The following is a 69,485-nucleotide window of genomic DNA, read 5'->3' as shown; positions in this document are numbered from 1 at the left end:
CCAGATGATGAACCCTGCTGACTTTGGTTATATCCTGACTTTTTCTTTAGCGCTACTGTGGGGTTCACATTTGTGGTTTCATCATTTATATAGCTCAACATCACAAATCACTACAATTAAAGTAAAATGTCGCAACAATAATTGGATGGATTGTCATGAAGTAGCATGACTGTAGACCCTTGTTTTACATTTCTACACTTGTGGTCTAAGTGCGAAGTACCAGATGGTATAGTGAAGAATACACAGGAGACAACATTGCAACCTATATGTTTCAAGCATGTCACTCTGATCAGCACCACGTGGTTATGATAACTTTATCTATTGTGTTCATCTGTCCCGTATGCTCACAGCAGAGTTTTAATATTACTGTTGTTTCTCAGTTCAAAGGTTTTCTTTCGTTTAGGCTTCAAACGGCGTATCTTATCGAGATTTCCTCCTTTATTTCCATTCCTAAACCCAAAAACATGCTGTTAGGGGACTTGCAGAGTGAGGGCACACAGCGTAAGGGGAATGGATAGTGCATCTGTTTTAAATTAGATTTCAATGCAGTCCTACTTAAGTATATGTAAACAGCATAGAACAGACTAATATATGATTTATTAGTGATACTTTGTTTGTCTGTATCAATATATAAATATCAATACATTTTTCTTTGTCACATGAAATTGTATAAGGTACAATTCCAGTGAAATGAAATCCCTAATATAATATAGTATATTATATATATATATAGATTTGTACACAGCTTTTAACTTCTGGGTGAGTGGCAGACACCTCCAGAAACTGGTTGGCAGTAAAAAAAAAAAAAGCTCAACCACATCACACCCAGCAGAATCGGACCAAAGACCCAGACAGCTGATACTGCTGGCGAGCTTGCTTCCTCTCGAGAAGGAAAGAGCAAGAAACTGAAAAGGGATGGGCACAATGATGTGCAAAAGGGGACTTTCCACTGTTCAGAGTGAGAACCAGCTGTGCCTGACATCTGAGCAGGGAAAACGGAGAGAAAATGTTCAGTAAATCAGAACAAGGATTGTCTTTTTTTACACAGCGGTGGAATAGAAAGACTCGATATTTTTCTAGTTCTATAACACACGATTAAAATATTTAGTGTTTGTTAGAAAAGTGTGCATATTAATTGGATAAAACTTATCATGTTACCACTCAATGGCTGCAGATGAATTTTACACACATATATTAGTCTCAGGCACACAGCTGGTATCTATTTCCTGTGTTTTGAAGAATAAAGGAAAATATCAATAACTTTCTTTATTCCTCTAAGGTGCTTATTTTTCTCCCCCAGTAGAGTTCATAAAGCACTTTGGGTAATGTGTTCAAGTTTATTAATATTATTATTAAAGCAAATCTAAGAAGTACATTTTGGATCAAAAGAACAATACAATAATACTAACTGTTATTGTTTTAATCTTTTTAGTATCAAAAAGAAATTAAAATGCAAAAAAAGACTTTGGTTATAGTGACTCATTAAACAGTGCTTTATTCAAATGAATACCAAAGTCAAACGCAGTTGTGTTTTTGTCCCTCAACATCATGCTCACCTGGTGTTTTTTGGCACTTTATGTAAATGTCTCTAATTCTCAGTCTCTTTTTTCACTAAGGCTCCCATCACTTTGTGTGTGAGGCTGATCTTTGAACCAGTGTGGTGTGAAAACAGAAATGTGTCACTGTTTTTTTTGTCTTTCCTTCCACTACCCAAATGCTTTCACTCTGACAGTGTCAGGGCCACTGTCGCCAGGCGGACAGTAGTTTCAGGCCCCCTTTTCTGTGCTCCCTCTGCTCTCCAGGGTCCCAAACGGCTGCTCTCATGTGTCATGCAAACACACATGCCTGCTACCTCTTTCTCACACACACAAACACACACACACACACACACACACATTCAGTATGTGTACGTTCACATAAATCCACATGCGAACAGAATTGTGGGAATGCAAACACAAACTCGCACACATTCTCTGTGCATGTTTGTCTTGTGTCACACACACACACATACACACACACACCCACACATACAACCACACAGATAGACATCCAGACACCCCCATACAACACCTCATCAACACTTTGACAACAAATGAATGCCATCTTAAAATGGCAATCCCTCCCATGTAGTTTTTCTCCTAGCAAGATTAAATAAAGAACAAGATTTGGTGCCTTGGCAACATTAACTTGCATTAAATTGACTGAAAGGTTGAGTCATTATTTTTCAAACAATATTTTATGTTCTTCTTATGGGGGTCATAACTTTTGTAAAGCAGAAAATGTGAGAAAACTGTCTTATTCCAAAGCTACTTTAAATTTGAGAAAGTCTCCCAACATTAAATCAGACCGACAGAAATTCCCTATGGGGGAGAAAAAAAAAATGAGTCAGTGCTGCTTCATCTGATTACTCCTGTGGTTGTGATGTTCCACAGTGTCCCAGCAACCAAGACACAACATATTAGTGGAGTGGAGATACGCTTCACAGAGACACTAGACACTACATGTGGTGCCAATCCAACAGTGAGACAAATCATCTGTACTAGTCTATGGTACTAAGCCAATACTAACACAAACCAACACCTGAGGATTCCCTTTCTACTTTTCACATATTTGGCTACTTCTGTTACTCCTTATGAGCCCACCGTTTTCCAAATGTAACAAAAAGAAAACTGAGCAATCCAAAGACTACTCCTGTATCTGGCAGCAAGTGTGCCATTGGGGATTAATTCTTAGTCATCCCATGAACTGAAAATAACCAAGCCTGCAAGCTGGCAAAATTGAAGCCGCTTGTCCTCTTTGTGCTGATTGGCGGTAACTCTATAAAACTGTCAGCTCCGAGATGAAGGTACAAAAGATCTTTGAAATTAAAACTGTGTCGTGGTCTAAATGTGAAATCTCTGGGGTATAGTTTGTTATTCAGCTTTTTAGCCAGTAGCCACAGTAGCGGCTCGGCTCAGGGGACAGCAATGTTGGTCGGTCTGTTGGTCATGAATCAATCCTCATGACTATTGGATTGATTGCCCTGACGTTTTGTACAGACATGCATGATCCCCAAGGGAGGAAAATGTTTATTTGTTTTTCCCTATTGGATGGATTGCCATGGAATTTTGTTCAGAAGATGAATCCTATTTACTTTGGTGACTCCCTGATTTCAAGTGCCACCAGCAGATATATTTTTAATTATCCAGTGAAATATGCAAACATGTCCCCTTAGGATGAATTCTAATAACTTTGATGATCCCTTAACAATTCCTTTATCACCATCCTCACCTTAAATTTCCAATAATCCATAATTTGGTTTATAAGTTAACTTAACACCTGAAAAACTAATGACATTCCCATCAGCCTCAGCTGTACTTTGTGTTTGTTGCTAAATTGGCAAATGTTAGCATGTTGACATGCTAAACTATAATGATAAGCATGCATTATACCTACCAAACACTATAGCATGTTAGCATTATTATTGTAAGCTTGTTAGCATATTGATGATGGCATTTTGCTCAAAGCATTGTTGTGCTTAGGTACAGCCTCATTGAGCCGCTAGCATGTTTTTTTTTTTTTACATATTATACTATGACTTTTTATATGTTTATGACAATGTCATACACTATGGCATTTATTTTTTCGACCTACTATATTATACGTTTTAATGATTTTTTTTATGACATGCTATACTATGACATTCCTTACAATTTTTTAAATATTTTTATAACACATTATACTATGACTTTTTTATATTCTTTCATGACAAACTATAATATCACATTTTTTATGATTTTTTTCTGACACAGTATACATGATATGTTTTTTATATTTTTTCAACATATTATACGATGACATTTTTTATGGGTTTCTTTTATGACATACTATACTATGACTTTTATGATATTTTTTATGACACTACTATGGCAATTTAATAAAATAAATTCGACATACAATATACTGTGACATATAATTTTTTACAACATACTATGACATTTTTACCATTTTTATCGACCTACTATAATATGACGTTTTTATTTTTTTCTGACATACTATGACATTTTTTATGATTATTTTTGACCTACTATATTATGACATTTATATTTTTTGAACATACTTTACAATGACATTTTGAATATATTTTTCAACATACTATACTATGACATTTTATATATTTTTTTCAACCTTTCAATGTTTTTATATTTTTTCGTGACATACTTTACTATGACTTTTTATATTTTTTATGACACTATACTATGGCATTTAAAAAAGAAAATTCCACATACTATATACTATGACGTGTTTATGTTTTTTTTTCATGACATACTATACTATGACATCTGTTATGATTTTTTTCTGACATACTATAATATGACATTTTTATATTTTTATAACTTAATATACTATCACATATGTAAGATTTTTACTACGTTTTCTATGATATTTTTTCAACCTTCTATACTATGACATTTTTATGATTTTTGTCGACCTACTATACTATGACGTTTTTCTATTCTTTCATGACATACTATACTATGACATTTTTTGTTTTTTATGACATACTATACTATGTATTTTTATATTTCTTATGCCATATTATATACTATGACATTTTTTATGATTTCCTTTTTACATACTAATGAGGTTTTAATGATTTTTTATGACATACTATAATATGACGTTTTTATACATTTTATGACATACTTTACTAAGACATTTTTATGATATTTTAATGCCATATTATGGTTTGACATTTTGTATGACTTTTTAATGGCATACTATACTATGACTTCTTTGATAAACATTTATTATTATTTCAACCCAGTCTCACGGCAGTTTGTGAAAAGGTCACGTTATTTAATCTATTGATTTGTGTTCAGGGACGTTGCAACCTATACCATTATATTTTAATCATCTGTTGTCCTTTTCAAGACTTTTACTTTCAATAGCTTACATTTAATACACTACTTGGCTACCCCCAAACACGTACTGTATATGTTGTGGAACAGATCCAACATTCAGGCCTACATTTTATAGCTGTTAACAAACAAATCTCAGTACCAATCAACCGCCAAGCAGATGCACTCATAAAGCAAATGCCTACTTGTCCAATAAATGTGTTCCCACTTCCTTTGAGCATGCTTTTATTCACATGTACTCAAAGCAAACATTTCATGCCTTTAGCTTACAATAATGTAAATGCAGAGTGCACCACTAAGGTGACAGACTCGTTAAATACTTGCGGGTTGGAGGAACATCATACACTCAGGAAGGACCTCATCAAAGAGTGTCCATATAAGTGCTAGTGACAATGAGTCAACAGCTGCCTGTTTAAACTCAGCTGCTCCCTGTCTGCAGCGACCACCCTCATAGGATATGAAGCCTTTGGTTCTCTGTTGCAACCTCTAAGGCCAGCTCTCTGGTATCAATGCCTTGTCTGATGGGGGTTGCTCATACTGTAAATCTTGCCATCTCCCGTCAAAATAGCTGAGAGGTGGCCCTGCTCTGACAGCGCCAATAACGAAACTTGCTTTGGGTGCCGGCCTTTCATTAATGTTCTGCCATCTGTTTGAGAGCAGCTGTGTTAAAGGAGCCTGTTGCTGAGCAGATAAAGCCAGGTCAATGTGATGGGAGGGGGGGAGGGGGGTGAGCATAAACACTGAACAGAGGTTGGTCCATGGGCTTTGATGGTTGTAGTGTATGCATAACTGTAGCAGTGGTGGTCTTATCTGGAGTGGGACTCTGAGGTGTGACCCAGTGCTGACCCCCATATCTTAAAACGGAGACGGAGCAGGCGCACTTGCCATTCTAAATCATTTGCGAGATTCCTCACAGTCCTCAAGTGCAGAGATTTACGTCTGAAACAACATTGAGCTTGTGTCCATAAGTAGGCAGGCTACATACATTACATTCATAACAACACACAGGTTTGACAACAATTGTTTTTATATGACCCTTAACAAGAAGTTATTCATTATTTAGGAGGAGAGTAAGAATAGAGCAATGATTGATAGTGATACCTCCAATGCACCCATCAGCACACTTGCAGCCTGAAGAGAGAAGAAACCCATCAATTAAAGTGGCATGAACACAGGGGTTGAGGGGAGGGCACTGCCATGCCAGCCAGCATGGTAGCCAGACTACTCCTGGACTATACTACTCACCGCCACTAACCTTAACTGGCAGAAAGCAACGTTATTCATTGACCAGAAGTGGCTTTTGGATGACCCTTACCATCCACAAATTGTAAACGATTTTTTTCCAATCCTCATTCTGTGTGAGTACTGAAGAAGTTAAGTACTGATTTAACTTCTTTACTCAAGTAAAAGTAACAAAGCACAGACTTGGAAATTTACTTAAAGTATAAAAGTAAAAATAGCCTTGCGAATGACAACCATATTTTTATGCAAAGCTACCTGGATCACACAAATAAAAAGGCTCTAAATATGTTGCCTACATTTTAAGTGGATGTCTGCCAATAGGCCTAAAACATCCCATATATGGTTATTGTGACAGAGACTGGGACTAGAGGTTAATAAGATTTTGACTGAGTAGCAAGATATGAATTCAGTTGTGATTCTGCGAGAATTCACAGATCCAGTTTCTCTTTTTTAATCTTCCCTTTAATATTAAAATGAATCTACATGAATGTGTGTGTGCTCAAATATGGGTTATGGAAAGAAAATAAAGGATAATTATTATTATGAATTACTAAACAGACATTAATTAAGAAGTTCCCCATACTTTTAGAGTTACGCAGCACATTCGCCAGGAGTCATTTTTGATGCCTACTATCTCAAACATCTCTCTCAGATAAGGCCAAGGATGATTGGGAACGTCTTGCTGCTTGTCTGCCGAATCTCTGGGATCTCTGTTTTCTTCATTTTCAATCATGTCGGCGTCCATACTACCATGTGCTAATGTTACCGCCATCAAGCCGCAATGATTTGCCACAAATTAATGCCGCCAAATCTGTCGAGTGGTCTTGTAGTGGTGCGTCAAGTGCAACATATATTCCCATCCAATTAGATTGAATTCGTTATTGATGACGCGAAAAATAATAACGGTAACTCCACTGAAATTAGCCAATTTTGTAAAATGTAAGGAGTAGAAAGTACCGATATTCATGTTAAAAATGTAAGGAGTTAAAGTAAAAAGTCGGCACAAAAATAAATAGTTAACTATCTGAAAAATCTACTTGAGTACAGTAACAAAGTATTTGTACTTCAGTGACTTGGAACTACTCAGCCTGTAACTGTGCACTGCCTCGCTGAAACCTCCCTAAAAATAGTGCCCACTAATCCCCAAGTCCCCTCTGAGAAGTACTACACATGGCTTGACTAGCAGATCGACTGTGTCCAAAACTACTGAGAGATTATGAATGTTTAATAAACGTTTGCAGTTTTATTATATAGGCATTTAGAATTGCATGTGAGCAAGTTCCATGTTGGCACACTGTTGTATCAAACTTGAGAGTAGGCATGAATCCAGAGAAATGTCAAAAGTTGTCTATCACCTCCATGCTGCAGTGCTGCACCCTCTGGTGGGGTAAATGAATACAGCATCAGGACAACTGTAATAGCAAAGTAGTGAACCAGTGAGAACGTGTTGTTGAAACTTGCACTTGTGTGTCAGCAGGGGTTTACGTCTTTTGCAAGGAAGCTTGAGAAGCCAACTGGCTGTTGCAGATTCAAACTGTGAGCTATATGAGGTGATGTCTTTGTAAATATTTTGGTCTCATAATAGTGCCCCATTATTTCACGTTAAAAGGGGAAAAAAAGCAGCGATGCAGTCGTAAGTGGACAATCTAAAATGTTTGGTGCTTCAGTAAAAGCTCGAGTTTGCCAGCATTTGGTTGATTGAGGGATCATTTGTAGGCATCATAGCATTGTCAGTATAATGCTGTTTTCAATGAAAACTGCCATTTTTCATTATGTTAAAAACACAATTTTCACTTACTTTAAATATTCCTCTCATGCGTGTTGACTCTCCTCAGTGATGAATCTGATGATGAAGCCTTTTCCTTGGTTTTCAGCTTCATTTTGGTGAAAACATGTCCCTCTAAAAAGATAATTTGTTCAAATAGTTTGCAGGCATTGCTTAGAGCTCCACTGCATGGTGATCAAATCGTATGTAGCCCACTGGGAGTTAAGAGGCCGTCTACAAGGTACAAGTTGACAAACTGTGGTCCCTCGTTCAACTGGGCTCCGCTACGATTACATTTCACAAGCGGCTAGAAGTCCTTTAAATCACATAAATTCTACATGATGATCAGTGTGGCATGACATGAATCATGTTTGTAATGCACTTCAGCTGCCTAGAAGGCTTGAAACAGTGTGCCAGGTATACTGCTGTCCACCAGTGTATTGTGAAAGGCGGCAGCGGATAGAGTGGCATGTACCCCCTGTAGGGATTTTGTAAAAGGAGACCCAGACTGAAATGGACAGCTGAGCCAACTCAGATGCCTTGTACATCAACTGTAAGACCCTCTGCTACCATCTCTAAATCTGTTTTCCTGTGTTTAGTGTGAACTCGGTCCTTTGCGACATTCAGTGGGAGTGGGTATTTCCTCTCGAAAGTGCCTCAGGAGTAAACAAGTCGCACTATTGTACAAAACACTTCAACACTGAGATTTATGACAAATGATGATCAAAATCCCATGTTTTAAATGAACCTGTTTAACATTAAGATTCAACACTGAATTCAGAACATCTGTATCATTATCGCTCTTCCCACAATAAAATCCTTCAAGACATCTGTGCACCATTATTCAAGACAAATAGATGAAAAGACTGCAGACTGGACAGCTGGTCTTTAATAAGACTTAAGATGCTCCCACTGACCTTGTTACGCACATCAAAATAATTATAGCAAGATACACACACCAGCATTTCAGATACATAAGAGTCCATGGAATCTCAATGCAAATGAGGGAAAACTTTGTCATGCTTGCACATGAGAAAAACAACAGCTTTAACTGTTTAATAGTGGAGTAAATCCCAGTAAATAGGGATTTGACCATAAATGATTTCTGGGTTGTTTTTTTAGATCGTAGAGGTTGTACACTCATTTTTACATCCAGTTCTGCGTACAATCAATCATAGCTGAAGTTTTGAACAGACAGTATTACGCACAGTATTACACACAGTAACACGCTGAAAGCGTGTGAACTTGCATTTCAAAATCTCTTTCCAGATTTCTCAATTTAACTTTACAAAAAACTGTTACAGGTAGCTTTATACAGACCAGGATGTATAATACATGGGTTTCACTTAAGAGGGTCTACTCGGAGCAGAGTAGCATAAAACGACTTCCTTTTATACAATGTTAATCCATAGACCCATCACACAAAGTTAATTTACATTATTCACAATAATGTATCCAGTCTTATAGTTCTCTTTCAGTTAAATAACTAAAGAACAAAACAACAAACATTTCAGCTTATTGTAATAATTACTCAGCTATACTGTAATGTACATAGGATGACGCTGTATAAAGGTGCGTGGAATCGGTGCCGCAAAGATCTTTAACAAATGTTAACACTGATGGCACCTGTGTTGCACGCAGCAACACCTTTCATCCCGTTTTGTCTTTTGCGTCCTGATGCTTGGTCGTCATCTTCTGTGGCCCGCTTCCTCTTCAGAAAGAAGTATGCGTTTAGGTAGTTTGCCTTTAGGGGCTTAGAAAAAAAAAAAGGTTGGCACAGGGCTCCCCACGCGAGCGTTGGCAGGGCGGAGGAAAGGTCAGTGGCCTAAGGCGACGAGGACTTCAACACTGGAAACATGTTACAGGACCTCTGTGAGGGAAGGGCAGAGAGTAAAGGGTCAGCAGCCGTCGAGGATACATCAACTCATGCTAACGGACAAAACAGAGATTCTCTCTTTGATATGAGTAATGACACAGCGTGTAAACCTCTGACCTGGTGACAATACTAAATGCAAAAGGATGCTGAACATGTTGCAGGAGGCATGAACCCAATAACATTTACGGTCTTGTTTATATGGGGGTAATGGAAAGGCCTCAAGTGAAAGTCACTTTATAGCCGATTGCAGCCATTCTCTAACATTGAATTATTTGACTGACAACACCACATGTGAGGCCAAGAAGGGCCATACTATTCAACAAGTACCAACATTCAAATTATCCCCGGAAGCATGCCTCAAAATAAATTAACGACCTATGAAATGACATTCAATCGGTTTCGCATATCAATAAACCCTCATCATAAATGTCCTGCCAGGTCAAAGGCGTCTCAAGTATCCAGATTTACAAGTGTGAAAATGAGAAGAGAGAATGTCTGAGTTAAAGGCATGATACGTAGTAAGATGGAGGAAGTATTCATGAGATTTCAGGAAAGAAGTCAGCGAGCTTGCAATGGGAATCATCCTCCGTTTGCTTTACGTAGCATTTCTGACTGCTAGCTTGTCTTCAGGCTAACAGGTGAAGGTTAGGATCTAGCAGGGAGGGAAGAGTAGGGTGCTGCTGACGTTGCCGCTGGGAGGGGGGTTGAGTTGAGGCATGATATGCTGCTAAATTGCTTCGGTGTCCTGTTTCCAACCCCTAGCAGTGAGGCACTTGTGGATAGGGTCTCCTCATCGCCTCAGCTTCTAGGAATTCCTCACTGGGTGCAGGCCCAAGTTAGTGGGGCTGCTGAGTAAAAGCTGTCATCAGTATAAAGATACCCCGTTTCTCTTCACCCTTCCCTACGCTATTTCTTCAGCTATTCTCCATATCTCATCTCCACCCCTTTGTGAGTGTAAATGGAGTCTTCGTGCCACACCATCCTCTCCTCTGGGGGTACTCACTCTCACTGGGGAGATGACCTGCACATTAGATGAAGTAAAAGTTCAGGTTTGTGGTCGCTTCGTGCCAAGGACAACAACACTAACTATGGTGCCTAGCACCGCAGTCTTTTTTGGGTAATGTGAACCTGGCCAAGTGTAAAATCGGCTCAGCAAATAGGCACACAAGCTTGTTGCTACTGAACCGTGGCTCTGCCTGCTGCTTCATTTTTTATTAGGGAAAAATAAGAAAACAAATCGAACGAGTACATTGGCACTCTTGGCTTAACCTAATCCATCAAGTCGAAATGTTTGGTTATTAATATTTAGGATTCTGTCTATAATTGGGTCTTTGTGGGAATCTTTGATTTGAATCGGTTTTGTGGATTCCCCCCTCTGTGGATCAATAAAGCCTATTCATGTTTCCTCAAAACTTGGACTACAGCAAAAATTAGGCCCTTCCTAAGCTATACCAACCTTGAAAAAGTAATGCCTTTATTCCCTTTATGTTCCTCTAGTTCATGTAAAACACTGCCGCTAGACTTTTAACAAATAACAAGAGACAAGGCATATTACATCTATTGTTGCCTTTCTGCACTTCAGAGTTTTAGAATCAAATTTGAGATAATAGCTGTCCCCCCCCCCGCCAAGTACTTTGTCATTTTGGAAAATTAGCTTTTTTGCTGAAAGTAAGGTCAGAAGATCGATACCATTCTTAAATATTAAGCTACAGCCAGCACGCACTTAGCTTAGCATCCAGAATGGAAACAGCTTGCCCGGCTCTACCCAGAGGTAAAAAAAAAAAAAATCCACCGACCAGCACCTATAAATTCTACTACTTAACTATTTCTCTTGGAATGCAGTGACTTCCTGAAAAAAATTGTTTCAGTAGCACGTAACTCCCCGTAAACCCACAACTTGTCATTTTCACACTTCTGTTGTGGTATGTATTAAACAAACAAGTATCAATAAGTGAGCTTTATAAGTGGTTGTCTAGTCGTTTTCCCCTGCTTCCAGTCTTTATGCTAAGCTAGGCTAATAACCTGCTAACCATAGCTTCACGTTAATGTACAGACATGAGCGTTGACTCCTGTCAGACATTGATACAAGTGGTGAGCACCAGTTATGGAACCTAACACCTCAGAGTAGCCAAGCTATAGTGTGATTGCTTTTTATAGTTCAGCCTTCCTTTCTTCTACTCCCTTTATATTGTCATTGTTAATTTTATGTTTCTTAAAGGAACACGGCGACTTACTGGGACTTTAGCTTATTCACCGTAACCCCCAGAGTTAGACAAGTCGATACATATCCTTCTCATCTCCGTGCGTGTTGTAACTCTGTTGGATGCCCCCAGCGCTAGCTAAGCCTAGCACAGATCCTGGAGGTAACCGGTTCCAACTAGCCTACTGCTCCCAATAAGTGACAAAATAATGCTGTTCCTGTTTACATGTTGTGATTTGTATAGTCACAGGGTGTACAAATAACAAGGTCACTATGCTTTTACTATCTAGTAATTGTTGACTCTATTACTCCAACTCTGAGTGAACGCTTTGCTCCTCAGCACAGGGCTTCAGGTGCTGCTAGCAGAAGTAGCAGTGCTTCGCCTTTCTGAGAATATAGTTCCCAGTTTGTATACGGTTAGAACTTAAGATGACTGTGTCTCATATGACCTTGTTATTTGTACACCCTGTGACTATACAAATCACAACATGTTGGCGTTATTTTGTCACTAATTCGGAGCAGTAGGCTAGTTGGAACCGGTTACCTCTAGGATCTGTGCTAGGCTCAGCTAGTGCTGCGGGTGTCAGACAGAGTTACAACCAAGGGGGTAAGCCTCTCCCCAGAACGCGTAGCTCTTTTGGCGCCATTTTGATGCTACCAAGCTATCACCTCCCGTTAGCATTCCATTGACTGCCATTCATTTTGGCGCCACTTTGACAGTGAATAACTATAGTTAGAGACTCTATTTGTCCATTGTTTATTTCTAAAGAAACACGACCATGTATAAAAGGCTCCATTACCTTGTATCTCACGTTATTGCTCTGTAGCAGACGTTTTTGTAAAAAATAGGCTAACGATTGTGTCATAACCACGCGACTTACTGTTGCATAGTAGAGGAATTACCGTATAGTACAGGAGAAGCTCGCAGGCAGTTTCGACTTACATTCGCTGTTTAAGTTTAATTACTAATGTTAACTATCATGTTAGTTAGCAATAATTAGCCTGTGCCTAGGCTATCTCCTTACATATACCTACGCTTTCTGTCTCTGTAAGATTGGGAATGATTGAGATTTTTCTTGGCACAGCTACCAGAAGACTTACAACTTTCAGACAGGTTGCTCACGTCACATATACATCTTCGAGCTCAGTTGGAGGCTACGCAGTAACGCTCAGCCATCACCGGAAAAGTGCTTCTAATATCCTTCACTGGTCTCCGTCCACAGCAACGGGATCTGTTGGTCCAGTTTATAAACGGTCTATGGTTACAGCACGCACGACTTGTCTAACTCTGGGGGTTACGGTGAATGAGCTAAATTCCCAATAAGTCAGCGTGTTCCTTTAAGGTCTAATGTCTTTGATATCATGTTTGGTTTGTATTGTGGCCTCTCTTGTGTGTTGTAAAGCAGTTTGTAACTCTGTACCTGCAACATGCTGAGGCTTCATGGGGCCTGCCTTTTTCACGAATGACTCATCACTGTCAAACGCGAGGATCGGCTCGGTGGCCATGCTGGTCTCAGACTTGTCCCGTGCTCCGTTGGTGGTGTTGCCGTGATTCGCGAGATGGATGATATCTCCAAAGTGGGCAGTGTCTCCTTTAGTGGATAGACCGTTTTCATGTCTCGTAGGCTGGACCCCATTGACCAATTGGGCTGAGGGGCTGCTGGAGAGGGGAGACACGAAGCAGAATATGGTTTTAGTTATAATGGGTCAGAGTGACTCATACAACAAATGAGTCATTCCACCGCCGTCCAATTACAGAAGTCGTTTAAAACCTACCCCAAGAAGCACAGTCAAATACAAAGAGTAAACATTTCAAGAAACCAAATCTCTCCCAGTAATTGTTAATATCTTCGGGCCTGAACCGTGTGGCTCCTTGTGTTTTCTGTTGAAGTTTACTACAGTGAAAACATCCTGCAGGCTTGATTGTTGTTTTTTCTGGCACACAAGTTTTATACTGTGCACGGTGGTCTTGCATCAACATGAGCACAAAGAACCTTTTTTCAAATCCACGAAAAAAAAAGAAAAGGGAGCAATATTTGTACCTTTCTTTGACGTTGGTCTGTCCATTTTCTGTCTTGTTGTTGGGCAGGTTGACCTCTGGCTTTGGCTGATATTCAGCAGATGCTAGAGGAAACAAAGTAAAACAACAGCCATTTATGCAGCGTAAACCACGCACATCAACATGATCACACACACATTCAGCATCCAACCCTACCCTGCATGACTGGGTGACAAACACTGTCCTTACCCTGGGTCAGGCGTTAAAAGGCAGGAAAGGGATGCTTAATGTTCCTGGTGCGTCCTTCCTGTGTAGGCCAGATCCCCCCCCCCCAACTGAGAACATGGCTGTGGTTGAGACAGATTTCCACACCCCTGACTAGAATGGCGGCACGCCTGCCAGGCCTCCAACCACATCAGTGGCTGGCTAAAGTCTTCCTGCATTGGGGAACTTTGCCATAAACAGCATATCTTCCAAACCACATTGATTTCCTTTCATCTTACTCATCTGCTGTATGGGACGTGGAAGCTCAGACAAGGAGGGTGTGCAAGTTATATGCCTCTCAATATAATTGTGTTAAGATTTCTTTTCTCTCCATAATTAGAAGTTGTAGGAAGAGTGGATATGGTAAGGCCTATGTAACATCATGTGTTTTTATATTATTACTTGTGTCAGAAGTAAATGTCTGATAACTGCTGCAGGCTGTTGACATGAGCCTACTCTTCCCTTCTAACTCCCTCAGTCCCATGGCTTGAACAAGCAAGCGAGCACACATGGGTCCTATTGTACAGAGAGGAATAACTCAAACTGCAGCTGTGCAGGATATGATGCAGAGATACAATCTAATAACCCGTTTATACAAAGTGCTCTGATGTGGGGCTGATTTACATGCAGTAAAAGTATTACAAAGTGCAACAAATACCTGTGCCTTTGTTTATTCTAACATATGGAAGAGGTAAAAGATGCAGAGGACAGATTGTGTAATTATGTGTCATCAAATATCAGCCTAAAGGGAGGATAAGTAAACTGAGTTCATCTACAATAGCATGAGTCAGACACGGTTTCAATGTTACTATTGTAGTTGATGTGGATTTGCTAATTGAAGCATTGAATAGAAGGAAATCCACTGCTAAGTGGATTCTGGCCACAAAGCATCCACTTTGTTTTAAATCCATTCACAGATAACACATTAATGGGAGATCAGTTAAGACAATTACCCTAAACAAACCCTGCAGATTAAAGGCTTGTAGTAACGATTGATAATGTGGTAATGATTGTCCTCCGTGCTTGAGGAGGTTTTTGTAAAAGGCAGACAGGTGCAGACTGATGTTCTGCTTACCTTTGCTGCTCTCTGCCTCTTTGTCATTGACGTTTGTGAGAGGGGAAGACTTTGTCTCTTTCTGTAAAGATGGGAAATCATTTCATGTCATTTATATTGGAAAGGCAAGTCTTGGCTTGTTGTTTTGGTTAAAACTGAACAGCAAATGTACCTTGTCGCCTCCATCTGTCTTGCGCGTCCTCTTCATGATCTCGTCCAGACGCTGAGAAAATAAAGGAAGGAATAAGACCAAGGGAAAATGCCACATAGAACAAAATAACAGATATCATAACCCTTTTTTGTGGTTTATTTGTAGATTGTCTATGCATTTCGTGCTGGAGGACACCAAGGGACCAGGGCAGATGTGCTTATAATAAATCAAGATTTTAGATTGTTAAACATTTGGTTAGGTTTAGTCGGCTAGACTGAGCCCACACACCTTGTTGTCAGACTGTTTTTGGTAAAGAAAGAGGTTTCACCTGTTTCCGCTGTTCATTCCTTCTCTTAAACGTTAATAAGGATTTTCCTGTCTCTTGTATCTAGGCCATTATGCTTGAAGGGAATGCACCGAGTCAAACTGAGGCTCCTATGTCTCCAGGTGGAGGGCTGTGTCAATAGTGATGAGGCAGCACTTGTGTATTCAGCTGGAACAACAGCGTAGGAAGGTCGGAGAGTAAACAGCAGGATAGAGGATAAGTCTATACTGTGCTAAAATACAAACCACTGTGTGGCTAATTTATATGCACAGAAGGTTGATGCAAGATGCAACTTTGATCTGAGGGCACAGCCAGCCTGGGACAGCAAGACCATGACTGCAGCTGTCACTCATAAAAGTGAAGCATTTTTAGGATCCAAGATTCTTTATTGGACAGCTCACAGACTCATGGTTTGGCATTTAGTTTGTCTGCAAAACTACAGATTCTTATTTCTCTAATATGTTGCTGTGTTGCCCCTCAGGATACTTTAAACCACCTTTGCTTGCTGATCACAAACTCCTCTTTGTTGAGGCGATAACAAGAGCAGTCAGTTTTGGTAGAAGTCAGTCAGTAACAGTGTGTTTTACAGTGTGACTAAGCAGTGAGTCTTTGGGGCAGAGGACATGCTGTTCTTGCGGGCTTATTACAGGACGGAGCCAGGCTTGGGCTGGCTGAGCCAGGCCTGGCCTCGATAAGAGCCTTTCTCACATGGAGAGGGAGAGAAAGGCTTAGCCCGCATACAGAGGCGTGAGCTTACTGGATATGTGGGAGGCATTTTTGACTATATGGTCACAGAACACACATACACACACATCAGCACACATGTGCAAAGGTCTGCACATATCCACACACACACACACACATATCCACACACACACACACACACACACACACACACACACACACACACACACACACACACACACACACACACATATCCACAAACACACACACACACACACGACTGGCACAGCAAGGTCTCCATTAATAGTGTTTATATATAGCTTCATGCTCGACACACAGTCTAAGCCCTGTTAAATCATGGCATGCAGACAACCAATCCAGGATAAGCCAAAAACATCATTCGTCTTAGTTTCAGGGACTCAACTTTCAAGCCTGCTTTTGTAATGTCAAAAGATGGAGTGAACGTACCCCGGAATATAATACCTCCACTGAGGGAGGAGAGCGTGTTGTAAATTGACTACAGAATTAATGTTGTGTTACTCTGAGATGTATGCAGTTGAGAGCAGAGCTGGGACTTTTTAACTGAATCTCTCTTAATATAATTTTGTCCACAAAAAATGTAGGTAAGGATTTTTGGAAAATGTCTTTGTTTATTATTTGGGAAATGTGCTGAAAAGAACAAATGATGGGAGGACAGATGTATTGCCCTACCCTTTTCCTCTCCAGCCTCTCCTGCTCCTCCTTCTGGAAGTGTTTCTCCCTCTCCAGACGCTGCTTCTCCGCCTCCTCCCGGGCTTTAGCCTCAGCCTCTTCTTTCTGAAACGCACACAGGCGAAAATTCCAACCACAGTTTTAATTCCTGTAGAAGTGGAGGGAAAAAAACTCTGCCAAAATGGCATGCCTTTTACCTAACAAGGGCGTGGTTGCTCGCTGGAATTATTGTTTACAACCACAAAAGGGATATTTTCCTCTACCTTTGAGCCAAAAAGATCTATTTTCAACATTTACAGCCTCGTGAGGACCATTCAAAGCGAAATACAATACTTAACCCTTTGCATAATTACAGTATATTGAATCACGTTTAACCACAATGCTACTTCTGTGAAAGACCACAAGGGGGTGGCAAAGTGTAAGCGCTGGATACCACATTGAGAGATAAGACAGTGCCAGCGCTGATCATGTTACAGGTCTAAGGGATAAGCAAATACTGTAATGAATAGCCACATTTCCTGCGCCATTGGAAATCTGTTTCTACTAATCAAGCATCCTTCTCTTCTGCTTCTCCCCGGCAACATCCACAAACACAAAAAAAATCAATATGGCTCTTAAATGGTTATTTGACAAACTGAAAAGTAAAAAGGGTGCATTCATTGTAGCTACCGGCTCCCCAGTTTGGATAATATTTGCCTTTTAAAAAGACAACAACATCCCTCTGAGAAAATACTGGATTGTGCTTTTGGACGAGCCGGTTATCAAAAAAGGTCAAGTGAGGAGAGCAGCTGAGCGGACACAATAACATTGGAAAAAAACGTCACAAACTTTGTTTGCCAAAGATAGGAGAGGGTATTCGTTTATGGTGTGATGGGCAAAGTGCCTGGGAATGATGTGAGGAGTGCATGTCTTGACCTTTACTCGAAAGGCAATAATCACTGTCACAGTCGTGCTTAATGGTCCTTGTCACTACTAGGGGCTCTATCTGGTTATCTGACTAACCAGACCTGTACACTGCACCGCATTGCTCTTGGGGGAATTACTGGAATTGTTGGGTCTTTGTATATTATAGAGTGTGGTCTAGGCCTACTCTATCTGTAAAGTGTCTTGAGGTAACTCTTGTTATGATTTGATACTATAAATAAAATTGAATTGAATTGACACCCAGTAGAGGTGGAACGGTACACAGACGTCACGGTTCGGGTTCATACCTCGGTTCAGACATCACGGTTCGGTAAAATGGCCGGAAAAGCAAAACAAAAATGCAGAAGGCAATTTTTTTTTTTTTTTTACTGTGCATGTCTCAGGCTCTACCACCTAGTGCCATACAGTCCCTCCCCTGAGGTGCAACAGCCTGAAGTATGTAAAGTAAGACGTAATTGTAAACAATAAGTACCCCACATCATAAATATACTTAGGCGAGACCTTCTCCCACAAAAAGATAAAAGAAAGTATTCTTGCTATTAAGTGCGACAGACTCTGCCACGTCCTCCTGTAGCTTCTCAGCTAGGTGAGTGCTTGTGTGCTGCTCATACAGGGGCCCCGTCTGTACAACTGACGCTTTCATTTCCCACTCGGTCAATAAAATGAGCAGTCACCGTGAGATAGCTTTCCGTAGCACGCGAAGTCCAACCATCAGTTGTTAGTGAAACGGAGGGTGCAGCTGACAACTCGTGCTTCATCAACGTCCGGGTTTGCTTGTATATTGAAGGGACAGTTTGCCTCATGTGTGGACAGGATGGCATGTTGTAACGAGGTACATACACACATTGGAGTACATACAGCAAATACTTGAAGCCACGTTCTTCTACGAGTGAATACGGGCGCGTTGAAGAGGACATGTAAATTCCGATTGCTTCAGTGATTTTTTTGGCCCCTATTTGTATTTGTATCTAAAAGGCTGGTTAAGCACTGTATGGAGGAGAAGTTGGACAGTTACAGATTAGGTGTCCCTAAAGAAACGCGTATCTAACAGTAGTTCCGCATTACATTAATTAATTTGCACGAAAGTTTTATTTATTTTTATACCGTGTATTCTCCCGTGTAAATTCATGTACCGAACCTAGACGCCTGCACGTACCGTTCCGGTTCAATAGGAATACAGGTACCGTTCCACCCCTAACACCCAAACTCACTAACAACTTCCATTCCAGCTCTCTCTGCATGCTGATGTCATTATACCTGTTTTTGCAGGCGTAGGTTTTCCTCCTGCTCGGCTTTGGCTCTCTCCTGAGCCTCCTTCTCGTCCTGCAGGCGCTGAGCTTCGTCCCTCCTCCGCTGCTCCTCGGCCATGGCGCGGGCCTCCTCCTCCCTAAGGCGCCTCTCCTCTGCCTCCTTCACTATTCGCTCTTCTCTCAGGATCCTAAAGAGTTTGAGCATATGGCTGAGGGTAAGCATTTTCCACAAAATCATGTGCCAAACACTTTGAGTGCATTAAACAATTTGAAATATAAAATTTGTATACAATTCCATTGATGGGGCAATTCCTCTTTAGTTCAAACCATCTCTGCTGATTTGACATTGAAGCACAAGCAACAGGAAACTATTTAAGGAGAAGGAAACAATTGGAAGTATGAGTGCCAACAGGAGATCACATCAATTCCAAAGCTGTAAATAGTGACTTGCTGTGGTTAGAATAAGCCAACAGGCTATCAAATTCTCAATGCTTCCACACATCACAGCCAGCGTTGAGTGAAGTCTCATTCAGACATGCATGTGTGCTGTGCTAGTGCATGGAGCCTTCCTGTTTAGTTTTACTGATGTCTGTGAAAGCAAATAAGAGACTAGAGAGTATTTGAATTTGAACAGCCACTGAATACTTAATATTGAAATAATTAACTTTGAAAACCATGTATCTGTATTTGTTCTGAATTCACGTTTGAAATTAAAATATGTATTTTTTTTATTTGCAATTTCAAAAGCTGAATTTGAATATTTTTTTCCAATGGTCACAAATTCATATCCAGAAATTTCAGTATTCTGATGTCTCAGAATAAAAAATAAAAAATAGATTCAGGTTGCTCAAATTTGATTGGTCAAATTCAGATCCAAAAATTAAAGTTGAAATAATTCACATCACGCAGCACTCGGACTACCCAGGTTTTTTTTTTTAATTAAATCTGATATAGCTAAATGTCCTCAGTGACGTTTGGGTTTGTTTTGCAGGATAAAAGCAGCTACAGCAGCATATTCTACACCAATAAATCGTTTTAAAATCAAAATAAATCACACTTTTGAAAAAGCACAAACTGTGTACTATACTTCAGCATTAGTTCATGCAAGGTCAACACTGTGGCGACCGTTTCTATATCGCTGTGTATATCAAAACGCCTCTGACCTCTCCTTCTCCTGCTGTTCGCGGCGCTCCTGCTCGTCCCTCTCCCTCTGCTCTCGGGCCTGCCGCCGTTTCTCTGCCAGGATGCGAACCGCCTCCCCTTGGTCGTTGGTGCCTGCCATAGGCCTGGCTGATGGAGAGGGTGACGGTGATGACGCAGGAACAGAAGGAGCCGAAGGGACCGGCTCAGGAGACGAGGAGGCTGCAGTGGTTGTAACTGCCGTGCTCGACGCATGAGGTGAGGCAGCAGCTGAGGCTACTACGATGGAAGAAACCACAGGGGAACCTAGAGACAATAACACACAGATCTTGAGCTGTGTAACTTAACAAAAATCTTGATGCGATTATTTATGCTTCTCTACAAGTAATGACTTTTAACGTGGTGCCTATTGATCATTATTAATAACACTTTTAGCCGCAGCCTTTTTCTAACATGTCCCCAGCAACTGGAAATTGTAAACAGCTGTAGCTTCTGCCTAAGAACTTGGTAATTACATAATTAAGGCTGATTAGTGCAGCCTCTTAATGCTGTGTGTGAGAAGACACAGACCATGGAGCTGTGTGTGGCTCACTCAGTACATTCCTTTTGTTTTCATGGCTAATTAAGCCTGATGGTAATCTTTGCCTATTGCTTCTTCAGAGAAATACAGATTATCCAGAGGCTTGTTTACTTCATCCATTAGATCCATTCTTCTGGCCAGTAACAGGAAGAGACTAAGCCACACAGTGAAGCACTATTTGGATATTTAACAAAAAAGATAATCAAAACAGGGTATGACTCAGCCATGGAGGGAAGCTACCCCAATCCAGATGTACTGTATCATAACACAAATAGGACAGTTAATCACATTGTGCAGTATACGGTTATAATAATACTAATAATCTGTACTCAAGGTCCATTTACTAGCAGCTTTCAACCACTTTTTAGGCTCTTTGCCAGCAACTATTCCAACAAAGTTCACGCAATGTCAACTGAAACAACTCTATCTACTGATGAAGCTTGGGAGATGCGGTTGAAAGCTCCGGAAAAAAGACAGTTACTGGACAAACGGGAACAGATTGAACTTCATTTTTACAGTTTCACTTCACTAAGTACTGATTGGAAAAGTACTTCGCCCTCAGAAGGGCCAACCTTTTTTTTTTTACACCTGGAACTATCGTTCAGGAAATAATTTAGTCAAAACGCAGGTTTAGTTCTTGAGTATGAAGAGCGAGCCTTGACGGATGCCCGTTGAGCTTTTCAATCCAGTCCAGTAAATAATCACCATCAAAACATTTTTTTGTACTCACTCTTTCTCTGTTCGGGAGTTGCGGGCCTATGAGGCACCTTCACTCTTTCGAGGGGGATGGGGGAGGAGGTGCGGTGGTCTATCCTGGCAGGGGTCCTGGCTCTTTTGGGTCGACCTTTAGGAGTCGACGGGCTTCCACGTGTGGATGGAGGATTAGGGGAGGCAGCAGGGCTGGGGGAGGCAGTTCTGCCCTTAGGCGTGGCTGGGGATGACGCCCGTTGTCTTGATAGAGGACAGAGGAAAAATATATGACTGATGGGAAATCTATTAACAATGATTCTCTTCTAATGAATTTACACCATGTTCGACACATTATTCTTTTGGACCTAAGCTGAAATGCTTTTTTACAACCCAGACATGTTCTGAAGAAACCGGACTACAGCAAACAGGTTCATAGCAGATAAAACACTTAAACATTGCATCATCACCCTTAAAGTGCCTTATCGGTCAGCGTCCCAGCTATACTTGGAGGGGAAACATCCATTATGCTGTTGAAGACGGGTTTTTTCCCCTCTAGGCCTCTGGCACTGATGGGACTGACAACCCTGCCAAGATTGTTGCCTTTTTGTGGAGTCAAAAGAACTTTCTTTCTTTCTCCTATTCAATCCCGTCTGTCATGGATGTCATTTATTTCAGTGGCCTGGGGATGCGAGAGGAAATGATGTCCTGGGATCTTTTACTGAATGTCTGCTCAAACAGTGCATGAAATATGCAGTCATTATAATGCAGACGTAAACATGGTCTCTCTGGCTAACCCCAGCTGTTGACCACAGACAAGCGGTGGGTCAAGGGAATGTGAGGTTAACCTCGTTTAAGATACGGTTTTAGTGACCATGTCTATGTAAATATCAAAAACAGCACTATCATAATTATTAAGCGCCTAGATATTCAAATGGTTCTTTGGATATGTAAGTAATTATATATTCTTTTGAAGTGGAATTGGTAGCTTTAAATAATATACCTTCTATTGTGCCCTTTTCAGTTGGAGCTTATACAAGGTTTCACACTTGCCTCGCATAAATTCACTGTGTTCAGTTGTTAATGTTCAACCTAGACCTCTATGATTTAAGGCATCAACTAACAATTAAAGGCAGTAACTAACAATTATTTTCATAATCTGCCCATTATTTTCACAATTAAGTGTTAATGCTATTATAATTTCCCAGAATCCAAATTTTGTAAAAACCACAGTCCAAAATTCAAAGATATTCAATGACAAACATAATGGATAAAGGGATCAAATCAGCAGTGATAACTAACTATAGGCTTTGTTGAGCGTGTGCACAGACAATTTGTTGTCTGATAGATGAAATCAGTAACCAAGTTGGTGGGAAATATAACGCACAAGGAGGAAAAAGATAATAGCAAAACAAAAATTAGTAAAATCTGGAAGTACAAATGTGGAAATTAAAGGTTTTTACCTTGGATCAGGTCTGTGTTTCATGCTGGGGAGAGACTGTCTCTTCTTAAGAACCTTCTCTTTAGTGAGAGCACTTTTCTCCTTCTCATTCTCTCGTTCCTTGTCCTTCTTTTCTTTCTTGTTTTTATCCATCTATATGTCAAAAGGATAAAAAAAGGTTAACAAATTTTTTCATGTGCAAAATAAGACAACATACGCTATAAGTTGTTATACGTAAAGTACAGAAGAAGAGAAAGTCTGATCAGGGGACATGTGCTCTCATTTCTCTTTTGGAAATAATTTCTCACCGACAATCTAACAATCTCACCGTAAAAAAGTCACTCGTGTTCAGGTGAATGGTAAACCCACTCGTAGAAACAGAATCAGCTGTTATTAATGTCACGGCTGTTTAGCCTCCCTCTTATTCTGGAAAACGGCGTACTCGTTGCAAGTATCTTGATGGAGTCCAGCCCTCTTGTAACTTTCTGAAGACTGTGGCTGTGTTTGAAACCGTTCCCTCACTCACTCACTATTCCCAATATACAATAGTGTTTATTACATAGTGAAATATATAGGGAATGACCAAATTAGTTCTACTGCTTCTTGTTCTCCTCCGGGAAAACACGACCGCATTGCAATGTAGTATACGTGAGTAAAATGTAGGGTACATCGTATGTACGCTCAAATTAGCTGTGCATTGTGGGTATTTTACAGTGGGCTAGTGAATGAAATTAACTGCTGAGAATTCGAACACCACACTATATAGAGCACTATTTCCGTGAGAGGGGAACGGTTTCGAACACACCTTGTGACTACACTTGACCGTCAGAAAAGACAACCACAGGGCAAAAGCTAATTAGGCGTTGTTACGTAGGGATTTGTATTTTGTCTGGTGTGTGTGTGTGTGTGTGTGTGTGTGTGCGCACCTCCCTCTCTTTTCCAGGTTGTGACTGCTGGGAGGAGACCCCGCAACTTGCGGTTCTCCACTCTTTTATTGTGCTGGCTGGCAGCAGACGGTGCTGTCCAAAGTATATGTTTTTCCTAAAAAGGAGGGTGTTTATCCTGTGCTTGGGTTTTGTCATTTACTAAGGCTGTTGTCTAGTCTCTTTGTAGATCGGCCTCTGCCTGACCGTGGCATGCTGTCCTATGTTTTTTCTCTTCTCCAACTGCTGCGGAGCAGCGTTGCACATTCTGTTTTGCATGATTAACAAATTGTAGTGATAATTTAGTAACAAGCGACTCCCATCCTTCCTTCAGTTATTTTACATCAATGGTTACTCTCGGATTTCTAGGTTCTTAACAGGCGTACTTACGGGTGTGGAGCTCCGTCTGTTGTGGCGCTGGGAGATGTCGGGTGTGCTGGACGTCACTCTCCAGCGGTCGGAGCAGCGATGGTGGGGCTGGTGGGCGCACAAGGTGAGGGGACTGGCTGAGGCCGAACGGGGGCAGAGAGGAGAGTCTGTGGAGAGAAGTGACATACAATTAAAGCTTGCTAACATTCATACAGCAGCGTCATTTAATTTCCCATGAGACGGATATTAAACTAATGTTTTTTTTCAACTTACTATCTTTGCCATTGGTGAGGACGCTGGCAGCGCTGCGGCTCCTAGCGAGGAAAGACAGCGTTGGCGTCATCAGACGGTCGACTATACTGCTCTCCCATGGACTCAGTGCAAGGCTACGGGCTGCAGGCAGGGAAAACAGATTGATAAATGTATGGTTTTTTTGTATATCAACTACAAAAATAATTCCTTTATTTGATGTCCTCAGTTGAACCAAAACTTTGCTGCAAGTATAGCATCCCCAAACCATGATATATCTGAAGTATTAGAGGAAGTTAGGCCCATTTGATATCAATATTTGCAGTTCAGCGTCATTGCCCAGACAGTGATAAAATAAAGCCTAAAATGTGTCACCAAAGGGAAATGAAAAGAAACTGTTATTCAGGTTAAAGCTCATGTAGCAATATGTCTTCAAGCCACAAAGTACAGATTAAATACCAAATAAATAAATAAATAAATAAACTTTAAGACACCTCAGCGCCACCCAAAGAGATTATAAGAGAAATGACCTCAGTAAATTTGTCTACTATAACCTTAGGCTGCAGTAGTACCACCCAATGCTGGTCTAGGCAGCGAGACAGTTATTTATAACCACAGCCTTGAGCAAACAAGCAGAGACGAAGAAGAGTGGAGACTTTATTTGGGGGAGAAACACTCTGGCATTAAAGTGTAGGACAAGCAAGATGTTGCAGTGAATTTTCACAGACAGGATGTGTAATTGTGATTGGGTAGAGAAGAGAGCGACAAGAGGGACAGAGTACTTGCCTATCTATTTTCTCCCTAGCAGCACAGAAGATTAGTACCTGTTCTGGGGAGTTTTCAGAATACATTATCTCCTGAAAAATGCTGACTCACTCACTCATTCACTTTACTTTTTTCAAGCCCTGAAGTTTCTCCTTCTTTGCAGGAGTACACCGTGACCTGGTTACATTTAGACCTACAAAGAAGAGCTGCACTCACCCGAAGAACGAAGTAAGGTTCATTGGAAAGACAAAGTTGATTCAAAGAAATATTTGTCATTCATAAACATCACCCACCTCCATATCATCAATCAATAAAGCAGTCAAGACATTGAAAAAAAGAGACATCCCTTATCCAGTATGTTGAAAATGAGCACAAAGGATCCATTTGATTGTGCAAAGACATGAAATGACCATTACCACCCAATAAACCAACCAAAGGATGGTAAAAAAGAAAACAACAAAACAATATATGAACACTGTACATAACCCATATTAAAATATGAGCATGCAGAACAAAACCAAAACCCAAATTCAGGAGAGTAACAAAAAAAGAACCCAGTGGTTTTGGAAGATGGAAATGGATCAGCTGTCAACCACCAAGCACAAGACAGGGACTGAAATCAGAAAGGGGAAGAACTGAAAAAAATAGACAATGATGGACGGGTTCGGAGGTGTTGGCGGTGGCAGAGTGATGGACACAGTTACACGGGAGGGGGGTGGGGGCATTCCAGATGTTGCCTTACTTCTGCTGGGGGAGTTCCAGAGCGTGGCGGAGGACTTGGACAGTCGCTTGTTTATAACAGAGTCCACGTGTTTGGGCAGGTTGACCGTTGACACAGAGCATCTGCCTAAGAAGCCAAGAGAGCGCCATACAGATGTTCACACATGGTTGAGAGGAAGAGGGCGAACGTCTGTGGCGTCATGTGTTGCGCTCCAATGATGCCTCTACAAACATACACCCACACACTGTAACGGGAACTACAGTACCATACTTGTAATGTGAGCAACCCTCTTTAAAGTGTGCTGACCGTGTATATATAACATCCACTGCTTTACAGGAAATACACACGCACACATTGCCTTTAGGTGTGTAGGCAGGCATCTCTGGCAAAAAAAAATATTTTGTTATGTTGCTGAATGTCTCAAAGGCTACAGTTGTGAGTGGACCAAACTACATTCCATTTAACTCCACTGAGGTGAGAAACTCACTTTGCTTTTTTGGGATTTGAGTGAAATTACTTAAGATTCTTCTCAAAATTCCATGTACAAAGTTAACAGAAGTGTATGCCTACTTCATAGCAACAACAATTCCAAAACACTAAGGAGTAGCCTTTTTATGTCCACCTTTTAAAAGCTACCAACACAAGCAATGAACAAGAAAAGACACCTCTAAATAACCTTAGCAACAAGGGCTGAGTACCAAACTTCATTACTTTTTAAGACACCGACTGAATTGCCTCCATAGTATTGAGTATTGAAAAATGCCTCGTCATTCAATACCAAATTGAAATACCTAAGGAGTAAATCTCATCAGTGTCAGTGAGCCAATAAGCATGCAGCATGCTTCTATTAAGATCTAATAATGCTGCTGATTGGCTGTCTACACGCCGTAGAGACATGCAGGAAAAACTCTACATTATGCACAGAGACAGACCTCACGTGTTTTTGTTATATTTTGAGAGGTTTGACTGCAGTGTGTGTCACATAGGTGTAAAGGAGCTGCAAAATAAAAAAAAGAAATAAAGATTTGTACCATAATGTTGCAATTTCTTTTTGTTAAAATGGATTTTATAAAAATTTGTATTAAAAAAAAAACGTTCAGGAACCTGTATCGAATTCATGGTATCAGTACCGGTACCCAACATGTTTTGACAATACCCAGCCCTATAATAACAACCAAACACGTGATGGAAAAGAGGCTGCTGGGAAACATGTACTCAAGGTTGATGATGTAAACTGGCACTTCAGAAAAGGGCAAAACATTGAATCCTTGAGACCGTCCATGTGCAATACTTGCATCTATCCCAATTCTATATCCCTATAATACACTGCAATCAAATGAACACTCTGCTCTTTTCCCAAATGACGTCAGGCATGATTCAGAGAGTACTACGGTAATGGAGGTACAGTGTGTTAAAGCGGTCTAAAGTTTCCATTTAAATACACAATGAGACAGTGTGCTCTTTTGGATTGTTTCACTAAATAACATCCTGCAGTCTCAGCCATTCCACTGCAGCCTGTTTAGGCTTGTTTACTTTCGTCATCTGACAGACGGCAGGCTGCTGAGGGAAGCAGGACAGGAGAGTGTCAATAATTCCCCTGGCATATGGCAGAGGCGATTACATGACATAAGATATAACTTGGGATTCTAAAGATTTAGAGCTTCAAGTCAGTAGGATGAGAGAAAAGGACATCCATCGAGCTGCACTACTAAAACATAATTTCTACAGGATTACCTTGCCTCCGCAGTCACTGCATTATTAGACAACATATTCAATATCTGCTAGTCAATAGAGCCCTGCCCACTGAAAAGCAGCTGAATACATTTTGACTTTGTGTGATCAATACCGTCTGGTCGTGATTAAGGCCCTGAAGTAATGTTTAAGAGGCAACCAGCCTGCTAGGACAGAGCTTTTGTAGCCAACACATCAGAGGAAATAGTGTGTCTGGGTGGAGGAGTGTGACAGATGCAGCAAAGGCACATCAGATTCAAATATAACAAAACCTCCAGTGCTGTCCAGATCTGACTGACTGTGCACCTGCCAACCCCAGAAGAGAGCATAAAACACAGTACACTTAACTAAGCCATCTGCTTTGCTGTTGGGTTTTAAAAAAAAGAGAAAACACAATTCATTTTGATATAATTCACCTGAAAGAGGTGATAATGTCATCATTTCTTGATGCTATGCTTTAGACATACCTAAATTGTACAATTGTGAAAAAAGAATTTGAAAAAAATTAATGTAAGAATGGTCTACTTTTCTCAGTTTTCTATGGTTGTAAATGAAAGATTGCGGGGTTGTGGTCTGTTGGATGAACAACATCAACACAAGTAATTTGAAGACAGCGCCTTGAGCTTTGGGAAATTGAGAGACAATTTTTCTGACTTTTTTTTAAAAACATTTTAAAGACTAAATGATTAATTGAAATAAGAGTTATCTTTAAAAGATAAATTTCTCAGTTTTCTATGGTTGTAAATGAAAGATTGCGGAGTTGTGGTCTGTTGGATGGACAACATAAGTAATTTGAAGACAGCGCCTTGAGCTTTGGGAAATTGAGAATTTTTCTGACTTTTTTTTTAAAAACATTTTAAAGAATAAATGATTAATTGAAATAAGAGTTATCTTTAAAAAGATAAATTAGTGGTGATGTCAGGTCTGCTTTTGATTTCATAGGCAAGTCTATTAAAATAATTATATAGATAGATTTGTATAAATAAATAAATAAATAAATAAATAAATAAGATATAGGTTATATTATCATAAATAAGGATCTTCTGTGAAAACAGTGAGCTGCAGAGTGACGCTAAAATAATCTTCCTTTAATGGCAAAAGAGGTTAATGGCACTAAAACTCAAGAGCCAATAATGATGAAAAAAACCTCAACAGACAGAATCTATAGCCAGTTAAAGTCTTATGTTGCATTGATTCCAGATAGCTTTCAAGCACTGCCTCATATTAGCTATATGAGTCAGTTATTCTTTAGTGATTCAAGTAAGTCCGTCTGTTATTATTTTAGGAGGATGTGCATCCAGATTAGATCAGTGTACTTACCTTCTTTCTGGCTGGAGTTCTGGCTTAGCGCACCAGCCCAGGACCATCTTTGTTGGCGGATTTCTGCCCACGTCTTCTTGGTTGACCTGTGAATGGCTGCCTCATAGCGCTCCTGGAAAGGATAAACAGATATCAGTTATTTGAATGTCTAATGCATCAAAGGCAATATGCAGAACTGGGTGCGTCCTTCAGCTGTAAAGCTTGGATTCAAGCACCTAGCCTGGCTTAGATGTCCTAAATCCCCGCATCTGCAGCTGACACTGTTCATTCCAGTGAGGGAAGTCATAAAATGTCACTACCTGGGTATCAGTTTTTTGGGCATTTTAGGCCTTTATTATACAGGACAGCTGAAGATGTGAAATGGGCGAGAGAGAGACGGGGAATGACATGCAGCAAAGGGCAGCAGGTCGGAATCAATACCGCGGCCGCTACGTCACGGACTGAGCCTTAGTACATGGGGGCCATGCTTAACAAGGTGAGCTATCCAGGCGCCCCTGACGGATTATTTTCAACATAGTTATTGTTCTCGCCCAAACTTACTTTATTCTTCTCCAGTTTCTGTTTCTGTCTCTCCTCCAGAGCGGCTCGCCGTTTTTCCGCTTTGGTCCGCTGTTGCTCGAGCTTCCTGCGGCGCTCCTCCAGCTGCTGCTCCCTCAGCTGTCGTGCCTTCTCCTCCTTCTCCAGCCACTGGGTCTTTTTAGCAGCTAAGATGGGGCAGAAAACGTGGTCAACCGAGTAAGGCTTTACTTAAAAAGAGCGCTGGACAGAGGAGCTCTCTCTCTCTTCCCTGTCCTTTCAGAACACTGTAGGTATATTATTACGCATTACCTTTGAAAGGTCTGTATCAGTTGGGACTTAAAAGAGTAGTGTGATATCTTTTTAAAGTATATTTTGATACGTTGGAGGTTTTCAAGAACAATCCAGTTTCAAGCTTTCAGAAAATATCCAAAAGTCTGTGATGTTTACTTCTCATCTCAATCCGTCTTTGAAAAAATATGTTGCCCTTCACCTCAATCCCACTTTGTGTTTGGAAAATAAATTCAATTACATGACTTTTCCACAGACTACTGCATAAAGCGGAGTTAGACAGCTACAGTACTTCTGAAATGACACTTTTATGCCACACTAATCGCATCAAGCCTCCACGTCGCTTTCAATAAACCACGCGCTTTGATATGGAAATCGCCTTGTTGTCCCTGAGCCATTCAAAGAGAGCGTAAAGAAGCCTTTTGCAGCTGCCTCTCTGTGTACACAACTCACCATATTTCTTTAAACTACAAAAGTAAAACCTCCATGAAGAATCAGCCCCTGCAAAGAGGCGAGGCTGAGCTCTTTAAAGCACTTGATGCAACAAAAGCAACTGGTTGTGGATTTCAGATTATGGTGACGGCTCATTGCAGAGATGCCTGAGGCTAGAGGGGTTAAAATTTATTGGGAGGCACACAGTTCGGCTTTTATCTGAGAAGGGAACAAAAAGCTGAGTTATGCCGAGGCACTGCTTGCCAGTACCTTGCGGCAAAGAAAATATCTGCTGCAATGCGTATCTCAGCTCATCGCAGCAACCTTCCAGTGATACAAATATTTAGAGATGGTACTGCAAGTCAAGTGCAGTGGAAACTGCTTCATTATTCATAATTCACTTCTTGTGCTGTGATGAGAACAAAGGGAGGAGGAAACGGCTTCAACCGGGCAATGTTAAAGGCTTGCTGAGATAGATGACTGTTGTTGATATATTCCAACACTTCCTCTCTGCTCATATGGGAAACTTTAGAGTCATATACATAATGTAAAAAGAAAGCACCCACTCTTCACTCTAAGCAAATCAAGTTTGCAACAGTCGCTGATTGAATATTTGAATTTGACTTATAAAACTAAAAGCGTTTGGTAATGGCTTTCCAGACTACAGGTGCTGGTTGCAGGAAGGACAATGAACTGGAAGTTGGCTGGGGGTTTAAGATAATTAGTCTAATTTCAGCTCATGATTTACACAATTCCCTCAGAGCGCCATTCATCATCTATGATTTATGCATCTATACCAGGGTGTTTAGTCCTAAACAGATCTCCAATTCTGAATATCTTACGCTGACATTGCTTTAAAATGCATTCTTCAACTCTTTCCTGACAGTGTTTAGCACTGACAAGACTAGCACTATTATAGTAAGACCATTAAATAATTATAAGTAGAGTGCTGCTCTAACCCTGGAACATAAAGTATTTATACCATCCCACCAAAGACAGACAAGGCAGGAGATTAGCTTCTGTACAGCCACAGCCAATTCCATGATGTAAGTCCTCCAAGGCTTCACTTAAATGTAACAAGGAACAAATAAGATACAGGCTAGGGTGTTCTTATTGTGCCACCTTTACTACTAAACTAGTCATACTACTGGTGATGGTTGATTAGCTAAGTCACTCTTGGTCAGGATCTCTTTCAAGCCGATATTGTAAACACAGGCTTTGGCAGGATCCCATCTTATATCCAGTTCTGACTGAGAGTATTAGATCAGTCCCCCATCTGGCATGGCCCGGGGATCACCCAATTAGACTGATCCACACGCTATGAAGTGTGCCAAACTCATCTTACTGCTATCGAACAAACAGTTGGATTAGACAACACGGCATTACTGAATGTACGAGTATGATAGTTTAAAGGAATCTGTGTCATGTGAGCATATACATGATGTTTATGCTTAAGTTACTAAAATATTTATGTAGCTTTGAGAATCCTAAATGAAACTGAGGCCAAGATAGCGAGACCAAGGTTTTTACTAATTTCCTTAACTCTCTATTCTGTCTTTTACTAAGTAGTACCATGCTGACAACACATCGTGTGAGACTACCATAGCTAAAAAAAAGAAAATAACTGAGCAAAAGTTGTAATATATATATATATATATATATATATATATATATATATATATATATATATATATATATATATCACTATTCCGTTCTGTATCTAAACAAGTAATTAACACGTTTCTATTTCAGAACATTTTAAAGGGTGTGATTTTGAGTTTGTCAATATAAAGTTGTTTAGATGCAAATTTGCAGCCAGGATAAATCTGGCTGCAAGTGTCTCTAAAACCTCCAATTTCTTCAGTAAGATGGTAATCATAGTAGGTTTGCGGCATGTGGTTCAAACGTGTGATCTTTAAATACAAAATCCAAGGAGTTCTGTGGTGTCTGCAGATGGAACGTGTGGATGAACAAAGTTCAAACTCATGGCACGCTTCGTCTTCCTTTATGTGAACGGGGATTAAAACCCTATTGCATCACAATAAATTTTTATTTACAGATACATGATTTGTTATTGATCAATCTATGCCTACATGATTTTTGTGAAAGACACATTGATGATGTCCAGAGACAGAAAAGGTTGCAATTAGTTGAAATTTCTATGATAAAGAAAAAATAAAATCATGATTTTAAAACAAGGAAAACCACGGGGATTAAATGAATGAAAACACTGTAGAGCTGGGCAATACGACCAAAACTCAATATTGTAACTCTTTTCATGTAGTCTTTACCTTTATAATGACCAAATAAAAAATGTAAATATTTTTCCTTCCATAAGGGCTCTCTGATGACAACAAGTCTGCCATATCTCTTCAAAAGCTCATATTATAAACAAGCACAACTACTAAAGCATTAGCATTGATGCTTATTAGTTTTGCATTCTGATTTGTTATAGAATAAGAGATGGAATGAAGTAGAGAGGGGGCCAAATCATGTAACTTGTGTTTTTTTTATGGGATGATTCTTGGAGCCAAATGGGAAAACCTTTTAGGTTAGTTTATGATTACTAAAGTCTGTATATTGGTACGTTTTCGGTTTATTGCCCAATTCTAGTTAAAGCTACTGGACTCCTTTAAATTGAGACATCCAAATGAGAGAATGATTGAAATAGGTTACCACCACCACCACCACATACACATAGGTGAGTGGCTTACCTTGTAACATGCTGAGCTCTTCTGCAGGGAGGGAAGGAGTGAGAGAGAAGACAGAGGCAACTGTCAGTCATGCAAAGCAGTGCACGACCAGCGTGTAAGCCAGGTAACAGTGTGACAGCCGTGTGTTAAACAGAAAATAAGGACTCGGGCCAGGAGATGCAATATCAACTGACACAAAATAAGTACTGCCGTGTCTATTGTTATGACGCCCAAGTGAAAGTCACTGAGGACATTTTGCCCCAATTGATCAAACTATATTAGTCAAGTTTGAATAAAATGTAAAAGGTGTCCATGCTTTGATAACACAGTACTGTTGCAAACCGATTTTAAATAACAGCAAGTCAAGATATATTCATAACACTGCAAAAAGATGCAAAATTGCCAAAAATATTTTTTTGTTAGTGTGATGAATATCTTTATCTCATTCAAATTGTATTAACATACATTTTAGTGCAGAGGTGAGCCCAAGAGCTAATGTGTCAAACAAACATACAATAAGCAAACATTTTGACAGCTTATTTCAGCATGCATGTAGAAAATGAAAGCTGGCTCGTCTTTGGTAAAATGGTGGCTCGGCTTTTGCTGATTTTAGTCACTTTGGTGCAGAAGCCTGGAGCCATCCAAGCAGCAACACAACTGCAAATGTAAAACAACAACCTCTTTCACCCCAACACTAGGGGGAGCTCTCTTCCTATGTAATGGGCTTGTCCTCCCACACCTTGTTTCCACTTACCAATATATTTGGCCTTTTCCTCTCTGCGCTCCTTGGCAAGCTTCTGCCTCTCCTCGGACTTCATGATGTCTGGGATAATAAGGGAAAAAGGAGGAAAATAGGGAGAGGATGTGTAAATGAGAGGTGCCATATTGTAAACTTATATCAAGTCCAATCCATTCAGACCCATCAGATCTCACTCACACAGCATTTATTTAAGAAAGTTAATAAATCTTGATATTTCTTTAAGTTTCCTTGCAGGTCAAAACAAACACAATATCATGCAATCTGCAACACAACCTGTGAGAAATGTAACATCTAAGACTTTTTGGCAATTAAAGCTTGTTAGTCATCCTAACCTTAATTGGAATCCCTCCTTAAGGACGGCTTGTGTTATGCAGAAATAATTCAGTAAATTTCCATAGCACTACATATCCACTATGGGGTAAAAAGAGCATAGTGTACATCTTGTATTTATTCAGTATATCTACTAGTATTTTGTTAACAAGCTAATATCTTAACTTTAAAGTTCTGTAAATGTGCTATTATTTGGACAATAATGTTTTGTGGCACTGACCATAGCAGTTGACTTCCCAAACTCCCTCATCCAAAAACTGACCTGAGGCAACAATGATGTACCTGCCCTCTGATAAACATAAATATATGAGTAAATGTTTTGTTCACTGCTGCAAAGTCATCATGACAGAGGCTTTTAACTTTTAAATATCACCACAAGGAAATACACGCCACAAGACAATGACAGGAAACTGGCAAGGTCAACATTTCACTTCTGATGCTCAACAAAGGCTGAAGCTGACGTGTGCTATATTTTCTGGATCAAGAAATAAAATCTCCATGGAAGCAAATCTTCTCCAAATAAAAGCTGCAGCATGCGGTAGGCTCTGTAAATCTCCTATGTGGATGTGGGTGTATGTTTGACTTTGATATGTTATGACTACATGGGGCACTTACATATATATCTTCTCTCTGTGACATGTCTGATGTGTGCTCACACATACCATTCCTTCCAAATACCCCATTGGAACCACTCAGTGAAAAAAAGCCAAGGGGAACAAGCAAGCAAACACTGAACTGTGCCATTTTAAGAATTCAAACTGCATCATTTCGTGATGGAAGCTGGTTCTAAAATATTTTCATTGTGACTTTCCAAAGGCACGTTTTAGTTGTTTTTTTAAGATTATTTTTTGTGCATTTTAGGCAGCTAAACCAATTATTTGATTAATCAATGGATGTAAACATTTTTTTAACTGCAACGATTTTGATAATCAATTAATTCAATTCAATAATTGGTTACAGCTTTTCAATAGTAACATTCTAGACTAGACCAAATCAATAGATTAATTAAAAAAACAATGGGATACACTGATAATGAATCTAATCTTCAGTTGCAGCCCTACTTACAACACAAAGATTACAGCAAATTAAGTCATATTTTCACATTACTGAGTAATAATTTATTTCATAACACAAAATTGCAGCTGGACAATAATAATCCTGAAATTCTGACTGTAATCCTGTAGCGTGTCACGTCAGTTTCCCGTATATCTTATAACCTATAACTTATTTCTGCAGCCCACAAAAATAAATGAGCTTAAAATGTGCATTGATCAAAATAGCTACCATGTGAAACCATATGTTCTTTGTAGTAGGGCTGAGTTTAAAAAAACAAATTGTTTTTCTGATTCAAAACGATCTTCATTTGAATGATCCGTTATCAAATCATAAAATCCTGAGATTGATCTTATAAGAGGCTCCGTTTTAAAGCTAGAGTGAAGATATTGGGTATCATATGAAACTACGCGATCTAAGGAATCCATGTCACGCTAAATAATGCTCCAATAATTCTCCAGAGAAAAAACTGTCATGGCCATTTTCACAGATGTATGGCTTTAGGTCTCTTTCTCTGCATCACACCCTCTGCGCTAAAGAAAGCACTTTCACAATGTTTTTGGTCTCTTTGTAACTGCTTTGGGGTCAGTTCTTAACAACATTAATATTTGTATTAATGCACCGGGTTAGACAATTCCTTGTACAATTTACAGCATTAGTTCTCTGAGTAACTCTTTCATATCCAAGCAAAATTTGTATTGTAACTGAAATATCCCTAATCGAATCGATATAGAATCTAATCAAATCGAATCAGGACCTTCCGTGGCGATACCCGGCCCTAATATGTTTTGTAGCGTACTACCACTAATAACTCATCCACCACTGGGAAACACTGGCACTGGCTGCAGATCTTTCTTGAGTCTGATCATCCCTCTCGACCTTCACAGACAGATGTTCAACATCAAACACAAAGGAACTTATCCTTCAGCAATGTCTAATAAGAGGAGGCATGAATCACAAACACGAAAACAATCTGCCATGCAGCCTCCCCTAAGAACAGCCTCTGACCTACTTTGATATTTATAGGACTATGGCCCATGTGCACGGTGCCGGTCGGTGTGATGTGCTCCTGTTTGCAACTTACCACCATGTTAATCATAACGTCACATGGACAAAGCTTTCGAGACAAAGACAGACTGGCCCAGAAAATAATGCGAGGTGCGGTGTTTTTGGGCTCCAGACTGTGCACACACTCAGAATGTCAGCTCTGTGTTATTCTGTTCACCTCTAAATTGGAGTACAAAAAAGGAGCAGTGCAGGGTATACTGCACAGTGTGACATGCAACCCTCATTGTGCGAATTCAACAGACACCTAAGAAACAAGAAATAGTGTGTTTACAGACAGATTTCTTTCAATTTTTGCTTAGGCAAAATCTGACTCAACACACTCAATCAATGTGACAAAATACAACTGGAGCAGACCATTACCAGAAGCAGCAGCTCCCAACTGAACTAAAAGCCACCATTTCATTTTACTAATTAAGGGGCCGCCGAGCGCTTTTCATCTTTATACCCCTCTGGGTGGTGCAAAACCTCACAAGTAATGAGCTTTACAGAACCAGCGGAAAAGGAACTTGGAAGGACAAAAGGGAAGTGTGGCTCATTTTTTGAATCAGCAGACTAACGACTCAACTGCATCTTTCTCTAAAATAGACCAGACTTGGCAAATTAACACAGAATATCATGAAAGTCTTGATATAACTGACATGGCTAAGATAATAACGAAATATCCAAACTGGAAGTATTGTTATAGTTTTGGGAGCAGTTTGAGGCTTTGTGGGGGGGGTTTATCCCCGTCACCTCGCACTAAGGGAATAAAGACCACGACCACAGTGAATGGATTAATGGATAAAGAATAAAGGGGAGAGAGAAAAGAGGCTTACACTCCAAAAACCATCAAACATGTTCCTTAAAGTTTGCATGTACTGTTAACCAGTGGCTGCAATGACTTCAAGTGGTGGCATTGTGGAAGTGGCTATGGCGCAACTGCCAGGTCAAAGTAAATGCCCTCTTGGCATCGCTCACTGATATGGAATTCCTATTCCGGTTCCCTTTGCCCATTTTTCATTATGGATCAGTGCATGGCAGTTGAGAGATGGAACTCTCTGGAAATGGATGATGGAGATGTTCACAAATGACGACTACGATGATTTCAGATTATAGGCAGCTTTATTCAATATTGAACAAAGGAGATAACCCTGTGTACAAACACAAGCTGCATGTACCCAACGTGTCTCCCGATCTTAGGATTGAACATACATTTTATACTTTCTGGGGCCGCACATCAGGAAACCCTTGTTCATGATCTCATCCTAATACTGATAGGTCCCCCTACTCTAATAGACTCAAACATCCTGTAGCCCCTTCCAAAGGCCATGTGTTATTCAATCAGTTAGTCAATTAGTTACTCTAATTTGTTATTAACTTAAACATCTAAACCAGATGCCACCATCGCAAGCATAGGGGCCTCTTTGCCTTCCTGTGATCTTCTTCCTCGATCATAATAACCCATTATAGAACATATGAAATATGAAAATACATTTGAGTACATGCAGGCTTGATTATTTCACCTATCAGCAGTGATCGGCATTAGCCATCCACTTACCAAGAAAGCTCATTTGTCCATACTTTACTGTGATTTTTTTTTCTTACTAATTTAATTCTGCCCAAAATCTTTGAGCCCAAAGCTGAGCTGTCCTCACATAGCAGCTTCTGTTCCATGCTTGTTCCAACAACTGCAGCAGCTCTATTGGATTTAGTACCACGTCTGAAAGCATGTGGTCACTATATTGCTCAGATACTGAAGCATTACCTTGCCTCAACAGAGCTGACCTAACTCCACAAGATTGCAAATATATATGTAAATTATAAGAGCACTGCGTCGTGTCTTGGCAAATTTAGCTTCCACTATAAGTTTAACCTTTAAGCAACAGAACTCTGTACGAGTAACATGAGCACTTTATAGGAGAAGTGTCTAAATTACCTTTACCACTTTTCAACCTGGGAACAGGTGATGCAGGTGAGCCAGGTGATCGAGGGATGACGTCAGATTTTGTGGGGGTAGTCAATCTCCGGTCTGTTTCTTTCTTAGCTGGAGACTCCATTCTCTCGGTGGGGTCTGTCTTCGGCGGGCTACTCTCCCCCTCCGGGTCAGGCCTCGTAGGGTTTTGATTCACAGCTGATTGGGGAGCTGGTCGAAGAAAAAGACACAGTAAAACAACAAGTGAGTGAAGTAAGGTAGGGCAAGTACAGAGATGGAACTCAACCAGTTGGTCTTCATTCCTTTCACTACTGGGCCTAAGAAGTAGTTTAGTGTGGATGACGTTTACAAAAGTGTGAGGGTGGGAGTCCGTGTTTTTTATTTTGGGGGGGGGATTGTTCAATTTGATAACTCGCATATCAAAACTGTAACAAGATAATGAAAAAGAACACCTCCAACAAAACAATCTAAGCTCCTCTGTTACTCTACAATGTTTCTTTCAGTTGTTCAGCAACATTTTCTGCTGCACAGATTACATCATTTGCTCAGAAGCACAAGATAATAGGTCTTAAGTCTGCTCCTCGGACTCAATGCCTAATACCATTTTCGACTCAGCCCAACTGATTCATTGCCTGAGCAAACAGCCAGACTACCTGGTAGAACAAAAAACACAGTAATTGGTTTTTGGCATCCGGATAATTCTATTGAGGTGAAATGAATTGCTTAGGAAAAACAGAATAAGAGTGATCATCTTCCAAGAAGTAGTCAAACTTCTTTTTGATAAAAAACAAGTCGATAATAGTCAAGCCCATGAGTCATCTGTACTCTGAGATTTTAAAGGTTTTTTGATAAAAGAATAGATGGGCTGATTTTTTTGGGACAGCAGCTTTACTCACAGCACGATGACTCACATTTGGCATGCTGCTGAACTTGAATCTCCTACTCAAACATTAGTTTGCCCAGGCTTTGACAGCCAAACAAAGACCCTCATGGGAGGGACTCTTGGCTTTGTCCACTCAGCACTGTAGCCCTGCGCTCCCTGTTGAACCATGTTGGAGCACAGTTCCTTCTGCATAGTCTCTGAAGGTAAACACTGGGGCAACATGCTGTAAATTATTCAGACTTTGGCTAAAAACAACACAGACAGTAGGGGGCGGTCACACTGGCACAGTTAATGCACTAAAGATTTACTCTACAAATGCTGCGCTATTCAACAGTTTGCATAGAAGAGCACCAATGAGCAGCAAGACCAATGCCGTGCGACTTAAAAGAGAAATGATTATAGCTTTCTATAGAGTATGCGACTGTACAGTGTGCCTCTTAAGCCATAAACATCTCCTTCGAAAACAAGCTGTAAAACGTTTCTTTTTTTTCTTTTTTCAAACATACTGCTCCTTTGTGTGTAAAACTCTGATTATTATTAAACCTAAGAGGCACAAAGCTCGACAAAGGTCTGCATGAATAGCTGAGGCCAAATAACTTCTCACTACTGCAACAACCATGCTTAGTAGCATTCAGTGAGATATCAGGCCTCATGGCAAAGATTGTCTGTGCTCAGCTCGGCACATGGAGAAGCTATGTCATCAGCCTTGGAAACGGAGGCAGTTACTGATGACCCTGAGTTGGATGAAGTCCGATGACCAGAGAGAACGGCAGTATGAGTCTATGAACGAGTTCAGCTGGGATACAAGACATTGTGTTTCCCCTTGCCTAAGCATGCCACTATTAAACAAGCATTCTTCGGGCAGTGATGTGCTCGGACAGAGAGGGGCCATTGTTGTGGTCTCTTCATAACAACGGGACGGCGGCCAAAACACTGCAATGACAGTGGGAGGGGAGAGGAAGGAGGGGGAATGGTAGTAAAATAAAATGAAAGTAGAAGATGTGCAATTTTGTAACAAAATGCAACTTTGTGGGGAAAAAGCAGGAGCCAAACAGTGTATACAGGGATTAAATATTAAATTTAAATAGTTTACTATAGAAAAGAAATAAATCCAATGCCATATAACAAACACAGCAGCCAGCTCTCGGCTTTCCTTCCCCATTCATCCATGTTACTGTATCAAGGCTAAATCCTGTTAATAAATATGTGATTTAATATCTGCATTTTTCAACCACATCCCTACAACATTTTGATGCTACAGGTGTGCGACTGCTCATGTGATGAATCATACAACCCTTATCTCTGAACTTATCTGTAACTTATCATCTTACAGATCCCTAAGGCTATATATATATATATATATATATATATATATATATATATATATATATATATATATATATATATATATATATATATATATATCTATCTATCTATCTATCTATCTATCTATCTATCTGGAGCCACAAAGAATTGGCTGGCTGACAGCAACGTTGGCCGCTGGTCAGACAATCACTGTGATCTGTACTGTCAATGATGTCGGTGGCACTTACAATGAATACCAATGAAACCTGAAGCTCTCTGGAGGAAAATGGGATGGGAGCTGAGGGAGAGGATTGCTGCTGTGTAGCAAGGGACTGAAACAAGGGCTGACTGATGCAGCACTCTGGCTGTCAGAACTGGAGAACAGAGTGCACGATAGAAGAAGTTATAACTGCAGTTCATTTTAAAAAGATACCCTGTGGAGTTTTTGACCACTAATGGCGCTATGGAGGAGTGCTTCTACAGGCGCCAACAAAGACAGTGAAGAAGACTGCAAAACTAGCAAACATTGGAGTAAACAAAGCACAGTTTGCAATAGACATACGTACATATATAAAAAACTGCTTTGAAAATGTTTTTTGGGAAAAGAAATACATAAAAACACATTTGGCAGGCCTCAAAGATGCAAGTGATGCATTCTGGTGAGGAACACTGAATGTAAACATAACTTTGTTTACAAGAACGGTGCAACTTTACATAACCGAACAAAGAAGTCCGCTATGTGTAAAGGCTCCGAATCAGGGACTTTTGCCTGTCCTGGGCTGACATAGCGGTTGGTACAGCTGTATTTAAAAATGATCTACACAGTGACCCCTTACAGCAAACAAGATTGGAACATAATCATGCGGGGCATCAAGGAGAATGCTTAAGTAATATTTGCACAGATGTACTGAATGCAATGACAAAATGTGTTCAGCAATCCATGAACTCTGTTCGGCTGTTGTCACAGTCATGAGAAAGAAGCCAAGACAATAAAAATGACCATGTTTTTATGTAACAGAGCGGTCTCATGTGGTGTGTTTAAGTGTGGAATCATTGCAGAAATGGGAATATCAGCCTCATTCTATTACTATATTTATACAACCCATACAACACAGGGGGTCTATCAATGGAACACTTGTGTATCACCTGCTTACCATATTTACTCTCTGGACAACTACAGCAAAAAGCCATTAGACAACCCTCTTGTGACATCATTTACATTATTCATAATCCTAAATCAATGCACACCCACTTCCCCTGAGACGCTCGAGTCTCCACCTGAACATCCACACTTAAACACACCACAAGGCGACGCACTGTTTTAACCACACCCTCGACCTTGTGCTGGCATATGGTATTGAAATTGAGGATTTAATAATATTTCCGCAGAATCTGGTATTATCAGATCATTTTTTAATTACTTTTGAATTCTTGCTACCTGACCATACTAAACCAGATAGCAGCTTCTACACTAGATGCCTATCTGACAGTGCTATAGCTAAATTTAAGGAAAATATTCCTACAGCATTCCAGTCTATGTCGTGCCTTAACATAACAGAGGACCTCTATGTTAACCTCAGTCCCTCTCAAATTGATACATTTGTAGACGGTGCTACGACTTGCCCTACGGACGACCTTAGACTCTGTCGCTCCTCTCAAAAAGAAGACGATAAAGCAAAGGAAATTAGCTCCTTGGTATAACTCCCAAACTCGCAAATTAAAACAAATCTCACGAAACATCGAAAGTAAGTGGCGCTCCACCAAAGTGGAGGAATCCCGTTTGGAATGGCAAGACAGTCTGAAAACCTTTAGGAAGGCCCTAAGAAAGGCCAGATCAGACTATTACTCATCATTAATAGAAGAAAACAAGAACAACCCAAGGTTTCTTTTTCAGCACTGTAGCCAGGCTGACAGATAGCCACAGCTCTACTGAGCCATCTATTCCTCTAGCTCTGAGTAGTGATGACTTCATGAGCTTCTTTAATGATAAAATTATAACAATTAGAGATAAAATTCATCACCTTTTGCCCTTAACTTCTAACAGTTCATTTTTAAATGCAGGACCGCTAGAAAGAACGATGACTCCGACATATACTTGGACTGCTTTTATCCTATAGACCTTCAACAATTAATGTTAAAGATATCCTCAGCTAAGCCGTCTACCTGTCTCTTAGACCCCATCCCAACGAGGCTACTCAAAGAAGCGTTACCCGTGGTAAACACTTCATTATTAGATATGATCAACATGTCCTTACTAACAGGTTATGTAACGCAGTCATTTAAAATTAATGTGATAAAACCTCTTCTGAAAAAACCCACCCTAGATCCTGAGGTCTTAGCAAACTATAGACCTATATCTAACCTTCCCTTTCTATCCAAGATCCTTGAGAAGGTGGTTGCTAATCAGTTATGTGATTTTCTACATAGCAACAGTCTATTTGATGATTTTCAATCAGGATTTAGAAAGAATCATAGCACAGAGACGGCACTGGTGAAAATTACTAACGACCTTCTAACTGCTGCAGACAAAGGACTTGTCTCCATTCTTGTTCTACTAGATCTTAGTGCTGCATTTGACACTATTGACCATACTATCCTGTTACAGAGACTGGAACACTTAGTTGGCATTAAAGGAATCGCACTAAGCTGGTTTAAGTCCTATTTCTCTGAACGATCCCAGTTTGTTAATGTTAATGATAAACCCTCCAAGCACGCTAAAGTTAGCCATGGCGTTCCTCAAGGCTCAGTGCTTGGACCAATTCTATTTTCCTTATATATGCTTCCTCTAGGTAATATTATTATTAAACACTCGATTAACTATCACTGTTACGCAGACGATACCCAATTATATCTGTCAATTAAGCCAGATGAAAGTGGTCAGTTAGCAAGACTTCAAACGTGTATTGAGGATATAAAATCCTGGATGACCCACAATTTCCTGATGTTAAACTCAGACAAAACTGAAGTTATTGTGATAGGACCAACGCACCGCCGAACTTCGTTTTCGAAAGATATAGTTACTCTGGATGGTATTACCCTGGCCTCCAGCACTGCTGTCAGAAATCTAGGAGTTATTTTTGATCAGGATATATCCTTCAATGCCCACTTAAAACAAACCTCAAGAATAGCCTTTTTCCATCTTCGTAACATTGCCAAAATTAGGAATATCCTGTCTCAAAACGATGCTGAAAAACTAGTCCATGCATTCGTTACTTCTAGACTAGATTACTGCAATTCCTTATTATCAGGTTGCCCAAATAAGTCCATTAAGACTCTCCAACTGATCCAGAATGCTGCAGAACGTGTTCTGACGAGAACTAAGAGAAGAGATCATATTTCTCCTGTATTAGCTTCTCTGCATTGGCTTCCAGTGAAATATAGGATTGAATTTAAAATCCTCCTCCTGACTTACAAAGCTCTAAATGGTCAAGCACCATCATACTTAGAAGAGCTCATAGTACCTTATTGTCCCACTAGAGCACTGCGCTCCCAGAATGCGGGGCTACTTATGGTTCCTAGAGTCTCTGGAAGTAGACTGGGGGCCAGGGCCTTCAGCTATCAGGCTCCAGTATTATGGAACCAGCTCCCAGTCGGGGTTCGAGAGGCAGACACCGTCACCACATTTAAGAGTAAACTGAAAACCCTCCTCTTTGATAAAGCTTATAGTTAGGGACGAGGAGTTGAAGCGTCCACCTAACCCGGCCCACTGCTTCTCCTCGTAGTCATCAGTTTTTTTCTATACTGTATAATTAATAATCGAGCGAGAGTAGAGGGAGGCAGGCCAGTACAGCCCGATCCGGTTGGGGGGAGTTCTAGCCCGACCAGGCACCTCTCTTTAACCTGCCTCTCTTAAGTTATGCTATTACAATTCTAGACTGCCGGGGAGGCTGTTCCTCCCTAAGACACACTGACACACATCTCTACTTGTTACTTTTGTATGCATCCTGTCCCAGAAATGCTTGTTACTAATCTAGCTCTGGGGAGTTTACTCCCCGGAGTCCTTATGTTTCTTCTTTCTCTGCATTTCCCGGCCGCATCCTGCTGCGTCCTGCTGCATCCGCAGCCTCCACCCGTGCTCTGCAGCGCCACGTTACATCCCGCAACGCCCTGCTGTGATGTTCATACGCACAGAGTAGTCAGGATCCGGTATAGGAGACTGCACTACTCAGTATGACACGATGTGCCCTGCTATGACATGAACTTCCACGATAACCTTCGAAGTCAATGTGACTTCTAATGTGACTGTTATCACCACTGTTCATCACGCCCCCAACCGGCCCGTCAGACACCGCCTACCAAGAGTCTGGGTCTGCTGAGGTTTCTTCCTAAAAGGGAGTTTTTTCTTGTTGCCACTGTCGCAATAGCCACTGCTAATGCTTGCTCTTGAGGGAATTACTGTAATTGTTGGGGTTTTGGAATTTATAGAGTGTGGTCTAGACCTACTCTATCTGTAAAGTGTCTCGAGATAACTTTTGTTATGATTTGATACTATAAATAAAATTGAATTGAATTGAACATGGAAAAACACTTTGGTGGAGCTTATTGTTGGAAGAAAAAGGGGGAAAAAATCCGAGCATTTGGTCAGCGTTTCAAAAGCTTGATAACATGTCCGGCATGTTGAAGGTTTTGATGTGCACCACCAAAGGGTTGTGGGGCAGCAGTGGCTCAGGTAAACAGCTGTGGTTCAGGTAAATGGGCATAATATCTTACTAATCTTGTGGTAATAAGTAAATCAATCTCTAGAACACCTAAAAGCAGTGATGTCATCATGGCATGGTTGCTTTGTTTTATTCTCCTATTGAATATCAAATAGGTATCCAACAGCTATGAGACCCTAAAGTGGGTCAGAGGCAGTTCAGGAATCTTCAGCATGCTGTGTGTGACCATTGGTTGAACACCACACCTTCCCCTTGCACCACGGCTCAGTTGGCCCCATAATGTCTCCCTATGGGGCCTCTCTAGCTGCAGGTGTCAAACAAAGCCTGAGGCACACAGCTGAGCCCATTTACATGCAAAAGTGATACAATGGAATAAGATATCTGTTAAAGTCAGCAGAAACAGTAAAGGAACCCCTGCCGAAGTGGGTGTATGCATGCATGCACGAGCACAGTGTGGGAGCAGAACGGCAGGTTGAGAAGCAGCAGGTAATTTGCACAGATTCAGTGCCATTTCCCAGTTTGAAGCAATTTCAAATGTTGATTTTAGAAAAATGCAGCACAGGCTCTGCGAAGCTCATTGTACTTTGACTCCCAAAGTGCAAGCACAAAAGGGATTTAGTACTTTACAGTTTGGCTGATGACATTATGAGTAAAGAGCCACGTTAAAAACTGGGACAACAACTGGTAATTCTGCCACACAAAATGTGATTTAGCAGAAATCCAATTTCACAGCATATTATTTTGTTAGAGCAGGTTATAAATACCCACACTGCTGCCCCAGTGCCACTTAAATAGACTTAGATAGTCACCTCCGAAGCTGATGGCCACAAGATCAATTCCAATTTAATTATTTTAATAACAACAGAGGATGAATATTTATATCCATGCAATAGGAATGCCATTAAAAATAACATAAGAAAGCAGAGCCACGAGAGGATAGGTCCTTGTGCCCACATTATAACGGAAGCTTTTTTTCTCCACACAGTTATAGGGCTATAGGATCTGTACTAAGCAGTAAGCACAGGGTTCAGACAATATACCACACTGCTATTTTTCAACCTGTTCATCAACGTTACAAGGGGACCTGTGAATCAGGGTAAGAAAAGCTTGTTTCTGCCACAGCACAGCAAAACACATGACTCACTGTATGACGGAATCAGCAAACTATGTCAGCACATTCTTAAGACAGTGTTTGCTCATTAACAGCTAAGGGAGGATACGTTCGGTTGAGACAAGCTGTAAAAAAGCAATATCATTGTGAAACTGCTCGATAAAAACACAAGCAGACATTTCCAGTGCAAAGTAAATACAAGCTTTAAAATGATAGTGATCAGTCATAATGAATACATCTACAACTCACAGCTGCTGCTTATTCCAAATGCAACATCCAGAGCACTGCCAAAGTCTCGCCAAGATACAGAGCAGAGTAAGAATATAGGGCAAGACATGGAATATTTATCAAGCTAAGAGCTTCACTCTTGAGCGCAACCTTCTCTGTCTCCTGCCAAACAAGAAGAGACTAGAGCTGAACGCACTCAGACCACCAACAGGGATTAATAAAAAGGTATTTAATACAACGATACAGAAACGTTGCATAATCTAAATAAGTCTAATCTTACAAAAAAAAAAAAAAAAAAAAAAAGCTTGGTAAACAAGGTTGAGCACATTGCCTCATTTCCATTTTTCATGACAAACAAAAGTAGAGGAAGCAGGACTGAGATCCAGAGTGTGAAATCAAAAGACTGGAAAGGGAAAGGGCGGCAACCCGTAACAAGAAAAGAGGAACTCTGGAAACACACAGAGAATGGATCTGCATCTCATTTGGGATGGGCCAGGGGACTAATGAACTACCTCATCTCTTACCCCCCTAAACCGTCGCCCCTTCACCCTGTTGTGTCCCTCCTGCACCGAATAGGGTGATGTAAGAGGGCAAGGGGGCCCAGACACACAGGAAGCGCAGTGTAAACAACAAGCACTGACCTCATGCCAAACCAGGCCCTGCCTGTGTGTGTTTAGAGACCAAAGTTTTCATTAGATGTGCTTACAACTGAGGACTACAATTTTAAAGGGGAAGTGAGATAAACATCACTAAATTCTGCACACAAACTGCAGTTGAATACCACCTGGCTTCTTTTAACTAGGGCTGCAATTAATGATCATTTGATTGTTGATTATTCTAATGATTACGTTTTAATTAAATCTTTTGGCGTCAAAACATTTTCAACTAAATGTCAATGATATGAAAAAGGAAAAGGCTGGAAATCCTCACATTTGAGAGGCTGGGACCAAATAAGTTTTGGTATTTTGTCCGATTAACAACTTTAACGTTAAACTTTTTATGTTTAATTGCTAATTAAAATCCTGGATTGATGTGGTTGATTGTCGTGATACAACTGAATCAAACACAGACTGCAACAAATAACTATTTTTTATTATAGATCCTTCGGTCTACTTATTTGCCATACTTAATTAATCAATAATTATTTAGACTATAAAATGCCAGGAAATAATTTTCCAGAGCTGAATATGGTATCTTCAAACCAGTCAACGATATTGGAGTAGAAAAAGAGGAAAAACCAAGGCACTCTTCTTTAAAATTATTAAAAAGCCTTTATTTTACTGGCTATTTCATAATAGAAAATCTAAAACGACATAGGGACGAGCAACCCACGCCTAGCGGCACAGACAGCCTTCTGCAGGGCTGCACACACCCCAAAGAGCGCCTTCAAACATTTGACTGAACTTCCTGAGCACCCTGGACTTTTTTTGTCTTTCAAAGATACCCGAGTCTCTGATATCTGAGAGAGACTGATGAACCCACTCATCAGGCAACAACTGATGTCTGTCTTATGTCAAAAGTGGTTCTGCATACCAACCAACAGAGTTGGACACTAAGACAGACACTTAAAAAGACTGCATTCCTTCACTGCATGCCGATCAGCCAGTGAATACTGATGTCTCTGTCAGTGACTGCACCAGCTTTCATCCCATCACCTGGCCCAGGCTGAGAACAATGCCTTGCATTTAGCTGCTGCTGCTCTCCCCTGCACCGGCGTATGTGCCGAAGCCACCGCGCTGATGAAAGGCTCCGCTTATTTGACCTCGCAGCAGCTCCCTGGGGGGACCCTGCATCTGCTGCCGCCACCAACATGCTCCAACATACAAGGGATGAGTAACCTAGACAGTCTGACCAGTGGTGGGGGAAAGAGTGTCAAAAACCGCCAAACTCAAGCCTTTCTCAATGACATCAGAGGATGAGGAGGGATGTCTGGCTGGGCCCCAAAAGCTGCCATTCATAAATGGAGGCAGTGTATCGGCATGCCAGCCAGTCGCTCCTGGCAACCGGCTCTATGTCTCTTTTGGGGGTTGGGAATTGACAGAGTGATCTAATTCTCAATGGCGGGGTTTTCTGGTCCCGTCACCATTAAGGACCAATTTTAGTCCGAATAGGGCTATGTAATCTGTATGTATATGTAAACCATTTAAGTTTAATCTTTTGCAATTTAGTTTGCCCCTCAAAATATGCCAAAAATGATCCTTCTCTGCGTCCCTGGGATAAATCAGTAGATACAGGTAATTTAACTGGTGACATGGTAGAAAGAGCTGTGCCTGTGTGTCTGTGTGTGTCCCTGTCTGAGGTAGCTCACAGAGCCGTTGTTTGTCGTTTTGTTCCAATATGGTTATTTTCATAAACATTACCTAAAGCAAAAATCAGGCCCAGGCAGTAATCTTGTGCCTCTTCAACATACAATTACACCCAACAGTTATCATTAACTGGATTTTTGTCTCCCCACACGAAAACCCAGAACTTTTTTTTTTTTTGCTGGCAACAAGGTCCAATCGTGGGTTTCATAATCTCAAGTAACAATGATGATGCCAAATGTTCACTCCCACACTCTCCGCCGCGAGGTTCAAATGCATCAACAAAACCATGAAACTGCAATGACCATAACATTTCCTAGAAAGTAGAGACAATAATAATTGACAAAAAACGGGTCAAACAATGGCTCCAACATACATGTGATACAACGGCCAGGGAATGTGTAGGGAGATCAAGATGTGCTTACAGTGCAAGGAGCATGTCCTTTAGCTGGTCTAATATTAGCTGATAGGTCTGGTGACTGGAACTCTCAGATGACCAGAGAGACCAGAGCAGCCAGTCTGGGATATTTTCAGATTTGTTGGAGGTGGAAGGAATAACCAACACAGTCCACATCAAGACTTCCCTCCCCTTGTCCTTCCTCTAGTGTCCCAGGGAGAAGGGCAGTACAGCTGACTGAAAAAACATTTAAGGCCATAACACTGCATCACCGGCCTTCTTCCTGTATGCCACAATCGAGCAGATGCCTTCCAAATAGCAAATGTGTAGATTTCATGGGATTCTCATGCTTTTAAAGAGAAGGGGATGCTTCTTTGGCATTCAGTCACTTTCTTACTACCCAGCTGCTGCAGCTGTGCAGCATCTTGGAACAAACTCAGGCCTAGATTCTAGCCTGTTTCTTTGTGTATTGTTGTCTTATACTGTAGTTTTATATTTCATGGTTTTAATGCATTATGTAAAGCACATTCAATTGTCTTTGTGCATTGAGTGTGCTAAATAAGCTTGTCTTGCCTTGCCTTGCCTTTCCATGGTCCAATAATTTGAAAAATCTCTGTGTCTTTCTGGTTTCATTCTATTATGGTGCAGGCAATGTGTTGGTCATAAATGCTGTCTGTGTTCATCTTTGAAGCAACCTGCCCATTTTAATTATTGCATTGTTCATTATTGGGAAATATGCTCACTTGCTTGCTTGCTGAGTTAGATGAGAAGCCAGATAGCTTAGCTTGGCATAAAGAGTGGAAACAGGCAGTAACAGCTAGCTTGGCTCTGTCTAAAGGGAACGGAATCTGCCAACCAGCACCTCTAAAGCTCACTAACACCTTGTATTTTATATCAGTATAAAAAAAAAAAGTGTCCCAAAATATCCCACTATTCTTGTAATCACATTTATGCAAGTTGAACTGGGTAGTTAATACATTTTGCACCAAACAATTCTCCTGTATACTACTTTTAACACACCTACAGGTTGCCTAATAATTCTGTGCTCTGCTTCCAGCTCTAAGTCATTTGGTTTAAAGTAATCATAGGTGGTCCTTGACAAGTCACAGCTCTTTGAATAATCAACTGTATTATATATCAAATGGTCTCATTACAAGGTAAAGACCAAAGGAGCTGAAGACAGGTCATACATCATAAATTCGTTAAGCCAGACACGTTCTTGCGGCAAAATGTGAAGTGTCTTTGGTCCATTTTTGAGGCTCATCTATCAAAACTGTAGCCCCCAGTCATTTTAAATGTGACTAATAACTCGCATAATGGGGCTATGGAAAGTGAGTGAATGACTATAGTCATCATCACAATGCACAAGGCATAGAAAAGATGAGCTTCCATCCATCCATCTTCGTCCGCTTATCCGGTGTTGGGTCGCGGGGGGAGCAGCTCCAGCAGGGGACCCCAAACTTCCCTTTCCCGAGCAACATTAACCAGCTCCGACTGGGGGATCCCGAGGCGTTCCCAGGCCAGGTTGGAGATATAATCCCTCCACCTAGTCCTGGGTCTTCCCCGAGGCCTCCTCCCAGCTGGACGTGCCTGGAACACCTCCCTAGGGAGGCGCCCAGGGGGCATCCTTACCAGATGCCCGAACCACCTCAACTGGCTCCTTTCGACGCAAAGGAGCAGCGGCTCTACTCCGAGCTCCTCACGGATGACTGAGCTTCTCACCCTATCTCTAAGGGAGACGCCAGCCACCCTCCTGAGGAAACCCATTTCAGCCGCTTGTACCCTGGATCTCGTTCTTTCGGTCATGACCCAGCCTTCATGACCATAGGTGAGGGTAGGAACGAAAACTGACCGGTAGATCGAGAGCTTTGCCTTCTGGCTAAGCTCTCTTTTCGTCACAACGGTGCGATAGATTGAATGCAATACCGCACCCGCTGCCGATTCTCCGACCAATCTCCCGCTCCATTGTCCCCTCACTCGCGAACAAAACCCCAAGGTACTTGAACTCCTTCACTTGGGGTAAGGACTCATTCCCTACCTGGAGAAGGCATTCCATCGGTTTCCTGCTGAGAACCATGGCCTCAGATTTAGAGGTGCTGATCCTCATCCCAACCGCTTCACACTCGGTTGCGAACCGATCCAGTGAGTGCTGAAGGTCGCAGGCCGATGATGCCATCAGGACCACATCATCTGCAAAGAGCAGCGATGAGATCCCCAGCCCACCAAACTGCAACCCCTCCCCACCCCGACTCGCCTCGATATCCTGTCCATAAATACTACAAACAGGATTGGTGACAAAGCGCAGCCCTGGCGGAGGCCAACCCTCACCTGAAAAGAGTCCGACTTACTACCGAGAACCCGGACACAGCTCTCGCTTTGGTTGTACAGAGATTGGATGGCCCTGAGAAGAGACCCCTCACCCCATACTCCCGCAGCACCTCCCACAGTATCTCCCGGGGGACCCGGTCATACGCCTTCTCCAAATCCACAAAACACATGTAGACCGGTTGGGCATACTCCCAGGCTCCCTCCAGGATCCTTGCGAGAGTGAAGAGCTGGTCCGTTGTTCCACGACCAGGACGGAATCCGCATTGTTCCTCCTCAACCCGAGGTTCGACTATTGGCCGAATCCTCCTTTCCAGCACCTTGGAGTAGACTTTACCAGGGAGGCTGAGAAGTGTGATACCCCTATAATTGGCACACACCCTCTGGTCCCCCTTTTTTAAAAAGGGGAACCACCACCCCAGTCTGCCACTCCTTTGGCACCGTCCCAGACTTCCACGCAATGTTGAAAAGGCGTGTCAACCAGGACAGCCCCTCCACACCCAGAGCCTTGAGCATTTCTGGACGGATCTCATCAATCCCGGGGCTTTGCCACTGTGTAGTTGTTTGACTACATCAGTGACTTCCGCCTGGGAAATCGGCGACAATCCCCCATTATCCTCCAGCTCTGCCTCTAACATAGAGGGCGTATTAGTCGGATTCAGGAGTTCCTCAAAGTGCTCCTTCCACCGCCCTATTACCTCCTCAGTTGAGGTCAACAGTGTCCCATCCTTACTGTACACAGCTTGGATGGTTCCCCGCTTTCCCCCTGAGGTGGCGAACAGTTTTCCAGAAGCACTTTGGTGCCGACCAAAAGTCCTTCTCCATGTCTTCTCCAAACTTCTCCCACACCCGCTGCTTTGCCTCTTTCACGGCAGAGGCTGCAGCCCTTCGGCCCCTTCGGTACCCTGCAACTGCCTCCGAGTCCTCCGGGATAACATATCCCGAAAAAGACTCCTTCTTCAGTCGGACGGCTTCCCTGACCACCGTTGTCCACCACGGTGTTCGTGGGTTACCGCCCCTTGAGGCACCTAAGACCCTAAGACCACAGCTCCTCGCTGCAGCTTCAGCAATGGAAACTTTGAACATTGTCCACTGGGTTCAATGCCCCAGCCTCCACAGGGATGCACGAAAAGCTCCGCCGGAGGTGTGAGTTGAAAGTCTGTTGGACAGGGTCCTCCTCCAGACGTTCCCAATTTACCCGCACTACACGTTTGGGCTTACCAGGTCTGTCCAGAGTCTTCCCCACCCTCTGACCCAACTCACCACCAGATGGTGATCGGTTGACAGCTCTGCCCCTCTCTTCACCCGAGTGTCCAAAACATACGGCCTCAGATCAGATGAAACGATTATGAAATCGATCATTGACCTTCGGCCTAGGGTGCTCTGGTACCAGGTACACTTATGAGCATCCCTATGTTCGAACATGGTGTTCGTTATAGACAATCCATGACTAGCACAGAAGTCCAACAACAAACAACCACTCTGGTTTAGATCAGGAGGCCGTTCCTCCCAATCACGCCTCTCAGGTGTCTCCATCATTGCCCACGGTGCGTTGAAGTCCCCCAGCAGAACAATGGAGTCCCCCACTGGAGCCCCATGCAGGACTCCAGTCAAGGTCTCCAAGAAGGCCGAATACTCCGAACTCCTGTTTGGTGCATATGCACAAACAACAGTCAGAGTTTTCCCCCACAACCCGCAGGCGTGGGGAGGCGACCCTCTCGTCCACCGGGTAACTCCAACACAGCGGGCGCCAGCCGGGGCTTGTGAGTATCCCCACACCCGCCCGGCGCCTCACACCCTGGGCAACTCCAGAGAAGAAAAGAGTCCAACCCCTATCCAGGAGTATGGTTCCAGAACCGAGACTGTGCGTGAGGTAAGCCCCACCAGATCTAACCGTAGCGCCCACCTCCCGCACCAGTTCCGGCTCCTTCCCCACAGAGAGGTGACGTTCCACGTCCCCAGAGCCAGCGTCTGCTGCCCGGGTCTGGTCCGTCGAGGCCCCTGACCTTCACTGCCACCCATGTGGCATCGCACCCGACCCCAACGGTTCCTCCCACAGGTGGTGGGCCCATGGAATGGAGAGGGAGTTGCCACGTAGCTTGTTCGGGCTGTGCCCGGCCGGGCTCCGTGGCAAACCCGGCCACCAGGCGCTCGCCGACGAGCCCACCGTCTGGGCCTGGCTCCAGACGGGGGCCCCGGGCTTCCTCCGGGCAGGGTCACTCCATCCGGGCAGGGTCACTTCATCTCAAAGATGAGCTTGTAGCAGTTAATTGTCAATTATCACCATTTGTAATGTTATTATTTACAAGGCAAGATTATTTTTTGGGCTTTTTTCATACCCAGGCCACTGCGGTAAGGACTGAGCCTTATATGGGATGCACACTCAACCAGGTGAGCTACCAGGGCACCCCACAGGGCAAGACCATATAGGGGTTAGGAGGTCCACAATTGAAAGTCCTCACACATTATTTCAAAAGGTTTTGTCTGTCATCAACGTTCACAAAAACAAACATGAACTGCACATATTGACCGCTCTCAGTAGCCATTTCCTGAGAGAATACTGCAGCGGCTAAGAGTCTGCACACTGCTGGTTAATGGGAAGGCTTTCTACATCAGTTGCCTTTTGAGAGTGCTGGGTTAAAGACCTACCTCTATTACCTCATGAGAGGTCAGTGTCTGGGCGCTGTGATTTACACCATCTGGGTGCTACAGAGTGGACCGACACTGACGTGATGCCTCCTCTATGTGGGGAGTTGAAATCTGGATAAAGCAGTTCAATCAAGGTTTTTTTCCACCTTTTTTACATTACAGCGTGTCTCACCTTGTGCGTTTGTGTTCACTTTAAAGCTTTAGTCTTCTCTCATTTGGATTTTCTCATTTCTTGGGACCGGACTATCTGGCACTAACTGGAAAGTATGATCCTGCCGTGATTTTTATACACAGACACTAACATGTACATACAAAAAGCTTGCAAATACATGGATAATCCATTAAGAGAGAATGGCCCACCTTAAGTATTTAAGACAGTGATGTGATTTCTTGGCTCCGTAATATGCAGTTTAAGTGCCAACTTCCAGCTTGAAACTGAAAGGGTTTACATCCATACTGGGTGGCCAGTATAGAAATTGCAGTCATAACACTGTCATGCTGGGCTGTTCAAAATGCAGGGACTATATCTGTAAAACAAAAAAAAACAAAAACTACAAAAACACTCTTCAAACTAATATGATGTGAACACCTCAAGCACCCTAAAGCTGTAACTCAGCTCTTCACCCCAGTAAGTGTTTCATTTTAAATCTAATAAGCTGGAGTGCAGAGGAGCCAAAACAACTGCAAATGTCTCACTGTCTAAAAACTGCATCAAAAGCAGACCTCAACGCCACAGTACTGGCATGACTTCAGTCGGTTCTTTGTGACTCAGATGTTTCTGTTTTTTTCCCTTCTCTCTCCAAACTTCATTGGGACAGGGCTGTGTCCCTTCTATAAAATGTGCAGAATGTGGGCTGTCAACATATCTGAACATGGGAAGCCCCCAGTCTCCTACATCAACACCAACAACACTGCCTGAGGTAACTTCAGAGGAATAATCAATGAATCTATGCACCCCAAAAAAAAGGTTCTATCTTGTTAAAAGAGTTCGGTAAAGAATTATGATAATCAGTTTGCTACTTTAATCCTTTTAGCCATACATGCCTGAAAAATGCCATTTGATTGACAAAGTAATCAGTGATTGCAGCCATATACACTAAATTAAATAAATTGTAGCCCACACATAGGTTGGTCCCCTTTGTGTGCACCACCCAGTAATATAAATGAGATTAAAAACAGCAGGATAAATGTAATGGGTGCCAATACTTTCTCCCTCTGAAATAGAAAAATTCAATATTTAAATTCAATGCATAAATGACTTCAGCTTCAAATTTCCTAGCCCAAAGAACAGCATGTTGCTTGACCTATACAATAAAACTATAGAGTTACACTAGTGTGCAACATTATTGCACTCCCAAAAATACCTGGATGCAAATTACTCTGCTCATAATCACAAAAGATTCAATCATGACTTGTATAGTTCTACACGATGAAAGACTTATCTTTAGTTGATACATTTCAAACATAAGTGGTTTCATACGTGGCTAACCTGTCCAAGTCAAATATATCTCCAGCAAAACGTGTCATTATAACACACACTCGCCACTGCATTGCTCACAACTAATCCTGAGCAAAAACAATGTTGGTTAGTGCTATTATCAGGCTCCATTATTAGGCAGTGAATCTAGAAGGGCACATGGGACGCTGCCCACTGTTAATTTACAAAGACACTAAAGCAGCCCTCTCCCCAAAAATGGGGAGGCTCTCGCACGTAGCCCCCTGATTACATAACATCTCCTGCGGCTGAAGATGTGTAGCTGACTGATCCTGTTCATTACAGTACAGGCTTGACAGCCAAAGCTGGTGGATTGTCCCATATTACACAATAGACAAGGACTACACTATGATCTGTTTCCCTGTCAGCCTGCTGATACTATCTATCCTTAATATGGCTGTGGTGAAGCAGCTTGTCGTTTTTGCTTAAAACAAAGTTTGCATAATGACTCATAACTATTTAAAATATCACCTCAGTCTCTTCTACACTATGCAATCTACATCCTGCTCCTCCTGTAAGAAGTTTAGAAGAATGAGCATTGTAATTACCATAAGGTGTTTCTGTGAATAAACTAGAAAAGGAAAATCTTAAAAAAAGGAAAATAAAAGTTTAAATTCATCTCAGTTGGTCACAGCTTAGCTGTTCAGGTACGGTGGTTAGAGAGGACGACCAAAAAGAGCCGGCTGTCATGGAGAGCACAGAGAGAAGAAAGCCTGCATAAAGAAAAGAGGGATTAGAAGATCTTCTCCATAAATCCTGACAGCAGATTTTCACAATGCTGGGCCAGGCTTTCAACAGCTCCAGTCCAAAGGCTAGTTGTCAAGCGGGACAAATCAAGTGAGATTTCTTTAGTGCCTGTATTTCAAGAAAAGGAGAAGACTTTCCCAATTGCCCTACTGCTTCCAGGTGTTGTTTACATATCTTGATCACAGCTGTTTTACATGGGCACAACACATTCTTGAGAGCCGATGTGGCAAGAAAACATGTCTTTTATCAATTTTTTTTTTAAATTGATGAACATACTCTTCCTTCCTCTTTGTGAGAGAGCGGTATCATAAAAGGTAAACATCTTCCTTTAGAGCAAGATTATGAGATTGATTCAGAACTTGAAGAAAAACACATGATCACAGAGTGAGCTGGAGGCAAATGTCGCACTTTGAGCTGGAGTAATGCACAAGGAGTGTTGGAGCTCTGATGACCACAATGACAGTCTGGCTGACATACTGTACACATCACATGAAGCAAGAGGCCTGATGTCAGGACTTCTGCCATGACTCATATCACATATGATGACAGCCCCTTCCAACTCTATGGTCATACATACATTAGGTTATTGAGAACATGGCTGTTTAAAGACACTCCAGTCTACTGGTCAAGATTCCCACAAACAGGGTGGAGCGCATCTCTCCCCCTGCTTGATGCAGAGCCAAAACAAGCCAACCTCCCTCCATGAAGCCCCCTGTCAGCAGGAAGGAAGTTTTCTGTTGTCAGAAGGAGGTCACATTGTGTGTCCCCTTCTATTTCCAGAAGCAGGCAACATGTCAACACACAATGCTTTGGCATGGAGATTCAAACTTTGAACCAATGCTGGGTGGCTTGCAAGAACAACGTCAACATTGGCAGGTTTCCAACATGGGGTATTCAATTTTGTCTCAATTGGAGACATTTGTTATAACTGAGTGGAGAAGTCATGACCTGAGTGGCCTTGAACTGCACGATCACAGGATCACATATTTGAAATTGCACTGTATAAAGCAGTAACTAAGCTGGATATGGCTGGAGTGTGAGGGAAACTACTTATCCTGCACTTTGGCCGGCTGAGGCTCTCATTTAAATTGTTGATTTGATTTCAAGAGTTCGTGATGCATCTCTGCAGCATGACTGCACCTGTGCATACAACAACTATTCACTGCATTTGGAAAACATCCTCTAGTAGAGCAGCAGCAAAGATGAGATAGGAAGGGATCCCAGACTGCTTATGACTGCATCATGTTAGTAGTGAGCTAAACATAACATACGGAGGGGGATGGGGTGGTAGGCTACTAGTCAGATTACCTCATCTAGCGCAAATTGTGTTGTTATAACCCTGATAGCTGAGCTCTGTGCGAATGAAAAAGCAACATATTATTTTAAGAGACAGCCATGGCAACCTATCTTTTAGGAGACATCCATCAGCAGTCAGCTAGTGACCATACCGGTGTTTTGTTTTCATCATCAAAAGGGTCTGCAAATTGGTAAATCATCTTTTACTGTCCCTTCAGATTAAAACCGGGTTTGAGGGTTTAGGTGTTAATCTTGCGGACAACAACGAGGTTGCGTTAGCTTTATGAATCGTGGACTGTCTGCATCCGCACCTCTTAATGGATTATCCATTATTCATCAGACAAATTCATTCCCGACCACGCTCTCTATTGCTTTACCTTAACTGCAACTGTGTTTCTCAACCACTATAAATGAGCAAGGCATCTATAAAGTTAACACTAGCAAGACAGCGTTTTAAATTATTTTTGTTACAACGTGACAAAGGAAATTAATGACAAAGCACTCGAGCATTATTTTTTTTTTTTAAACAAGACAGATTCAACTCTAAAGTAGACTTAACTACAGAATAAAGACTTACATGTTGCTGCTGGCAGAGTATTTTCCTCCATTTCGTCGGCAATACCCTCGCTTTCTGTTCTTTTGTTCATTCAAACATGCGAGTTTGGGCTCTTCCTTTCACACCGGCAGTCCTCTCATTCCTCAGGCAGAATAAAGGGGGGAAACTTGGTGGAGTCACTCCAGTTGCACCCTATGTCCTGAACGAAAAGGGCAGGAAACCCTCCTGAAAGCGTCGGGACAGACCAGAGCAACAAACGAAAAACCCCACTAAACACCAGCCAGTACCTGCCTGTCGATGGAGGCACCGGTGGCTGCGACTTCTCCTCAGGGAAGTTACATAAAGAGGTATCGCAGGGAATTTGGGAGGAGGAGTGAGAGAAGTTTCTCACTCTCCAACACACCACAGCTGATGTTCTGCTCTTGCTTATGGTCCCTCACGCGTTCTCCGCTCGGACTGTACCATTACCAAGAGGGGGGTGCGGCAGATACCTATAGTAGCCTATGTGTCCTAACACTTGTTAGATTAAACATAATGGAAGACAGATACAGGAACGCATACATCTTAAAACGCTTATATTATAATCATATGGCAGACTGTATTGATATTTAAGCTAATGTCTTTATGTATAGAAAACAGCTGCCCCCCTCTATTTTGATTGGGTTTATCCATCCACAAAACTACAATGCTCTCAGAGCCAGTTCATAGTTCACGCTCAATAGAATTCTTGCCTTGGAAAGCATGCCTGTGCTTTAACCAGCATGCTTGCTATATTTTCTCTCTTTCACTCTTTAACATCAGATTAAATTCCAGTATGAGTACAGATTAGTAGGTCTATCTATCAATATGACAAACTATTGTATTTAAATAACATGAGACAATGTAACCTTTCATTGCAGTCAACAATATACATAGCCTAAGTATACCAGTATTTCACTTATTTTTGTTGGGGGAATAATACTGTAAAATGTCATTTACTGTACAATTTATTGCACAACTCCTCTGCCATTTTTAGTATTTCAAATCCGTAATATTGATCCAACTGCACATCCAACTCTAACCACATGTGCGCTACAAAAACAGCATAAAAAGGAAAAGGAGAGGTCCACACACTTATTTTTGCAACATGGTTCAACCTTTAAGGTATTCTGAATCAGGTTGCAGGTTTTGCATCAACAACTTTGGGTGCATGTTATATTCAGTACAGATGACACAAACCAAAAAAAAAATAATCTTTGGAGACACTTTAATAAGGACCCTTCTGGGTCATTTTCTAAGAAACCCAAGGTTTTCCTGCTTCTACAAAAATTATATGAAAGTTTAAAATTGGATGCATTGCATCAAGAGAAGAAGAAGAAGAAGAAGAATGTACTAAAGGCACCCCTACTACATGCATACTTGCATTTCAAAGGTGTATGTCAACATGCTTTCACATTAAGTGAGGGTAGCTTTTTCACTGTCTGAAACTCAAACATATAGTAAATGATTTGCACATCATGCATGTCATTTTAGTGTAAAGAGAACACTAGACTTTCCTGTCAGCCAGGTTTTTGTTTCGGATGATGGGGGTTTGATGAGTAAAACAAGTTACTCCACCCAAGATAGAGCTGCTGTAGAGTCATATATTTATGCTGCTTTTTAAATCAGAGACAACACAACCCAGTTCAAACAGAAAATGTAAAAATGATCTTTGTTACATAACCATTTTAAATACTGCAGATTGGCTTCTTGTCTACCACCTGTGGATCTCTCGGAGCATCTGCCAAGGTGGGGGCTGGGCCAGGGGCTGATAGGCACACTTAAGAGGGTACACCCCGTCAAAAAAGACCACAGTGGGGCTCTTTTGTGCAGCTGTTCGTCGTGTTCCCCAAAACCCCCAAGAGCCACCTGTCACTGCAACTGGAAAATGGGGGATGTTGAAGGAGGTGGGGGTTGGGCGTGCTGTGGTTTTACAGAATTAAAGCCGAATGAGTGACTGTTTAATGTGTCAATGTCTCAAAGTCTACTTGTACTGGTCATCACATTCTTCCTAATTGTCCTTGATGAATTCACACCATGACTCAAATAAATGCTTTTGTCAAAGATCCCAGTCCCCCTAAAGTTATTATAGTCTGTTAGATCTGTCTGTAATTGAGTCACAGATAAGTATGGCATTTCATTAACTGAAAAAAAGAGCAATTAAGAGTTAATTTCCAATCCTTTCAAGTCAAGGAAAGGTTGAAGGAGAGAGCAGGAAGCGTCTTTGTGCTAAGATCAATGACTTCACACCTCATCCAAAATTTAAGAATACACAAATGTTTTGTTTATTTACAGGAAATAGACATACTTCTTTCTTACACCACCATTGCCTATAGTTTCCCAAAGCCTCATGCTTAGACCGATTATTGAGCCTTTATTAAAACTCTTTCATGTCATATTACAAACTCAGCTAATGCAACAATTCAACCATTCCTGTCATAAAAGGGACATAACAGAAGAAATTGGAATATTTTGGACAAATGAGTAAATATTTTTTGGTATTGTATTGCTGGTGAAAGTAAACCAAATGCATCAGAAGTCATGGACATTAACTCTACTTTTCAAGTGCTCTGCAGATGCATGTTTTTAGATCTTTTGGGCTGCCTCTTAAGCCAACATATTGAAAACCCTCCAATTCTTTCATCCTTTCATTGTCATCTCTATACCCAGCGCTTGAGCCAACACATGCAACACGAACACCTGTGCACACAAAAAAGTATTTTGAATCAACAGCATTATATTATATATTATAGCGTCATATTAATGTTAGGGACATTGCCGTCTCATATTATTACAGCAACGACTCGAGACATACTGAGTATTATGCTAAGTGTTAAGCTTTTTTGAGAAATAAGAGTACAACAAGCTCTTAAAAACAGATAAACTAATTGGATGAGGCACATACAAATCCATTTACTTTCTGCAAAATACTGATTGAAATTAAAAGCAACATTCATTTTCAAAGAAAAATGTCAACATGGTTTCTTTATTTTATATCTGAGCAGTCGTACTGATCTACCACGGGATATACATTTTAATTTATAAACTTTAATATTAAAATTAATTGAGAGTGGATATGACAAATACCAAACTGGGCACATTTTCTAACGTAAAATATTTTCAACAAAAAAAACTACATCTGTAATTAAAATGGGTTTCTGAGTTTTATAATATTTTATATCTTACCAGAAGAAAAGGTAGCCTTGCCTTTTTTGGAGATGTGACAGTGTTACAAATAAACTACTGCTATTCGACCTTACACACTAGACAGTGTAGCCCAGGTGCCTGAGCCAGCAGTCTGATAGGTAAATTAAAGGGCTCAGGATAAAAGCATACCTCAAAGTCAGGAGGCGTGTGTCCATTTATCACACATCACTGTACCGTGCTGTGCTAATGAGCCATTCAAAGGAAGGTGGATGCAAATAGGGAAAAATAATGCAGTTGCCCTTTATCTGCATTTTAGATGTGCTGAAATGTTGCATGTCTTTTTAAAGTTCTGCAAACCAAAACAGTACATGGTGAACATACACATAAGTGCATTCTAGCATCTTTATCTGTCTTTCTACTTTCATATCCCTCTCTGTATTGCCTTGAATAAATGGCAAGTTCTGTAAGCAACCTGTGAACCTGTGTCATCTCCATTTGTGAACTACTTGTGTGACCTCACTGCACACAGGAAGTGGAGGAAGCCCTCCTCCTCTATCCATCCTTCAATGCTCAAGAAAGGACTTGATTTTGGGGCTGCAGCTGCAGTCCTCACTTAAAACACACACACACACACACACACACACACACACACACACACACACACACACACACACACACACACACACACACACACACACACACACACACACACACACACACACACACACACACACACACACACACACACACACACACACACACACACACACCTTATTAAACTTCCACTGATCGCCGTAAGCAGTTCATGCCTTGAAAAAAGGCAGTTAACAGAGAACACTGGGAATAAGAGTTAACACAAATCATTGCTACTAAGAGGATGTGATTGCATCAGTAAATACACATCCTGAATACAAGAGGAACCAACTAGAGAGATAAGAGAGCAAAGGAAAAAATCTCAAAGGAAGAGGGAGTTTAGATCCAGTAACAGACTCCATGGAGCAACTGACTGCAAAGAACTGAGAGCTGCCGATGAAGGCTTATCTGTGTAAAGATAGTATTCTGAAGGCTCTCTTTCTTTGCACCTCTTGTGAGAAACCGCACTACACTATCCTGCAACTAAATGCTAACATGCTCACAATAAGAATGCTGACAAGATGAGGTAATGACTGTTATGTTAACCATCCTAGTTTAGTTTAAAGTTATTGCAACACATGAAAGGCTATACCAAAAGGCAACCTCATGGCGGCACAACAGAAAGTCAGGGGAAGTCAGTAGGCTCCATCCTCTGAGGACCTCAAAGGTTGGACAAAATTCCATGACAATCCATCCAATAGTTAGAATAAAAGCCTACGTATTGTAAGAAAGCAGTTACGGAGCCCCTGAAAGTTCACAGTGGAACTGTTTTTCTGATATTCTTCTCTAAGTTTTGCATTTCTCAAATCCATAGAGAAAGGCCTACGTGACTTAACAATGCGTTCTTTGCTCATGTTAATAGGAGAAGTAAAGAGTAGCAACGGCACATATCCATATTGAATCATAGATTCAACCAAATGCAGCCGTTTAACTATATCCACAGTCACAACTTCACCCACAACAGCCAGAAAGTGGCTGCAATTGTGTTCACAGCCAGTGGCTATATAATGTCGGAGCTTGGCTTTACGGAAGAAGAAGTTTCGGAAAAAAATCTGACCATGACCCTTCAGGGGCACCATAAATATTTGCTCATTTTAGAAAGTACTCAAAAAAGCACCCAAGACTTATCGCTGTCCCATCACCTACAACATTTTTTTTGTATAAGAACGAGCTCCTATCATTTCATTCCAAGGAACATGGTCACAACCAGCACCGCTAGTGAGTCTAGAGGTCAGCTATACTGTGAATGGCAAGGGTAACCCTCGGCCTGGTAATGAAACAACAATAGCAGGAATGTTCACAATGTCCCCAGAGAACATAGACCCATCCTATGTTATAGACTACTGAATACACTAGCTCTGCCTTTAGCAAATGATAGCACTGAAGCAGGAAGGGTGGCATAGCATCAAGGAAGGGTGGATACGAGGCTAACAATGAGGCGTTTGCTGCTAAAATATGTTTGTTTGCACTTGCTTAATCTTTTCTAGCTAAGATATTTAACAAAGACAGTTTTTGCACATAAAACATTTCAGTCACGTCGTCGCTTACGTTTACAGTTGCTGGTTCAGTTTGCTGTCAAGGCTTCAGAAAGCACCACAACAGTGTCTCGACTCAGGAGGGTCAAAGGTCACCTGCACCTGCAGGGGGCTGTAGATTCAGATAATTTATGATCATGTTGTCTTTTGTTTCCTGTACTGTGACTTAATCAGACATGTCATACTGGAAAAAATGTGTGTAAGCACAGACAGAAAGGTAGGGAGAGATAGTGTGGGAGTGTTCCCTGTTTCTTTGTGTTTCTCTCTGGGGTGCTGGGAGAAAAAACAGCACTGTTTAGTCGGAATAATACAAATTTAGGCTGCTTCTCATTGTGGACTGGAAATTTGACTTGAGTTGGGAGGTCTTGATTTATTTGAGAGCCTTGTAATTTGCATGTTCTATTGTAGATTGAGCGCTGAATGTTGAGACTTGCAGCTTCATTGTATCAAGGCCGAACTAAAGCCGCTTTCCGACCGCTTTCAGTTCCTAGAACATAACGTTCCTAGAACCCTTTTTTTCTCCTGTTCCGACTGGACCAATTTGGGGATTATTAAGTTCCTCTGGCCACAGTTCCTGTAACTCTTTCAGCTCCTACTTCAGGGCAGGGTCGTTTCTCTTTTCCCTGTTCCGCATAGTGGTGGTTAGATGGCTGTGATAATAATAACAAAAGGTCAGTTCCTATGGCCACTTGGCCAGTGTGAATGCAAATGAAAAAAACGGTTTTGGGGGAGAGTAGTTAGTAGAACTGTTTAGAAGTGGACTTTTCCTATAACTACGTTTTTGTAACTACTTGGTCGGAAAGAGGCTTTAAGCTAGAATTCAATTTGAAGTCCTGGGCTTGAATCTTACAAAGTATCTCTCATCCCACTTCTGTCTCTCCTTGTTGGATCTATCAAAATACTTCAGTCAAAAAAAAAGGGGTACTCCAGCAGTTGTGTACTGCACCGCCAAAATACTGGTTGACGCAGAGACAGATTAAAAAAATAATAGTCAAAACTGAAACGGCAGTTGTTAGGATATCCTGACTTTTAATCCTTAGTATGCTCCAGCCCCCAAAACACTGGATCCTATGTTTTTCCATAATGCAACCATAATGACATCATCAGGGTTCCTTTTCAAACTTTGAAGAGCTCCCACCAGAGGAGGAGGTTATACAATTGTTTTCGTAGTACTACCAGTGACACGTACACTGACCCATATGTGTAAAAACGGTGGAGTTCCCCTTTGAAAGAAACACCAGTGTCAATAGTGTTTTTTTAATTAGTGCAATTAAAAAATGAGTGGAGAAAAAGTGGAGTGTTCTAAATCACTCCTTTGATTTTTTTTTTTTTTTCCTGAAATTTCCAGAAATTCTGGCATCGGGTACAGGACATATAATCTTCTATCTAAGGCCCCGTCCACACGTACCAAAACAATCTTTTTTTTTACCCGTCTTCCCTGGATTCGTTTCAAGAATAGTTGCGTCCAAACGAATCCACTTGTTAATGACTCAATACGCTACTTCATAGTCCAGGCCTGTAGGTAGCGCTGTTTCTGCTACAGAAATTCACCTAAAAACGGAGAAGAAGAGCATAGTCACTTCCACTTCCCATCATAACATGACTAGCTAGATTATAATTTTCTCTTAATACGTCCGTGGACTATAATAACTTTCACCACTGCTCATTTTATAAAGGCCGCCGCAAGAAAATGTCTTTGTTTACGTTGTATAATGTGCTGTTGGATTGCTTTTTATTTTGCATGATTGCAGCGCGCTAGCAGCGAGCTAGCAGCGAGCTCTAACATTGGCAGTCAAACAAACATCAATGATCCATGAATGATGTCTTTTTAATAATCTATATGTTTTTCTTGCAGTAGCCTTTCTACAATAAGCCGTGGTAAAAGTTACTATAATCCATTCAAGGAGTTGATAAGCAGACAGATTAGCTAGCTAGTTGATAAGTTATCTACTTCCACTTTATAAACAGATAGCCATAGCAGCTAACGTTAAGGTTACGTCAATGGTTACTTCGCTGCTGAAGAGGTCAGCTACTTTAGCGATGTTTAACGTTGGCTACATAACGTTAGCAATATATCTTGTGTAGAATCCAGAGGGAAGGGTCAGGGAGCAGAGACACAGTATTTAGATGAAGTGAGCTGGTTTGACCACGGAGATGGGACATGCTCGCTTAGCTTCACTGCAGTTGTGTGCGTCAGCGGCCGTGGGAGAGGGTGTAAAAGAGGGGTGTGGCGAGGACATTATCGATACGGATCCGTATTCACCATCCATACGAAGCCAAACAAGAGCCGTTTTTGGATTTTTTCACCCTGAGACCTGGTTTCAAAAAAGTGCGTTTTCAGGCAGTGTATCTGCAGGATTCGTCTGGACGGTCGGCCCAAACGATGCAAAACATGTGCGTTTGCACAAAAAAACGTTTCCGTGTGGACGGCCCCTAAGGGACCTCACAAATCCAAAACTGCCAACTAAACAGCAGCAAGCATTTGTCCAAGGTCAACCAATGAATAACATAACTCAGTCTTTGTTCGTGGATTTGTCAAGTCTATTTTTAATGTAAACTACTTTAAACTGTTCTCCATATGGCATACAACACAGAAGTTAATTAACACAGCCCACCACTGCTCATAAACGCCTCATGCACTGATCTTCCTTGAACAGTTTTTCCTGGCCTCTCTAACAACAGGTGGCTTTACCAGGGGCTTATTTCACCATCTTCCATGAGGAATGTGATTCCGCAGCAGTATGTCTCAAACAGCAGAGAGCCTGGCAGACCATGACGTAATGGCCTAAAACGTGCTATCAGTTAGAAGCAGGGCCAAAACACGTGGAGTTGGCTCCTCTCTCCGCTCACCCCTGGGGCCCCTCTTTATTCTCCTTTTCCTCGTCTCTCTCTCTCTCCCTCACCCCCAGCCCTTCCACCTCCCTTCTGCTCTACCGCACTCTCTGTTTATGAGTGCATGAATCGCTCCATTTCACTATACCCAACTCCCAGCCCACTACCAATCCCACAACTGCTTCAATAATAGAAGTCCCCCCTCCCTGTGCTTTAATTTCCATGACAACCCACAATGAGGAGAGAGAGAGAGAGAGAGAGAGAGAGAGAGAGAGAGAGAAAAGAGATGGAGGAAAATAGCAGAGGCAGAAAAAAAAACTTGAATGAGAGGGTGGGAGTGCCTTTCCTTGACCCCTGGTTCCATTTGCAAGGAGGGAAACTTACACTACAACAGCCTGAGTTTCAGTGAGGTTAAACTGGCCAATCAAGAGAGCAGCAGTAGCCTACTGCTCAGTCAACATGCAAGGTGCCTCTTGAGCAAGCAAGTTAACTTAATTTTGCAGTGCTTTTCAAAATAAAAGTTACACAGTGCTTTCCAGAAGGGATAAAGTAAATAGAGAAAAGAAAAGCAACAGAAAAGAAAACAACATCAAGAGAAGGTCTAAAGCTGAGTGAGGGCGTATTAAGGCAGCTAAATGCTAATGTCAGTGTGCTAACATGCTCAAAATAAAAATGCAATGTACTATACTGTGTTAGTTTAGCATGGCAGCATGCTAACAATTGATAATTAGCACTAAAAACAAAGTTCAGCCGAAGCTGATGGGATGCCATTCATTTTGCAGTTATTTTCTCATAAACCAAAGAATTGAACAAATTAAAATTTTCACCTACTCACCAATGAAATCCTGGTTCACCCTGAGGGGGACAGTACATCATCTGAGAACCATGAATGTCTGCATCAAACTTTGAGCGAATCCCTTAAGTATATGTTCAGATATTTCACTGGATAAGGGAAAAGTTTGACCTGCTCGTTGTGCTCAAGGAAAGTCAGGGGACTGCTATAGTCAGTAGTCATCATCTGGGCACCATGATAGATATCTGTTCATAATATCTTGGAAATCCATTCAATAGCTGAGATATTTCACTAAAAAAACAAAAATGTCTACCTCATGGTGGCAGTAGAGGAAAAATCAGGGGTTTACCAAAGTCTGCAATTTTCATCCTCTGGGGACCATGAATGTCTGCTCAAACTTTCATGGCAATCCATCCAATAGCTGTTGAAATAGTTTCATCTGGATCAAATTGCAGACTGATCAACATTGCCATCCCAGTTTATAGCTGCTAAGGAGACAAAGACAAACCACAGGAAGTAAAGTTATGTAAAGCAGTACTTTCTACTTTCAAAACAGATGGGTGCAAATTCATTAATTTCCTTTTAACCTTTGAAATGTCTCATAAATACTAAAAGGTCACAAGTTCAGTCCTCTGCAATAGAAATCATTGATTCACTGTCATATGGATGGGTGGCCGTCAGAGAGACACAAACACAACAGAAATAAACAAAGGGTGAAAGGTCTCGAGGTCAAGCACCAGTGAAGCTTTGTCTCTCACACACACACACACACACACACACACACGATTAGTTGTTTTAATTCAACTCCCTGGGTTAAAGCCAGGATTAATTCTATATGCCTCAGCACTGGTGAGGGAATATTTCTAGCTGTCTAGCTGTAACCATTAATGCTGTCCATCCATTGTGTCAGTGCTGGTTTGGCCTGTTCTAATTCTAGCTGCTACTTATAGGCTATTCTTTTCCAAAACGGGCCTGGTTGGAACAGAAGTAATAACATGACACTATTGGCTTCCAGTTGATTGTTTGTAAGATTATTATGATTTTATGATTCTGTCGTCCTTCTGAGGAAGGAAAATACAGCAATTAACAGTTTCACGCAATGTGTGGCAAAATATTTTAGGAATGGTGGGGGAAATAGGTGTACCAATTTACCAAGGAAATAATGCGGAGAGTGGCCCTGACTGGATATGTGTGTGTGAACGTAGTAAGCGTATGCGATCCCCTGCAGGCATGTAAGCATATGAGTGCACACTTTATACACATACCTCATTAATAGAAGCACAGCAGCCAGCTTGTTAGTGAGCTCTGTTGTTAAACTGGTAATTAACAAGCTCTTGAAGTGGTGGTGCTCTCAGGACCGATGTCACGATTTACTCTTCAGAACAAAAGTAAAAGTCAGATTCATGCTGCGACCCCACTGCTGCATTTTTAATCAAGCAAAGTAAGAAATGGTCAAATTTAGCTCTCCCCCGTGCAGGTTTGCACAAGTTGAGTCCAGGACAGTGGGGAGACCTGTCCTATGGGAGCTGGCAAGGAAGAGGGTGAGCTCAGGAATCCCCGAGGTTCTGGGCCTCCCAGTGTGGCGTCCTCAATCCCCCCATGGCCATGCCAAAATCCCCTTGACAGCAGTCCTCATTATTTGCCTATCAGGGGCTTAGCCTCACCCCAGACAGAACAGAGATAGAGGGATTTACTGTAGAGAAGGAAGAACATAGAAACACTTAAAACAATACAAACACAATATCCTTATATCCCAGTTCATCTGACATGTTGGAAACTAGAGAATTTGACCAGAAAAGGAAAAAATCTATCACGATGAGGACAAGATGATAAAAGAGAGTTTTAGGATCAAATTTATGGGATTATTTTTGTGTCTTTAATTCCAAGCGAAACATCTCAAGTATCAAACAAAAAACACTAACTCAAGCGAAAAAGTTGTCACCTCAAAAGGTAAAACTTAAAACAAAACATTTGTGTAGTTGTAAACTATTGGTCTTTTATTCATTTGATAATATGTCCTTTTGTTTACAGTTCCCTTTGCTTCTTTTTCAATGATCAGTCTTTTGGTCTCTCCATCACGTTTGCAGTTGCGCTCCCAGCTTTCTCGTTTGCGCTTCCCAAGTCTTTGGGCGTTTCTCAATCTGTGTTCTTCTACTGACTTGTGTTCTTGTGTCCCTGTGAAACGTCATCTCGTGTTGCCAAAGTACTGTCCCAATACAGCTCAACAGTCCCGTCCACAGCGGGTTC

General features: G+C 41.4%; 1 protein-coding gene across 7 annotated transcripts; it reads right to left on the bottom strand.

Annotated features, from left to right (window-relative positions):
* Window positions 1–8,779: 8,779 nt before the first annotated feature.
* On the bottom strand, window positions 8,780–58,706 carry map7d1a (MAP7 domain containing 1a). Of its 7 annotated transcripts, none has more exons than XM_028581278.1 (21): window positions 58,302–58,706; window positions 38,331–38,537; window positions 33,959–34,027; window positions 33,226–33,246; window positions 29,813–29,976; window positions 29,273–29,384; window positions 26,243–26,347; window positions 24,760–24,879; window positions 24,508–24,653; window positions 23,217–23,347; window positions 22,327–22,331; window positions 21,797–22,030; window positions 20,510–20,792; window positions 19,354–19,534; window positions 17,173–17,277; window positions 15,474–15,524; window positions 15,323–15,383; window positions 14,027–14,108; window positions 13,406–13,644; window positions 10,788–10,805; window positions 8,780–9,778 (listed from the first exon to the last, which is right to left on the bottom strand). In XM_028581278.1, the coding sequence occupies exons 1-21, from the start codon at window positions 58,369–58,371 to the stop codon at window positions 9,768–9,770; spliced, it is 2,415 nt and encodes an 804-aa protein (XP_028437079.1). In that variant the 5' UTR covers window positions 58,372–58,706; the 3' UTR covers window positions 8,780–9,767. The 7 variants fall into 7 exon arrangements, with proteins under 7 accessions (XP_028437079.1, XP_028437080.1, XP_028437081.1 ...); XM_028581279.1 differs by having other exon boundaries at window positions 13,406–13,641; XM_028581280.1 differs by lacking the exon at window positions 10,788–10,805.
* Between the last annotated feature and the right edge of the window lie 10,779 nt (window positions 58,707–69,485).

The sequence above is a fragment of the Perca flavescens genome, chromosome 6 (genome assembly GCF_004354835.1).
Source record: "Perca flavescens isolate YP-PL-M2 chromosome 6, PFLA_1.0, whole genome shotgun sequence".
NCBI lineage: Eukaryota > Metazoa > Chordata > Actinopteri > Perciformes > Percidae > Perca > Perca flavescens.
This window is presented reverse-complemented; position numbering and strand designations above follow the sequence as displayed.

Bases quoted from the DNA above. Each gene is read 5' to 3' on its own strand.
- map7d1a (XM_028581278.1), bottom strand. From the start codon at position 58,371: ATGAACAAAAGAACAGAAAGCGAGGGTATTGCCGACGAAATGGAGGAA. The intron at 17,278-19,353 runs GTATAATGACAT...TGTGCGTTTCAG, and splicing joins ACCTACGCCTGCAAAAACAG to AAAGAAGAGGCTGAGGCTAA. The intron at 15,525-17,172 runs GTAGGGCAATAC...TTATTTTCTCAG, and splicing joins AGAGGCTGGAGAGGAAAAGG to CGTCTGGACGAGATCATGAA.